This window comes from Diadema antillarum, unplaced genomic scaffold (genome assembly GCF_040938485.1).
Source record: "Diadema antillarum isolate AM-2024a unplaced genomic scaffold, OU_Dant_1.0 scf00000120, whole genome shotgun sequence".
NCBI classification, from domain to species: domain Eukaryota; kingdom Metazoa; phylum Echinodermata; class Echinoidea; order Diadematoida; family Diadematidae; genus Diadema; species Diadema antillarum.
In genome coordinates, this window is record NW_027271009.1 from 1,234,761 (window position 1) to 1,306,849 (window position 72,089).

General features: G+C 40.2%; 2 protein-coding genes and 1 pseudogene across 2 annotated transcripts; 2 read left to right on the top strand and 1 right to left on the bottom strand.

The window, feature by feature from the left end:
* Nucleotides 1-1,689: 1,689 nt before the first annotated feature.
* Nucleotides 1,690-36,643, bottom strand: LOC139720044 (uncharacterized). Its single transcript, XM_071631418.1, has 7 exons — nt 36,530-36,643; nt 28,444-28,552; nt 10,587-10,764; nt 8,637-8,741; nt 6,627-6,734; nt 5,511-5,621; nt 1,690-2,219 (listed from the first exon to the last, which is right to left on the bottom strand). Exons 2-7 carry the CDS (start codon nt 28,520-28,522, stop codon nt 2,003-2,005), a joined length of 798 nt encoding a protein of 265 aa, XP_071487519.1. The 5' UTR covers nt 28,523-28,552; nt 36,530-36,643; the 3' UTR covers nt 1,690-2,002.
* Nucleotides 14,908-18,443, top strand: LOC139720043 (uncharacterized; annotated as a pseudogene).
* A 357-nt stretch (nt 36,644-37,000) lies between the features above and the next one.
* On the top strand, nt 37,001-57,713 carry LOC139720079 (heat shock factor protein-like). The gene is made up of 5 exons (XM_071631448.1): nt 37,001-37,159; nt 47,623-47,731; nt 50,060-50,190; nt 54,730-54,845; nt 57,572-57,713. The coding sequence occupies exons 1-5, from the start codon at nt 37,001-37,003 to the stop codon at nt 57,675-57,677; spliced, it is 621 nt and encodes a 206-aa protein (XP_071487549.1). The 3' UTR covers nt 57,678-57,713.
* Nucleotides 57,714-72,089: the final 14,376 nt, after the last annotated feature.

A 72,089-nucleotide genomic window follows, 5' to 3' on the forward strand; every position in this document is an offset into this window, starting at 1 on the left:
CGCAGATATGACACTTTAAGAAATCATGAATGTCAAATTTTCCACGGCTAATGGCATTCTCTACTTAAGCAAAGAAGACGATCATTTGGGGAGTGATTAAAAATGAAAACACATGTACCAGTACCGACTTGCCACACGTAAACGAATATTACACATGCAGCTGGCACTCAAAATTGTACAGACAGACAGGAGTTGAACACACTTCACTTGCGCTCCGAATATGCCTTACAAGCGCGCGTGTTAAGCATACAGTGTAGGTGTTTGGTGCAGTGTACAATGCATGTACATACACATTGTGTGTGTCCAATGTGAATGAGACGTCTTCTTCTGTTAATCGGATACTCCGCTTAATCGGGTAAGAGACGCTCTGCCCGAGCCTACCCGATTATGCGGAGAGTACTGTAACACAATTTTGATAATATACAGTGTATGTATTATACTAGTTACAAGAGAAAACTGCCATTCCCGAGGACTTCTTCATAATGGGAATCAACGGTACTGCAACTTTCATTTCCAGCTGCCAGGTTACTGCTGCCCTCAATTGCCACTAACTGCCTTTCCTACACTCTCAGTCTCTACGTCGCTTCCCTCCTTCACTCTCCTCTTTCTAGACTCCCCTTTCGCCAAACAATAGTCCTTGTAAGGACTACATACACATAGCATTACTGGAAACCTCTATTCCTCATTTATATCAACTTGCAAACCTTTAAAAGAACACATTACAACCATGAATAAAAATAATTCAATATCTTGTATTTATTTTATTTCATTTTTTTTCTTTCTTTCTTTCTTCTTCTTTTTTTTTTTAATACAAAAGTATCCTTGATCTCCCTTCCTCAAGACCCCATTACATCATAATTGGCAGCCACAGGAAGGTATAAATACATCTATACACAAAAGAGGGAGGTGTGAGATTGAGCGCACTTTGGGCTGTTGGAAGAAGTTTCTATGCCTCAACCATCTGAGAGCGCAGGTGGGCACTGCATTTACCATTACTGTGGCCTGCACAGTCTTGTGGAACATCTCCCTTGACTGGAGGGAACAGATATTCCTGGTCCTGAGCCAGAAGAACTGTCACATGTGCACCTTCCTCCGGGCCTCCACGATGCCGTAGCTGGTAGGCTTCAGAGAGATCAGAGCGTTGATGCTTATTTAACCCTTTCACTCAAGCAGCTGCTGCTGTCACTACAGCACCTTCAGAGGATACCATGGAGTTGTTACTTGCGATGCTACGCTTTCAATTTTCTAGAAATGTAATCTGCTCATCGCTTAGATTTCTGTCCATCTCGTTAAGAAGTTTTGGGCTTTTGCTGCTTCTGGCTCCTGTTGTGAACATGTAGCTACCATTGGGCAGGCAGCTCTGTGTATTAAACATGGAGTCTCCCATATCCAGCCAAATCTCGAATCCAGATGAGAGCCGGTCCTGACATACTAAAGTTCAGAATAGTACAGTTCTTCAAATTCATATCGTGAAGATACCTTGCATTGCACAGTTAAGGTTACAGTCTGTATCAATGATCATTTTTAAGGGTTTATCCTTTTTTTTTTTTGCACTACTTTATATTACATCAATATTCTTACATGCAGGAATGTAGCTTTCCTTCAATGTATCTACTCTTTGTTTGTCACAAATAAAAGTAGCATGATTAGTCTTGCCAAATGATACACAATTAACTTGATTTGCTTTATAGAAATGAGGCTGAAATTTGTGCACATAGATAATCACTTCCTTTACTGTATATCACACACCATAAGTAGTCTATAGGAATTGGTGTACAGTTTACCAAAGAGAACTTCAAGTATTAGCAAAGGTACTTTTAGCATTTTTCGCAATTCTGTACCACTGCAATACTCTCCTGCAGCAAGTGCTGCAGTTATATTGGACACAACTACTGCAGTACAACTGCAGCACTTGCACTGTAGTATATGCACTGCAGGATCACTTTTTCACAAGGGTTTGAAAAGGTCCAAGTATCATGGATGGAACAGGAAGAGCATCCATTCAAGTTTTTGACAAAGCAGCTATAGCAGCTTCAAGCTTCTGCTGTTCAGTATGTTTCTGGGCAGCCAGAACATCCATTCTCATTTCATGTTCCAGCTGCATGTGCTGAAGGGTGAGTCTGTGCTGAGCCTCGGCCAGTTCAATCATTCTCTCGTCATACGATAGAACCCTTCGTCGACCCCATGAACGTCCAGATGACGTGAGTTGTCTTATTGCACTAGGGTGAAAGACATGGAGAGTAAAACTTTAATCTAAATGGGATGAGTGACAGAACACAGAATAATGTGTTAGGCCATCTTACCAAGTTTGTTTTAGGCCAATCTTATGCACTGTTTTGAGGAATAACATCTTGTTATTGCTCTATTGAATCCTTCCTTTTCAATGCAAGTATTTAAAGTTCGTTACAGAAATTGCTTTATGACTAGGACTACCTGCATGCTAAAATACGCTGATCAACTTTCACAAACTTGCATGATAAATCTTAGTCAGAGGCAAACTGACAAACATATATACCCTGATATGTTTTGTAACTTGCATTTGTTGGTTGACTCTCACTTTCATTTTGTTGCCTCTTCTTGGTACACCAGGTTAGGGCTAGCTGCTTGCTCCGCCCACACCCCTCCCCCATGCTGTAGCTATTTCACTCTCATCCTTTCTTCATCACTCTGTTGTTCCTTCTCTTGTTTGATGTTGCCTCCCTATTCATCCTTATCCTTCACAGGTTGCCCCCATTGTCCTCGAGATCATCATTGACCCTTCTCTGCCTTTTGTCTCTCCACCCTTCTGCTTTAATCGCCCTCCCTCAATACCTGTTGGGCTCCTTGCCCATGACCTCCAACCCTCCCTTTTTGCTTTCTTTGTTCTGTGTCCCTAGCCATCCCATGACTGTTCTTGTTGTGTGTACAAATGTAGTCCTTATGTGTGATTACTTTCCATGCTTGTTTGTCATTTTGCCTCTGATGAAAATTTTACCAGGATTGAAAGCTCAGGCCCCTTTTGACTTCATTTTACCCCACTCTCTTGCTGCTATGAAAGCAATTTTCGGCAGTTTTTTCTACATATTTGCATGTAGGTATCATTGTATTGGACAAATTCCATACAGTGATGAGATTGCCATGCCATGCTGATTAACTTTGTCCATCCATTGTCTATGTTTGTCTGTTCTTGCCAAATATATTGCAATGCAATGAATCTGTCGTACAGATGTCATTTTCTTCTGTATGAGCAGGGTACTCTCTCAACTACATTACATCAGATATGGTTTACTCAGTGGCACAGAAAAAGTGGCAACCAAATTGTGTTCTACAAGAACATTCAATAGAAGAAATGAGTGGAAAATCCAAATAAACCTCTTCTTTTGTTTGTGTTTTCTCAAAGTTTTGATATCCTGCACTCTCATGAGAAGCAGGATGTATTGTGCTATCCAGCTGGTCATGCAGGCATAGATGCCAAGTTCAAAAAATTTTTATGAGTGAGATTTTCCTGACTCGGCATCTCTGTGCGTGCGCATATGTGCGTGAGCGAGGGAGCGAAGCGACTGAGTGAGGGGAGGGTGTGGCAGGGGGGTGTCCGCCATCCACCGGTAGGGAGCTTTTTCAATTTTTAGCTCCTAATGGTGCAAGCTGGTGCATACTTAAGTGATTATTTTTTACTTACTTTGAAAGACAAAAGGGAGATATGCCTTCAATTGCAACTCTCACTTTAATCCTTTAAGTTATGCTCCCAATGCCTGAGAAAAATGGGTGTCATGATCATGCGTGAGATTGTGAGACAGACCCTAAATGCTCGAGTCTCACTCACAATGTGTGAGACTTGGTAGCTCTGTGCAGGGCCTTCTTCATGGTAATATGCCGAGTATGCTTTCAAGACAATCTCTGAAAAGCCAAATTTTATGCCCTAACCCTATTCTAACTGGGGGGGGGGGGGGGGGGGTCAAATTGACCCCCCCTCGACATTTCGTGCCACAATTCCGCAACGCGCAAAGATTTTGCCGCGTCGTTTCATGACTTTTTTTCGGCATATTTTGAGACCAAATTTGCGATGTACGGGTACACCGTTCTGAAGTAACGTGATGCTTGCATATGCATGTCAACCTGAAAACAGCTCAAATTCATGATATCGTGTGCAAATCCAATGCAAATTGTGTATTTTGGATAAATTGATACAAATTAGATTATTTCAACTTTTAACAATTCAAATTAGTTGATTCTAGTGTAGATAAGCTTGAAAAAGTGCCTGCAACAAATTTTGGCAAAAAACAATAGAAAACAAAATGGTCGAAAAACAATAAAATACATAAGAAATCAACAAAACAATAAAAAACAAAAGAAACTGATTTTGATTGTTTTTTTTTTTACACAAAAATTGTTTAGTGTGTCTTGAGGAACACTGACAAAAACATTTAGTAATCCTTCAGTCTTTTTAATGGCGTTATAGGTGAAAATATGATTTCATGCATACATTTGCATAATTAATTTATTAGAAATAGAAAGCCAATATTTTTCTATTCTATGACCATGTAATCTTGTAGTTGACATCCGGCTCTATCTTTAGGCAAAATTTTGCAGTGATCACACGATCAGTGGCCAAGATCTAAAGGGGGGGGGGGGGGGGGGGGGGGGGGGTCAAATTATCACCCCCCCCCCCCCCCCCCCCCCCCCAGTAAAAACTTGGTCTCAAATAGCCCAGTTAAAATAGGATTAAAGACAATCTCTGAAAAGCGACATTTTGTAGTGTGTGTTTATGTGTGACTGTCAGAGGGATGCAGTCTGTTGCATATCTACCAAGCTTGTGCTATCAAAGTCACAAAATCCTTCATAAAAATGCCACATGGTAGCCTGGCTGCTTGAAATCATTGACCTCATTTACATGGCAACCATCACTGAAGAGGAATGGTACAGTAGATGCTCAACTTTCTCATTCATTGTCACATATTGTTTACTTAAGGGGACATTCCAGATGATTTTCATAATTTCACATAATGTCCATGTAGTACATGCATCAACAGCACCATGTATAGACTAGTGGAATTTTTTGTGGCCCTTGAGTAGAAAAAACAATCTGAAAATCTTAAACAAATAATGCTGAAATATATTGATGAAATAGGAGCCTCACATATTTCAGACATGTAGCAGTGTAATTCCATTACGATACCGCTTGTTTAACAAGTTCACCTGTGTAAAATGTATGCATGCCTTCTTCTTTTGTTCTGCCTCCTTGAGCCCAAACTCATACATTCTTATGGTGAGGGTGCCATGTCATCATCCTTATTCATTGCAATTTGTTGTATACATATATTGAAAACATAATTATTCCTCATCCCATTCACTGTAAATCCTCAAACTGTGTACTCAGTATAACTTATCTATAGTTGTTCAAAGGTAAATCCCTGAAAATCTTCTGGAAGTCCTCTTTAAGCTTGTCCTGCCTTGTATTTTCTGTGTACAGGGCCAAATTAAAATGCATTAGTTTTATATGAAGTTATTTATTCTATTTATAAGCAAATTACCTTGCTGCATTGGTTGCTTGTGGTACCGTAAAAGAATGGTCTCTGTCAGCTAGTGGTCCACCATTCGATTGTGTAGACAGTGGAGGTGTTGGTTGTCCGGCCACTAGTTCACTATAACGAAAGATCAAGAGATCAAAAGATGGGGATGCATTTATTTGACAAGATTTGTGCTGAAAAATCAAATGTTGAGCATCGCTTTATGGTGTAGCAATTTCATCACTTTTAACCAGATTAGAATTCAGACATTCTATGGAGTTTTTTGTTGTACAATATCAAATTGTATTGTCTCACAATCTCAACTGGGATTGTAACAGGTAACATCAAATTTTCACTAAAATACTATGAGCTGTTTCCAAAATCTGGGTAAAAAGTGACATCTTAACATTCTCACTTGACCTTTGACAACAGGGCCCTAATCTTTCTCTCCAGCGTCAATGTGCAGTATGTACATGTACAATGTATACAATGGAAGCTTAGTGCAGTTTATAGTGAGATCCTTGGGACCAAGACGATTAGTACTTCATATCAGATATTTTGTTATATCAGTAGTCAATGAACAATACAAAACAAATGGGAGAAAAATCTATTTCCACAGTATACCTTTCTTTATAGGGAACCCAAACCCAAAGAGCAATGTGGATTGAGTGAGGGCAGCAACATTAGTAGAACACATCAGTGAAAGTTTGATGAAAATCGGACAATTGTTGCAAAATTTATGAATTTCTAATGTTTTGTTGTTGGAATGGATGAGGAGACTAATAGAGGTTATGATGCATGAGTGGTCAACAATATAAGAAAATATATAGAAAATTCCATAAAAATTCACTTCTCTAGCATTATGAAAGAGCTCTTGACTAACCGCTTTCAGAAAGCAGAGGGAATAATTGCTACCCGTAACATATGTCAGTATCAAGCTGATGGAATTTGTAATTTTCATGAAAAATGAATTTTTGTTTGGTTTTTTCCTCTATTGCTTTGCTTAAAATGCAACTCTTTCCCCATATAATACTTTAAGTACGTGGATATGATAAACTAAATATACATTGTTCCTACAGATTAAATTGTGCAAATGAAAAGAATTCATTGGGAAGGTATGTGGGTACTTAATCATTTTACCTAGCTTCGTTGGCAGACGACAAAGTATGTTCCTCAGATACACGTACATCGTCTTCAGGTTCATGCTTAATCGTTTCCACGACATCACTCTTCGCAATCCCGACAGGCCTGATCAGTTGAAACAAATGATGAAAAGAAATAGTGATTTAATGCATACAATATAGCTTGGAGCTTTTCTTTTCTCTTCTACTTGGTTTCAAATCCAACCCTTCTGATTGCTCCCACAATCTCTGTTTTATAATGTATGTTCCCCCCCCCCCAAAAAAAAAGGCAAGTGCCAAATTGTGTCTCGCTCATTCGCGTACAAGGAATTAATATTTTTTATAACTCCCAGAAGTTAATTGACCTGTTTATGACCTTTGACCTAGTGGTGACCTTCAACACCTCAAGGGACATTTAACATCCAAGTTTGGTCACAAACGGACAAAGGGATCAAAAGTAATGAGCCATAATCGAAACGCGCCATAAAAACTTCTCATTGGGCCCTAAAAATTTGTTGACCCCTTTCTGTGACCTTTGACCTTGTGATGACATTTAACTCCCCAAGAGACATCTAACGTCCAACTTTGGTCACAAACGGACATAGGGATCAAAAGTTATGAGCCACAATCAAAACGCGCCCTAAAAACATAACATTGGGCCCTAAAAGTTTGTTGACGCCTGTTTGTGACCTTTGACCTTGTGACGACCTTCACCTTCCCAAGGGACATCTTCCATCCAAGTTTGGTCACAAACGGACAAAGGGATCAAAAGTTATGAGCCATAAACGAAATGGGCCCTAAAAACTTAACATTGGGCCCTAAAAGTTCGTTGACCCCTGTCTGTGACCTTTGACCTTGTGGTTACCTTCAACTTCCCAAGAGACATCTACCATCACCCAAGTCTGATTGCCATTGTAGCAACATGTGCTGAGTTACGTGTGATAAGTCTTGCAAGTAAACTTTAACGTATGACCTCAAATGACCTTTGACCTTATCATGTGACCTCTTACAGCACCATAACATGAAGGTACCCCAAGTGTATCCATCACCAAGTTTGATTGCCATTGTAGCAACATGTGTCGAGTTACGTGTGATAAGAGAGTCTTGCAAGTAAACTTTAACGTATGACCTCAAATGACCTTTGACCTTATCCTGTGACCTCCAACAGCACCATAACATGAAGGTACCCCCAGGGCATCTATGACCCACGTTAGGTTGTAATCCAAGCAACTTATGAGAAGTTATTTGTCAAAAGAGAGTCTTGCAGGTAAACTTTAACATAGAAAAGAGAGTCTTGCACATACTCTTTAATATATGACCTCAAATGACCTTTGACATCATCACATGACCGTCGACAACACCATACCATGGAGATACCCCTAGTGCTTCTATCACCCAAGTGTGGCTGCCATTGCTGTAATAGTTGCCAAGTTATACATCATAAGAGAGTCTTGCAGGTAAACTTTAACATTTGTGACGGACGACGGACGGACGCCATTTGGATCCCTTAGTCTCGCCTTCACCTCCGGTGGGCGAGACAAAAAATTACAACGGGACCCTCCACAATGATATCTTTAAAAATAGTGAATCAATCTAAATACAAATTCAGGGTATGAAACTATAACTCATTGCCCACATCTTACAGAAAACCCCATTCAATTTGCTTCAGTGGTCAAAGAGAAATGAGGAATTTTATAGATGTCAGGAATCTCTTCCCTCCAAGTTCTGGCTATTGTGTTCACACACAAGAGCATCCAAGTGCTAAACTTGGAAGACTCAGACTCATGGCATGCTTTACAACAATCCGCATTTCTCTGTGACCACTTACCCATCCAAATTGAATGGGGTTTTCTGCTATATATGGCTAAGATGTTTACAAGACCCTGAAGTAGCATTTAGACAGGTCAATCATATTGGGTGTTATCAATTAAAAAATCTGATCGTATTTCTTTTTTTTTTTTTACATACTGTATACGCAAAGAACACATTGGGAAGGTGGCAGGGTTTTGACAATTTTTTTTTTTTGTACCTTGTTTCATTGGCAGATGACACAGTCTGTTCCTCAGATACAGAGTTATCATCTTTGGCTTCATGGTTATTCTCCACATCATCACTCATGACCGTCTCTGCTGGTCTGTTCAGTTGGAACAAATAATGACAACTAGAAATGTCGCTATGGCGAATGGTATGCCTCCGCCATAATGCATGGTTCTCCTAATAGGTCTAGATAGTACATGTGGATAATGTGTGATTACATTTTCACAAAATTGGCAAAATATCAAAATGACAAGTTTGTCACAAATGTGTTGAATGTTCACCTTGACCTAGGTTTAATTGGATGAATAGGAGAGCATGTATTTGGAGATTTCAGGACTTTAACTTGACTCTGACCCATTCATACATTTATGCATCTTGAGTAATTTTCAAGGTTGGAGAAAAAGTGCAATTTCTGTATTGAATAGTAAATTGTTACCATTTTCATCTGGGCTTTGACCCTAAAATTCATAAGATAATCACTGTCAAGCAGAACATGCATAAATATGTAGTAAGTTTCAAGATAACTTGAGCCACTTCCGAGATACATGTATGGAGGAAAAAGTTAGTTCAGCACTTTCATTTGATCTTTGACCTTTTGACCTTTGAGGCAAAAAAAAAAGGGAAACAAAACTTTCCAGAGAATCTCTATTAGGTTATACATGCATACACCAAGTGTTAAAAAAAAATCCCGCTGGCATTGCATAAACATGAGGGAAATAATAAAAATGTGAAGTGTTGCCCTTGACCTTGACCTTTGACCCCATGAACCCTAACTTCTCTAGATAATCACTGCCAGTCAGTGCATGTATATATACTATGTTCCATGAAGATACCTTGAACAATTTCCAAGTTACGGAGAAAAAAGTGAAGTTTTAATACTCTTACTTGACCTTTTGACCTTTGACCTTTGACCTCATGACCCAAAACTTTCACCAGAGAATCTTAATTGGGTAATATATGTATAAAGTAAGTTTCAAGAAAATATCTTCAGGTATTGCATAGATATGGTGGAAATAGTGAAATTTTACGTATTTGACCTTGAGCATGTGCACCCAAAAGTTGATAGGCACAACTTCACCCCCTAATACACATACATGCCAAGTTTCATTAGGATACCTCAAAAGGTTTTTTAGTTACGCTGTCCACAAACTTCATTACGGACGGAGGAGGACGGACGGAAGGACGGACGGACGGACGGACAACCCGAAAACATAATGCCTCCGGCACCACTTCGTGGCGGAGGCATAAAAATATCTCTTAAACTGTAATGATAAAAAACCTTTGAAAAAAAAAAGAGTTGTGTAAGTCATTATAGTGTGTGAAAATTTGTGTTAAGCTGGGCTAGAAATGCACCTATGAACATTTTCAAACTACCATATAGGGGTATTTCAAAGATATAAGGGTGCATTTCAGGAATGTCTGATTTGTTTTTGTGATTATTGTGCTTATCATTTTCAAATGTACTATGTCATGAACAGAAGGAAGAAAGATGAAATAAACTTGAAACTTAATAACATCTCCCATTACTTAATACAAGCTTCATACAAGCCACAGCTGTTTTTTATCTTACAAGCCGTCCCTATACTTTGGAATTTTGGACAGAAAGCAGTTATCATCTCACAATATAAATTCTACACAGCTTTACTTTTATCAAAATTGCTGCTTGAATAGTTATTCTAGCATTATCAGCATAACTTAGTGATGGTTAAGAGAGAAATTTTCAAAGCGTACAAGTGCTGTGCAGTCATCAAAAATTGCACTCTTTAAACTCTAACTACAAACAAAAGTCCTCAAACTTTCCCATATATTCAACCAAACATAACTCACGTTAAATAATATTAGCCTGCTAAAAAACATACACACACACACACACACACACACACCAAAAAAAAAAAAAACACACACACACACAAGTCATGGTCTAAACCAGGTGTAATGTTACCTCTTCGTCGCGCTCGAACGTGAGGTAGTGCTACGCTGCTTCCCTGGCAAGGCATTCCTCTTTATGAATTGCAGCTGATTGAGTTTACCCCTGAGAAAGTGGGGATGCTGGAATTCAAGTTCATTTTGTTTGTAAAACAAGGAACCATGACGTATGTTGGTCTTCTTCCTGAAACCATCTGTAAATGAGTGAATTAAGCCATAGACATTTATATATATCAAATCTGTAAAGATAAAAGGGGTTATGAAACCAAAAATACATGTGAATTGAGTGAATGCAGTAATATCATTAGAACTTATCAGTGAAAATTTGAGGAGAATCAGAGAATCTGTTAAAACAATAACACATTTTTACATTTACAGTGCTGCCGTCACTGGATAAAAAGACTACAACATTTCATGACATCTAAGGATGTAGTCTTTCAATATTTTATCATGTTTTGTACATGTATACAACTCTCCTAGAAAACAATTGAAAATCTGAGGGGACTATTTGGTTTGAACACCAATAAAGCTCTAGCACCAAGCGGGCTGATAATTTGAAATGGCACATCACATGCATTTTATCTTGACTTTAATATGAAACACTTCAGTTTGATTAAATCAACCCATGTAAAAACATACACTGTAAATGTGAATGTTTAGTTTGATTTGGCTTGGCTTATTTCCACTTTTAAAGCAAATGTGGGATATTCTGTTCAGGGCAAGTCCAAGATAACGCGCACGTTACGTATGGGACATTCAGAGACTTTTATGACCTGAAAAATAGTGTTAATGGCCTTTGATCATATTGAACTTTACCATGGTGATTGATATCTAGGAGAAGTATAATCATGTAAAAAAATGGAAAAAATGACCTCGACAATTATATTCTAGAAGAGAAAATACGTGCCGTTACGTATGGGACTAGAAAAATTTAGTTTTTTTGAACATATTTTTCAACCTCAAAACTCTCTGAAAGTACTGTAAAACATGATATATTCGCGGCATGAAATTTTCGCGAATTGGAGCTGACAGCCCTTTTCGCGGCATGAAATTTTCGCGAATTGCCACTGGTGTTCAATGCATGTAGTGTAGACAAAAACTTTCGCGTGCATTTTAATTTCGCGAATTTTGGCGCTCGCGAAATTCGCGAAATTAAAATGCACGCGAAAATTTCTCGTTTTACAGTATTTCATTCTACAACTTGTAACTCACTGTGATGAAAGTCACAACACTCAAGATTATCACAGGTAAGTTTCATGTCATTAGGCAAAAAGCTCTAATTACAGGTTCTAATTAAAGACAGACATGACGTGTTACGTATGGGACAGTTACGTATGGGACAGTTTGTCCCCCATTCATTTAGTGTGTGAAGAACCATGTTTATGGGTATTTTGCATATAATTATTGAAGTAGAATCAGTTGAAACTACTCAAATACTGATCCAAATTGTCAAGGAAACAATATTCCCCCAATATTCACCATCATAATCATATTCAATCATATTTTTATATTTTTATGACCAACCTGGGTACGCATGCCCTTTGTCCCCCATTCGTTTAGTGTGTGGAGAAGCATGTTTATGGGTATTTTGCAAAATAATTTTGCAGAATAACCATAAACAAATTTTTGCATAATTATTGAGGTGGAATCAGTTGAAATTACTCAAATACTGGTCCAGATTGACAAGGGAACAATATTCCCCAGATATTTACCATCATAATCACATTCAATCATATTCTATATTTTTTACGACCAACCTGAGTATGTACAAAGTGTATGCCCTATTTCTATCAGGATAGTTACTACTGAAAAATTGAATAGTTTAAAGTGTTTACTTCCATTGATGAAGGGCAGTTTGCCATTTAGTTTCAATAAAAAACAACTTGACACAAGAAATATTAAGTTTAATAAATAAGCAATACCTGCTGTGTGGAACCCCAGTGATCGAGTAGATATATGATGTCTGTCTAGCAGTCAGGTCATTGATTCGAGTCACACCTCAGTATGTATACCCATGAATTTTGTTGTGGCTACTACTGAAAACTGAATAAGGACAATTTGTGTATCACTTGCAATAAAAAAAAATCATTTTACTTTTTTTTTTTTTCTATCACAACCATTTCAAATTGGATCTCCATCACATAAACTTTGAATTCCTCTAGTCTTAGGATTTTATGCTCTTAAGTAATTCATATAATTGGTTTCCAATCATCTCTTTAAATGTTGAAAACTGAATCCCCATTTCTACAAAAAAAATATACCATCCCTTTAATGCTGATTTTTCATTGTGTATTTTGCCATTTTCCCCTCCCCCTTTCTGAAAATTGTTCAGTCAAGTTCATGTATTGTTTCAAGTGTCTATAACTCAAAAAGTAGCTACAATGTTGGGATGCTTTCTTCAGGATGATTGACCATTTGTGTACTGAGAGACCTTCTCAGCTAGCTACATGCATTCACATGCAATGTGTATGAGGATGTCCCATACGTAACGCATTTGTCCCACACGTAACATTATTTCAATGCCTAATAAAGAATATTTCTTTCACTTTTTTTTTCTTTTTTCTCTGGTATTTAATTTCTAAACAATAAATTAGAACTTTCCAAAAGGGCATTAAAATAACCTTAGCAATTTCAGAAAAAACCTAAAAAAAAAAATGACCTCATTTTGTTACGTATGGGACATCTCATGATAGGACACGAGCTAATTTGCATAATCATTTGCATAATCCCTGAATTTTCATACCAAGTTAAACTATGTGATGAATGTCTTATGTCCACATATTAATCAAATATTATTTGCTTTCCTTTGAATTAATATGAATTTTTATAAATGTCCCATACGTAATGCTGTGTTTCACATATATGCAAATGAAGCCCTTGAAATTTGCATAAATTTACATAACATCATTTTTTCCTCCTCGGAAATCAAAACTTCAACTCATAAGCTTCAAAATGATACCAAACATGTCAATATTGAGCAAAGATGAAATTTTGCCTTCTGAGGGGACCTTATCTTGGACTTGCCCTTCATTATACAAAAGTGCTTTAAAGTATATCCTTACAACTGCAGTAACTGGCCTAACTATGCTGAAAATTAAAATGCACCAAAACCCTGGAAATCAAATTTTTGTACAGCCAGAATGCAAAAAAAAAAAAAAAACAACCCACCATAATTTACCGGTGACAACCTCTGAAAGTATACAAATTTGGAAGGCCAAGTTTACCTTTGGGAGCAGTGATTTTACAATCGTGTTCATGATATCACATTTGATGCATGTACAGTAGGTCTGTTGTATCACAAAACATCTTACCATATAAAATTTTCGCAATAAAGCCTAAAATATAAGGAGATTCAGTATTTTTCTCAATATACCGTAACTGTAGATGATTTAATCTGGAAGCATTCTTATTATAACTATTGTTCACATTTTGTGTATTTAACAATACTTGACATCAATTCTATTACGTAATACTCGTATAAGTCGAAGAGGTTAGCATTTCCCAGGTGTTTAAGGCAGTGAAGTCACATAATGAAATTCAAAGTAGGTGAAAATTCCAAGCAGTCCAAGATCGTTATAAATACCCGTGTCAGATAGCAGAAACCATCTTTTTCAAGTGTGACGGCAGTGAATTATAAAGCTCCAATGTCTAGTGATCGGGAAGACGACGCTACCTGTCAGCCCCCCTCCCCGCGGGGAGATCAGGGCATGGAAGGCCGCCTTGAAGCTCAGGCCATGGAGATTCGTAAACTTTCCGAGACACTCTCCCGCTTCTTGGATAGAGCGGCGCCAGACCGCGGCGATGACAAACGGCATGCGTGCCATGCCGGCTCGGGCAGGAGAGTTCCTCCTCCCGACGATTTGTCTAGACATGCGAGCCATGTCCGCGGGGACAGGGGCGCTGCCCCGCCCGCCAAAGATTTTAGCGATCTGATCAACCCCATAGGAAGCTCATGGGACGACGATATTCTCAGCCTCTTTCCCGGTGACCCTGACTGCCTCGCCCTGGGAGGTGACTCAGCCTCTACGGTTAATAGTCGTGTCGCTAAGAATTACGACCCAGCTGAATTCGACTCAGACGTCATGCCCACACAACCTAAGTCTGATACCGAGCTGGATTTTGACAATGACATATATGACACCTACTCTGATTTTGGCCTGGCCAAATTCGAAAAATTGGCTGATTTGCTAACGAAGGCGGTCACTCTGCCTCCCAAGAAGGAAAGCCTCGATAAAATCGCCACGCGCTACCAAACGCCATCAAATGCTCAAGCAGCTTGCACACCTAAAATCGAAAGCGAAATTTGGGCTACTCTCCCCGGCAAGGCTCGCGGCATTGATGCGAGCTTTCAACGGCTACAACAAAACGTAGTGAAGGGCCTTCTACCTTATGGGGAAACCCTATCTGAGATTCATGGATCATGCACAAAAAATCAGCCAGTTGACACTAAGCGAATCAAACAACTCGCCATCGATGGCCTAACACTTTCCGGCTATGCTTCATACGAACTGAGCATGCACCGTCGAGCTAGCCTGAGACCCTTTCTCAACCCCAGGTACAAAGGCTTGTGCAGCAAATCGACTCCGCTCGATAGTAAGCTGTTCGGGAAAGACCTCCGAGAAACCTTGGCAAGCGTCGCACAAGCATACAATGTGGGTCAGAAAGTATCCACCCAAGCCGGCAAAATGCAACGATCAAAAAGGATGCGAAGCACCCCCTTTCAACCCTATGGCTACAAACAACGACCATCTTGGCAGAGCCAGAGGCCCAGCCGTAGATTCCCTCAGCAGTGGCATCGCCCCCAGTCTCGGGCGGTCTCAACAGCGCCACGCCCACCACCATCACCCCGGCGCACTCCGACGGATACACGTCGCAACATGGTGCCCGCAGCCTCGGCTTGCTTCCCATCAAAAAACTAGTAAGTCCAAAACCATTCAAAGCTGGAAATCTCAAGCTTTTCAAAGATGATTGGTCAAAAATATCTTCAGATTCTTGGATATTAGATACAATATCCGGCTACAAAATCAATTTCATTTCAACCCCATACCAGCCAATTCTTCCACCACAAAGTTCACATTCTCCCGAGGAGGAGAAGGCAATCGACGAAGAATTATCTAAGCTTATCTCAAAGCAAGCTATTAGAGAGATTTCTCATTCCGAGTGTCAATTCATTTCTACTATCTTCACAGTCGCCAAAAAGACTGGCGGTATAAGACCAATCATAAATTTGAAAAACTTGAACAAATTTGTGAGATATGAGCATTTCAAAATGGAACAGTTTCATTTGATCAAGGATTTAATTTTGCCTCTGGACTTCTTGACTAGTATTGATCTTAAGGATGCATATTTTTCAATTCCCATCCACCCTGCTCACCAAGCGTATTTGTCTTTCGAATGGAAAGGGCATTTTTACTGCTTTCAGTGCCTTCCCTTTGGCCTGAGTTCAGCCCCACGGATATTCACTAAGGTTATGAAACCCGTCATTGCCTCAGCAAGGAGTAGAGGCATTAGAACGATTATATATCTAGATGATATTCTCATTCTTTCTCGCACTAGAGAAGAGTACCTCGACAACACCAATTTTATGATCAACTTGTTATCCTCCTTGGGGTTCTCAGTTAACTTTGACAAATCCAGTTTAATCCCAAAACACGTCGAGTCCTTCCTTGGTTTTCAGATTGATTCGCAGCAAATGAAAATCAGCTTGCCTCAAAACAAGATTGACAACATAACTACTCTTGCAAATTCAATCTTGTCTAAAGAAGAGACCATAATTCGGGATTTAGCCAAATTCATTGGCCTTGTCATATCTACGTTTGAGTGCTTTCCACAAGGAAAATTACACTTTCGTCACCTGGAAACAGAAAAGACAAATGCTCTACGTAAAGCAGAAGGTGACTTTGACGCTTTAATTGCGTTATCTAGTCATGCTAAACGAGAAATTATTTGGTGGCTGTCTTGCAAAGCCGAAGAATTTTCCACCCCCATCAACCCTGCCCCTATTAGCATAACAATCTCAACTGATGCTAGCATGTCCGGATGGGGAGCGGTCCTGAATAATGACAAATCCTTTGCTCAGGGAACCTGGACTGCCAAGAAGGCTTCCCTGCATATTAATGTGCTTGAATTACTGGCAATTCAGAACGGTCTTGAGGCCTTGTGCAGCTCATGTACAAACGTACATATTCATATTCAGTCAGACAACACCACAGCTGTTTCATACATAAACAAAATGGGCGGTAACATATCCGACCTGAACAAAATAACAGTCGACATTTGGAATTGGTGCCTAACCTCTAATAACTGGATGTCAGCTTCACACTTAGCAGGTGTAGACAATTCTGAAGCTGACTGCTTGTCTCGCAGAGACATGAACAAAGAACTACAATTATTACCTTATGTTTTTCATGACATGATCCACAAACTCCATACACTCATTGTCCCTGATGCTGACCACTTTGCGTCTCGGTTCAACAACCAACTCCCTTCCTATGTAACATGGAAGCCTGACTTAAATGCCGTGGCCTCCGATGCCTTTTCCATACCTTGGAATGTTTTCACTATATACATTTTCACCCCATACATTCCCCCCCCCCCCCATTCTGTCTCATCCCCAGGGTCCTCCACAAGCTTCAACAGGACCAGGTGGACAAAGCACTCCTCATTGCCCCAATATGGCGGGCGCAGCCATGGTTTCCGGCACTGCTGGAAATGATAACAGCCCCACCCCTACTACTCCCCGAGAGGAGCCTCGCCCCACACCCCCACCCACCAACGAACCTTCGGTTAGCCGCCTGGGTGCTCTCCGCCAGCGATGGCAAGCGACAGGCATATCGCAGCACGCTGCAAAGCTCCTTTCATCATCATGGCGAGACAATACCAACAAACAATATGAGGGCGCTTGGAGACAATGGCATCGCTGAACAACCTTGTGATCTCTTTAACCCATCTATAGAGAATGTTGTGAACTTTTTAAGCTATCAGCATAGCTTAAACAAAACCTACTCCACGATTAACTCGTATAGATCTGCTCTCTCATCCATACTACCTAAAATTGAAGGGTACGACATTGGCAAACACCCCCTTGTAGTCAGACTTATGAAGGGAGTATTTGACTTCGACCCTCCTGAGCCTAAATACAACAAGACTTGGGACGTCGCAATTGTTTTGAATCACTTTGTATCACTTCAGGATAACCATGAACTTTCTCTGCTCGCCTTGAGCCAAAAACTGCTTTCATTGCTTGCACTCGTTTCGGCCCAGCGTACACAAACGCTGAGGTATCTTGATCTTAACTTCATGACATTATCGGCAGACGAGGCGACGTTTCACATTAGAGATATTCTTAAAACTACTAGTACTAAGAAAGGTATTTCTAACCAAGTGATTAAAGTGCCTTCTTTCACATCCAATCCTAAACTCTGTGTGTTATCAACTCTTCAAGAGTACATCAAACGCACAGAACCTCTCCGACGAGTCAGTTCAGAAAGCAAACTCTTAATTTCTACGAAACATCCACATAAATCGGTGACAACAAGCACCTTGGCGCGGTGGCTAAAAGCGTCCCTCGCGGCCGCAGGTATAAACACTTCTACATTCTCAGCTCATAGCTACCGAAGCGCCGCAACTTCTAAAGCTTTCGCACATGGAGTAAGTCTTAAGGAAATCATGTCCACAGCTGACTGGACAAACGCTGGTACTTTTCGAACCTTCTATCTTAAGCCAATTGACTCCACCTTTAGCTCCACAATTCTCAGTTCTTCTGAGTCAGGCAGGCACATGTAAATTGTGGTATGGGATATATGTATATGTGAATATCTGGAGAACGATGTATTATATGATAGTAATACGAGTCGGATAAAGCCACAAGATACGTGCATTGGGGTATGCCAACACCTTAACCGTTCACCCGTTTAGCAAGTTCTGTTCAACAAACTGACGAATTTAAGCTTTTGCATCACCCCATACGAAACCAGAGTAACTATTCACTACGCTTGTGTTAGTATTACTATGTATGAACCTATTGGTGATTCCTCCAACCTAATGTACATACCATTAAAGAGAATCATAATCATGTCTTTTGAATCGAAAGCGGTACAAGTGACCCACGTGTGTTTATTTGTTTGTGCGTTATCATGCTCAACACTGAGCCAGCTACAGAACGCAATGTACCAAGTGATATCACAATCATGACTTTCTATGTGTTGTACTTTAAATTTACAAGCCAATCGTACTGGAGTTCATTTCACGTTTGCGACAATGTGTGTCTCCGTCGCTGACACCCCCTGGGCGTGAGGTGCCATGATTAAAGTTTTCAACTTCAATTGAAGAAAAATGTCTATCACCCTTCATTATTCTCTGGTCACGAGTCCTTACTATGTATAGACTGACTTCTGTACGGAACTTTTAACATGCTAACCTCTGAAGACTTATACGAGTATTACGTAATAGAATTCCTAAAATATACAAATAATATGCAGTATAATTAGAATTCTATTAGTAATAATGAAGTATAAGTCGAAGAGGTTCCCACCCAACGATCCCTCCCTTTTCAGCACTGTACAGAAGTCAACACTACATCTTACTGTATGTTGGTGTCTAAATGATTGCTGATTGACATGAGATGTCTGCAAATTACTCCGCATCATCTGAACTGCAATGAATTGTGTTTACAATCTTGCATGTTTGCATGATCGGAATTACCTACATTAAGGTTTGCCTGCTGTGCTCCGATATTGGTATTGCTGGTCAGTTCAGAGTCATCTTCTCTTTGAAAAGATGGTTTCTGCTATCTGACACAGGTATTTATAACGATCTTGGACTGCTTGGAATTTTCACCTACTTTGAATTTCATTATGTGACTTCACTGCCTTAAACACCTGGGAAATGCTAAGCTCTTCGACTTATACTTCATTATTACTAATAGAATTCTAATTATACTTCATATTATTTGTATAATTTAGGAATTATATGGATTCATTTTTAACAGTGGTTGTTTCTATCCCTAACTCACATTTTAGAACTATTTTGAAGCACTAATACTGGGTTTTTGTTTCATCTGCAAATGGTAAATTATGCCTTTAATAAATCAGATCATCTCTATTATACAATCTGGCACTTGTGCTCCAAGCATTTAAGTTCTGCTCTGTAAGTGCCAGTATTGATGTGTACGTGCATTCTAGTTATTATGCATACATTTTTACGAATAGTAATTAAGATCATGTTGATCAGTTAGCGAGGAATTGATCGACATACATGACAGTATTGCATATATCACAGTCATTTAAGACATATAATTTGTAAAAGATCAATGTCGTGATCACTCAATTGAAAGAACAGGGTGATTGATTAGGCTTACATGTATTTCAAGTCTTTTTTGTGTGTTTTTGTACACTCTTTAAAATCTACGGTCCTAAGAATTAAAAATCAGAGTGATAAAAAATTATAATATTTTGCAGAGGCCGGCCCGGTATATCTCAAGTATATTCTACAAGTTTAGCAAACATAATACTCAGGGAACATATTGGTACACTTTAAAAAAAAAAAATGAAAAACAGACTACAACTTTTTCATTAAAGGGGATGGCTAGTAACTGATCAGTCACAAGTGGGAATCAGTGGGAATGCTGGTGGATGATTATTTCAATCCTTGTGAGATTCATTTAAGAGTACATTATGTATCTATTGTTGTATGGAAATTACTTGCTTCAGAATGGTCTCACATTCAAGTAATGTGCAGTTTAAAGTTTCCAGGTTAGCATGCCTGTATAGTGACAGGGCTATCGTTAACGGCCTGTTAATGCTACATCCTATGTGATGCTGTAAACACTCAGAATAAAAGTAATGTCAGTCAGTGACACAAAATAAAACAAATCTGAGCAATACCCCTACAAATGTCAGGCTCGGAAAAAAACAAAAACAACTAGAAATGTCGCTATGGCGACTGGTATGCCTCCGCCATAATGCATGATTTTCCTAATAGGTCTAGATAGTACATGTGGACAATGTGTGATTACATTTTCACAAAACTGGCAAAATATTGAAATGACAACTTTGTCACAAATGTGTTGAATGTTCACCTTCCTTGACCTAGGTTTAATTGGATGAATAGGAGAGCATGTATTTGGGGATTTAAGGACTTTAACTTGACTTTGACCCATTCATACAGTTATGCATTGAATAATTTTCATGGTACCGGCATGGAGAAAAAGTGCAATTTCTGTACTGAATAGTAAATTGTTACCATGTTCATCTGGCCTTTGAACCTAAAATTCATAAGATACTAGTAATCACTTTCAGGTAGAACATGCATAAATATGCAGTAAGTTTCACAATAAATTGAGCCACTTCTGAGAAATGGAGGAAAAGTTAGTTCAGCACTTTCACTTGATCTTTGACCTTTTGACCTTTGAGGGAAAAAAAAAAAGAAAAAGAAAAAAAAAACTCTCCAGAGAATTTCTATTAGGTTACACATGCATACACCAAGTGTAAAAAAAAAAAATAATCCTGCTGGCATTGCATGAACATGAGGGAAATAGTAAAATTTTGAAGTGCTGCACTTGACCTTTAACCCCTGACCTTTGACCCCATGAACCCTACATTCTCTAGATAATCACTGCCAGTCAGTACATGTATATACTATGTTCCATGAAGATACCTTGAACAATTTTCCAATTTACAGAGAAAAAAAAAAGAAGTTTGAATACTTTTACTTGACCTTTTGACCTTTGACCTTTGACCTCATGACCCAAACTTTCACCAGAGAATCTAAATTGGGTAATACATGTATACACTAAGTTTCAAGAAAACATCTTCTGGCATTGCATAGATATGGTGGAAATAGTGAAATTTTATGTATTTGACCTTGACCTTTTGACCTTTGACCTTGAGCACGTGCACCCAAAAGTTGATAGGCACAACTTCGCCCCCTAATACACATACATGCGAAGTTTCATTAGGATACCTCAACAGGTTTTGATAGTTACCTTGTCCACAAAATTCATTACGGACGGACGGAAAGACGGACGGACGGACGGACGGAAGGACGGACGGACGGAAGGATGGACGGACGGACGGACGGACAGACGGACAACCCGAAAACATAATGCCTCCGGCACCACTTCGTGGCGGAGGCATAAAAACAGAAACAGCAGCATATCAATGTATTAAGCAGCCATCGATGCAGCTATCATGTATTCTAGTAACTCTTTATTTGCCATGGAGGAAACCCCCTGTGTGCCATGTTATTCTGAGACATGAAAGTAGTCACGCTTTGAGAAAGAATTCTGTTTTCCCAATTCTATATATCATCTACAAATTTCTGTTAAGCTGGACATATAGTGAGCAATGTTGTAGAGAAATGCCAAGCTTTGCTTTGATATAGATTGTATGACAAATCTATTTTTCATTTTTCTTTTGAATAACCATTTGCTACATTGCTGTAAAGGCATATATGACTTTTATTTAAAACCATGACTGAAACTCAGAATTTACACGCAAATCTAGTTGGTAACACTGCTTGATAGTCAATCACCGCATAGGATGCAAGCTGTAATGAGAGGAACAAAAGCGCAAGAAACGCTTTCATTGTACTGCAGCATTAGGCGATTTATTGATCGGTTTGGGCGGCTTTGTGCATTTCAGCAAAATATGCGAAGTTGGCACCCTGTCGACAGAGGTTGATGTGTGAATCATGAATGTGGCACATAAAGAGTTTAGTACCGTGTAGCAGTGTCATGTGAAGTGATTTGACTACATAGTGACCTGTTCAATTTAAATGCGTCATTTTTAAAATTACTCATCAGATTCACAAAATCTGTACTGTCCATTGCAGACAAACGAAATCAGTCCCATAGTTGGCGACCAATACACTGTACTACAATCCCACATGGGCTTGGGAGGAAGGCTCTTATTTTGTTTGAATGTCCGTCTCAGTACAACCAGAAACATTCAGACATACTCTGTACAAGTGGTTTCATTCGCGGTGGTTTTATTTTCGTGCTTTTTGCGCTTTGAGGTTGAACCGCGAATGTAACATCACGCGAAAATGTTTTGAACTTGTCGCTTGTACAACGCTATCATATCCGACCGCGAATTTAAACACACACGAAAAAGTCCGCACCGATGGAAACTGCGAAAGTTTCTGTACGCGAAAGAAACCACTTTTACAGTAGTACTTTTGTGAATGGCCAGCTGTGAAAAAGAAAAATTGAAGAGTACGCTATTAAGTACTGTATTTACTACATAAATGGATTTGTTGAACACACATGGGCTGCTGGTCAATGAAAATACAAAACAAACAAGAGACCAAGCGGTCTCACGCCCACCTGAGTACTGCAAGTCCACTTTCATGCAGCACACATAGCATTACCATAGCTTTTAGTTTAATATAATTGAAGAAAAGATTTGAAAAAATTCTGTAATTTGGGGGGTTTTGTCTGTGTATTATGAATGAGTTTGGTTCTGCATTTATGGTGCACACATTGTACACTATATTTCTTCTTTCTACTTTCATCCCTCTCCTTTAAAGATAATATAAAGTTTTGGTACCTCAAAAGTTTCCCTGAATTTCCTTGTCTTAGTTTGTGTTTCAGGTTAAAGTACCTTTCATGTAACTAACACTGTGAGACTTACTCGCCCCAAAGTGCTCTCATGTCTTAGTAATCATGCAATAATGGTTTCGTACCAGAGCTGCCGCTGTTCGACGGCGAGGTAGTACACGTATTGTACGAAACTATTATTGCATGATAACTGCGACCAGCAGCGTGCAGCCCCATACAAACAACGTGTACGCATAGCTGTAACTGCCACCAGCAGCCCCATACGCATAGCGTAATGGGGCTTCGCATCGTAGCATTCAGGATCATGACAGATTTAGTATCGCGGGTAAATATCAATTTAAAATCCAAAAATTTCTTCAATTTGAAGACTTACCGATTAAGTTGACGTATTGGAAACAGGCTTCGGGCAACGTTTGGTTCTGCCAATACTTAGTCCCTTTCTGTTCAAATTGATGACTGAATGTGACTTTGAGAGGACCTTGGGAGAGCTGCATACACTGAATACTACGGCCAGCGCATGCGCAAACATCACATGCGCACAAATTTCAAATCCATGAACGGATAAGATGTTTGTTTTGGATTTTAAGTTGATATTTACCCGCGATACTAAATCTGTCATGATCCTGAATGCCTGAATGCTGGTCGCTATACGTATGGGGCTGCTGGTCGCAGTTAATTGCATGATTACTGAGACATGAGAGCACTTTGGGGCGAGTAAGTCTCACAGTGTCAGTTATATGAAAGGTACTTTAACCTGAAACACAAAAATTCAGGGAAACTTTGAGGTACCAAAACTTTATACAGTGCACTCCCATTATAACGAAATGCTCGGGACCGGCAGTTTTCTTTCGTTATAACGAAATTTCGTTATAACCGAACAAATACAATATATAACGAAAACAAGGAACCATGTAATGTTTGCTGAATACTCATCATACACTGGAAATTAGCTACATGTATGTGAAATGTGATGGGATAACTGTATCACAATAACAAACGTAAGTTCCCCTCAGAAACTGTGCGTGACACAAGGAGCGAACACACAGTGGTGTGAAGCATTCACCCATGCAGAGACGCTATAAATGCTTGTTCCTCTACGTATTTTTGAAAGCAATTCGCATTTCGTTATAATGGAGCACATTTCCTTTGTTTTTCTTTGTCTGTGGCGCTCGGAAAAGACTTCGTTATAACGGAAATTTCGCTATAACTGTGTTCGTTATAAGCGAATTGTGTACCATAGACTTTAATGGTGATAATTTGGGGACCAGAAGATCTACTTCGTTATAACGAAATTTCGTTATAACCGTGTTCGTTGTAACGGGAGTGCACTGTATCATCTTTAAAGCGCATAGAGACACCACGGTAGTGATATGCGCTATATATAAGCACTGTGTTATAATATAAGTACAGTATATTACACCCAAGTGATAACACATGCAAAGTTTGGTGAAAATTTGACCACGCATTCTTAAGAAAGAGATGAAAATTACAATTATGAACAATTACAAATGTGTAAGGCCCATTTTTTTTTAACCCCTCTCCTCCCCCCATGGGTGGTGACCCTGAATCTGACATGAACAAATATGAATCTCTGGTCATCAATATTTACTTACTCATGGTATTAATTTTAACTCAGATCACTTCTGCATAGAAAAGAAGATTCCTTAATGGGAGGGGGGGGGGGGGGGGGGCTCCCTGAGGCCCCCAGGGAAGCATGGTACCCATTTGGATAAATGACGACCCTTTATGCCTAGGGACGCTAAAATCTACCGTGGGGTTTTCAAGAAGAAGATGAAAATATACAATTCAGGCCTAATTTGGACCTGACCCCATATCCTGAGGGCACACCAAGAAGGGCACCCCTTGCTCTGCCATAAACACACTTGAAACTGCAGTCATCGATGTACCCACTGACAGTATTAACTTTTGCTCTACCACTTCTGGTTAAAGAGATGAAGGTTTAATTTATTGGGGTTTTTTTTGGCCGGAGTGGGGGGGGGGGGGGGGGGGTGGGGGTGGGGGGGGGGGGTAGGGTCCCCTGGGGGAGCATGGTGATGGTGCCCATTTGAACAAACTGAGAACATACCATACGCATGATATTCCAACAGATGCTACCTTCCAAGTTTGGTTAAAATCCTTTGAACATGGGGTTTTCAATAAGAAGATAAACTAGAAATGTCACTAAGGCAACTGGTTTGCCTCCACCATAATGCATGATTCTCCTAATAGGTCTATAGTACATGTGGACAATGTGTGATTACAGTACATTTTCACAAAATTGGCAAAATATTAAAATGACAAGTTTGTCACAAATGTGTTGAATGTTCACCTTCCTTGACCTAGGTTTAATTGCATGAATAGGAGAGCATACGTATTTGAGGATTTAATGACTTTAACTTGACTTTGACTCATTCATAAGTGTATGCATTGAGTAATTTTCACGTTATGGAGAAAAAGTGCAGTTTCGGCATTGAAAAGTACATTGTTACCATTTTCATCTGGCCAATGACCCTAAAATTCATACAGCTGTAGGATCACTGTCAGGCAGAACATGCCAATGCGTAAGTATGTAGAAAGTTTCAAGATAACTTGAGCCACTTCAAAGATATGGAGGAAAAAGTTAGTTCAGCACTTTCCCTTGATCTTTGACCTTTTGACCTTTGAGGCAAAAAAAAAAAAGGAAAAAAAAAAACTTCCAGAGAATCTCTATTAGGTTTTACATGCATACACCAAGTGAAAAAAAAAAATAATCCTGCTATATTAAATACAATAGCTATAAAAAGACCCTCGAATAATATATCATTTACTCATTATTTACCTAGTGATCCATGTCCCACAAGCTTTGCTTTTTAGTGGATCACTATTTTCCATAATCGAATTTATTTTCCGCACGCCCATGAAATATGCATTGTTCCTCCTAATATGTTGTTCTATAATTCATCTTGTATACTACATGAATCTTTTGCAAATGTTTGAAATATTATTATTTAACATTATTATTTCATATTTATTTCATGACATGTATACTTTGTACTATGTTTTTTTCGTTGATTGGAAATAAACCATGATTGAATTTATTGAATTGATGAATTGAATTGCATAAATGAGGGCAATAGTACAATTTTGAAGTGTTGCCTTTGACCTTTGACCCCGACCTTTGACCCCATGAACCCTAAATTCTCTAGATAATCACTGCCAGTCAGTACATGTATAAATACTATGTTCCAATGAAGATACCTTGAACAATTTCCAAGTTACAGAGAAAAAAGTAAAGTTTTAATATTTTTACTTTACCTTTTGACTTTTGACCTTTGACCTAATGACCCCAAACTTTCACCAGAGAATCTTAATTGGGTAATACATGTATACACTAAGTTTCAAGAAAAAATCTTCAGGCATTGTATCTAGATAGATATGGTGGAAATAGTGAAATTTTACGTATTTGACCTTGACCTTTTGACCTTGAGCATGTGCACCCAAAAGTTGATAGGCACAACTTCATCCCCTAAAAAAAAATACATGCCAAGTTTCATTAGGATACCTCAGACGGTTTTTTAGTGACGCTGTCCACAAAATTCATTATGTACAGACGGACGGATGGACATCCCGAAAACATAATGCCTCCGGCACCACTTTGTGGCGGAGGCATAAAAAAAAAGGCCCCATCTGGACAACCCCTCCCCTTCCCGGCCCAATAGGGAGGGGGGGGGGGGGGCACCCCTGGATCTGCCATGAACAAATTGAACTAGCTCATAACTCAACTCAGGGAATAATTTTCCTGGTATCGCATCGCAATTTGCTATGCACTTTTACACCACTGCTACACAAACTATCTTTTGTGTAGCAGTTTTCTTCCATAGAAATGTACAGGATACCATGTGAAATATTGTTCATCAGCTGAAATTGCTAATCAAATTTGAGTTTGAAAATTATTCCCTGCAACTCTCTAACTTTTGGTCTATGAAAAGAAGATTTTTCAAAATTCAAGGTTAATTTGAGGGGTTCTGGCCCCCTGGGACCCCCAGGAAGGGCATGGTGCCCATTTACACAAATTCAGTTCTATGCTAACCCCCTAGTGATGCTACCTGCCAAGTTTGGTGGAAATCCAACAAGGAGCTTTCAAGAAGAAGATGAAAATGTACAATTTAGCCCCTCATTTGGGCCTCCCCACCCAGCCCCCCCCCCCCCCCCCCCCCCCCACTGGCCCCCAAGGGGGACACCCTTGGATCTGCCATGAACAAACTTGAAACTACAGTCATCTAATGGATCTATGTACATACAGTAACTCCACTCTATCACTTCTGGTTTTAGCGAAGAAGATTTTAAAGATTGTTTACAATGGTGGGCAGGAGGGGCATGGTGTCCATTTGAACAAGTTGAGATCCTAACCCCCTAGGGATGCCAAGACCTACATAAGGATGTCAAGACCTGCCAAGTGTGGTGAAAATCCAGTCTAAATTCATATAAGTTAGTCTGATAAGAAAGAGTAAAATATTATGAGTTCATCAGCAAAATTTTGATTGATATCAGGTGCTGTGACATTTAAAATTTCGCTAATATTTCAGGAAACAGTTCTTGAATGGTCATGCGAGCATGTCATCCCCTCACAATTTGCCATATAGTTTGTACATAATATCTTGAAATTTGAAATTTTTCAATGAAACCAAATTATGTATGACATCTTGTCTTAAACGTGTATATTTGATATGCTAATTGATCACTATTCTGAAGTTATTCAACCAAGAATAACAAACTTTAACGACAGGAACATTGAATTTTTGTCATTTTCTTTTTAATACAATCAATAGAAAATTGTTAGGTTATAAAATTGTCAGCTCACTCATTTGCAGATCTATCCACTGCACAAGAACTGTACATTTGCTGAAATTAGCAAAACTTCAGAATTTCATTCCTTATTTTCCTATGATTTCAGTCAAGTGTTAACCATTAAACTTGTAAAGATTTTACTCTTTTTTCAGACTAACTTATTTTTGGACTGGATTTCCTTCTTAAGAGGTTTACAAGAAGATGAAAATGTAAAAAAGTTTCCGCATGACGTACAATGGACAAAGGACATCAGATGCTGGACGCTAAAAGCTGAGGATGGATAGGTTGAATATTTTGTCCAATCTTCTATGTACGTATTATGTATTAAAGTCCTTATGCAGAATCAGGGCACTTGACTCTTGGTTTGTTTTGAGATGCAAGGTCAATGAAGTTCCCATGCCTTTCTGGCCTGCTTTTCAATGACATAGTGTAGATAAAATTCAAAACATTTTTCAAGTGTTTATGGGGTTCTATTCATTTCACTCACACATATTGAGCTGGCGGGTGAAGCTTGCAAGGTTGTTGTGCTTGAAGACACATGACAAGACTTCGTTGGCGAACATCATCTGATCCGATACAATAAAGCTGTCACCTTTCTGTTGGGTAATATAATCACAAATGATGGACCATTACAAGAAAACCACTTCTGAAGTTCTACAGACTGTATACGTCAAGTGTAGAGTCTATGCAATGACCACTGATATGCATATATAGACCAGATCCATTAAAAATAGCAATTACTTGTGCTAGCCTTTTGCCTGAAAGAAGTACAATTGCTTGTGCTAGCCTTTTGCCTGAAAGAAGTACAATTGCTTGTAGGTAAAAGCTTTTGCTACCAAGCACAAGTAATCATGCTTGCTGCCCAAAAGCAATTTGTTATAGACCAAGCATTTGTTTAAAAATGTATGCATAAAATGAATGTTTGCTTAGCTTGTTCTTAGCTAGAAGTTGCTGAGATTTTCCAATGAATGCTTCCAAGCTCTGCAAAACGAGCTTTCTTAAGAGCTTTCAATTTGTTCAAAGTGGAAATCTTGTCCAATAGTCTGATTAAACAGAATAAAATCTTACAAGTTCAAATAAAAATTTGACTGAAATTGGATGAAAAATATTGAAGTTATGTGATTTAAGTTTAGCTAATTTCTGCAAAACAGATCTTGAAGTTTAGAGTGGATATCTGCAAATGAGTGAGCTATAAACAAACAAATAACGAAAATTCAATGTTTCTATCATTGAAATCTTAAACATAATGTTATTCCTAGTTGAATTTATTCAAACTTCAGAATAGTGATAAGTTTGCATGCTACCAGCTAGATTTGAGCCTTGGGCATAATTACGTTTGAGGAAATCACTCACTCAGTTTGCCATGTGCATGTATACTTCCTTATATTTCTCACCCAATAACGATCAAAATTTTACAGTTGAACTCGTAATATTTCACTCAATTCTTATCAAACAACTTATAATAGAATTAATATTTGAACTATATTTCCCCTCAGTTTAACTGGGATGTTCGCTTTCAAGTACTGTGTCATTTTCACATTCAAAAAAAAAATAAATATAAAATGAAATATATCAAAAGAACTAGTCACCCCAGACCATAGTTTCAACCAGAAACTTTTTAAGGTAAAGTAATCTTTACATTCGCATACAAACTATAGAGTATAGAGACAGTTTGCATACTGTAAAAGTGGAAATTTTTGCGGTGTAGAAATTTTTGTGCATTTCGTGAAACTAGAAATGCAGCGCAAAAACAGAAGCACACGAATATTTTTGCTTGCCGTATGTTCCTGTACTTGGAATGGTATTCTGAAAATCTTCCTAAGTTTCTTCCTTTAGAAGTTTCTTCCAAAGTCAGAAACTTAGGAAGTGCCTGGGAAAGACCTAGAATTGGTATTGTTGCGAATCTTGTTGAGACATAATTCACGATATAGCATTTACATCATATGTTCTGTATATTCCATATTTATTCATTCATCTTTATGTATTGTTGTATCGATTTACATTCAAATTAATGTTGAAAGTAAACTGAGGTTCTATATCAGGTCTGCTTCTCGTCCTCGCTCTATCCTTGTTCTCTTCGTCCTTGCTCGACGATCGGCCTCTGTCATCATGCGATCCTTGCTACTTTACTTTCTCCTCGAAATGTCCTCTCGTAAGTCTTACTTGTCTCAACTGCCTGTAGCCCTCATGCTTCTCGTTTTCTGCTAACTATTATTTCTCCCCCACGCTATCTTTTCATTTCTGCTCGCTTGCACTTTCGTCTCACCTTCCCTCGAGATTTCTCTGACCCTGCAGCTTCCGCGTCCGCGAGCAGTGGCCTCGTGTTGTAAAAAGCAAGGACGCCGCATGCGACCTCGCTCTTACGTAACGAAAGGACGCGTCCGCATGCGACCCCTGCTAAGGACAGGGTCGCGTGAGGACAGGGACACGCAAGGCCACGCCCTTGTCCTCACAATGATGGACGGCGACAGCTGGCCGTAAGGTCAGATGGCTTTCTCCCAGCAAGGCCACTCTCGCGGCCGCTAACAGGTGACCTCAGTATAAATAGACTTATTATGCCAAGTTGAGGAGTCTTTTCATTTAGGAGTTTCAGCATGTAAATCAATAAGTTTTGTTCGTTGTAATGTTCGTGGTGGAAATAACTTTCTTCACAAATAAATTGGACAAACTCCATATGATGCCTCCTGTGGTCTTTGTGACTTGTGACTCTAATACTTCTTGTTCTGCAATACCTTACAATTACATAATTTCCAGTACACTGGCTAAACCGTAGGCACGCTTACTAACCACATAACGGATTTTGAGGAGAGTAAGCGAGGAAAGGAACCCAAGTACCCTCAGCTTACCAATCGCCCTCTCCATACCAAAATTTCGTTACAGTATTCTGAAATTTCTTCCTCGACACTTCTTAATGCAAATTAGGCCATCATTATCCCCGCCTACGTCCTTTCTTAAGCCAATATGGAATGCTGTATCATAAGGAACCAACCAATGATAATCGCATATCACTATGACGTAGGGTCAAATACACGTGTACGCGGCATGTACCCTTTCTCACGCTCATTTCGCGCATCAAAGTACATGTGCGTGCAGTGAATGACAAGCGCACCTTGATGTCTGCAGCTTGCTATTCTTAACAACGTACTGGTGTAGGACAGGGGTGGAGCTTTCTTCAAAAATTTCCTAAAATTCTTTCATCGAGTGCATTCCAACGTCAATTACCATTAAGTCACCAGACATTCACATCGCATGTAACGCACACCGCAATCAGAGATCAGCTGGCAGGATGGATTTTCATCACTCTCAAAATGCATTCGTAATTCACCTTTTTCCTCCGTAAAAACACAAATAATTGTAATCAAAATATATTTTACCATAAATGTAAAAGGTGACAAAATCATTTTTAAAGCGAGGATGTTTTTGATTTAGAATGGATTTAACGTGGCAGATTAATGGCGGTTTTCAAACGCGGTGACAGACAATGCATCCTACATTGAAGTGTGTGTATAACGCAGGCTATGGGCAGCGAACTATTGCAGTGCCTATCGTTAGTTCGCCAACCCTGAAGTGCATAGGAATTACAAACAAGTGGTGACTAGAACGCCTATACGGTAATTGACGTTAGATTCCTTTGAATACCAACTTCTTCCTACAATTTTGTAAGTCAGAAATTTGCATACTCCTGCCCCTTTCCTAAATTTCTTCCTATTAAAGTCTAGGAAAAAAAAAATTAGGAATTCAGACTTAGGAGGAAACTTAGGAAGATTTTCAGAATTTTTGTATGATACACAAAGGAAAAAATCCTGACTTATTTTGTAAGAAGAAATTTCTTACTAGAAAGGATTTCAGAATACCACCCTTGGTGTCTAGATTCTGCGGAATTAAAAACATGAGAAACTCTTCTCACCCAGCCAAGCGCGAAAAATTATTCGTGCCAAAACATCCACTTTTCCTGTGAGTGTACAGTTGTAGAGCCTATGATTGGCCTACTCCGTGTTGGGGATAGTCGCATTATAAAGCCATGATTATACATGCAGTTACAGAATTTAATTATATGCTAACCACAGCTAACTGCGAGGTCTGCGACCATCATGACCACACCGAATGTGAGTAAACTGCATAAAACAGAGCTGCCCCCCCCAAAAAAAAAAAAATGTTAGCCAGACGCTCAGTAGGTGTTTTCACAACAGCCTGATGTTTTGAAATAGCGCGCTATTTTCTGACTTTGGAAATTAACCAGATCACGAAATAGAGTGCTATTTGATAATGTGAACACAAATTAGCGCGCTATTTGTATTGCTCTGGTCAAGAAAATTTGTTGAGTCCAACTCGGCCCTCGGGAAATTTCTGAAATAGCGGGATAGTAGTACAATAGCGCGCTATTTGATAATGTGAAAACGACTCGAGAAATTAGCGCGATGCATCCCATTCCATGCCTAACGTGTGTGACCCGATCGATCGAGGCAAACTGCACACAAATCATGAGGAATTTTTGAAATTGCACACAGTCTCATTACTGATGCTGTTTGCACATGCTCAGCAGTCGAATTATCTTGAAAAAATTTCGGGCTGATTCTCTTCGGGCTGATGTGAATAAGAAATGAAATACTAGTAGTGCGCTAATTCGCGATCGCGAAAAATATTTCAAGCTTGGACTTTTATCTTGCTGATGTGGAAACGCCTATAGAGTAGTAGACCTATAGGCTATACCTTCTAAATAGACCTCACCCTTACTGCGATCAGCCCCATACGCATAGCTATGCGTATGGACTATGGGGCTGCTGGTTGCAGAAGTTGACCCCACCCGATCTTGCCCACATTTAACAACGCCCAGCCAAAGAGGGTTCTTAACATTATTGTTAACAGGTAGACTACTGTATGCCTCTTAGGCTGCGTTCACATAGAAGTATACTATTCGGGTATTCGGGGCTCGCTTTCGAGGGCACGCGAATAGCTTGAATCGAACGATAGGATTTCCTAACACCGGTTCACATAATAAGGCACTATTCGAAAGTATCGAATAGCTGCGAATAGCATAGCAAAGTGGCAAGTATTAATGACAATTTTGGTCTGGATTTGCCCTTTAGCAAAAATAAGCATGTAGACTGACATTCTCATGCACTTTAGAAATTGTTAATAAGATTTGCTGGGATGTATAATTGTAGGAGGAAGAAATCCTCAGTGCATGGGATGGTGAGTTGACGGTGCTGGTGATGGTGTACTGGGTGCCCGAATAGCGAATAGCAAATAGCGAATAGCGAATAGCGAATAGCGAATAGCGAATACCGAATACTTCTATGGCTGCGTTTATCAACTCATTTTCTCGGCAGAAACAGGTTATCCAAACAGCTTTCAAGGAATTTTTACAAGTTGATAAACACAAAGCTGTTTTGAAAGCCCTTTAGGAAAGCCTTTAACGAAAGAGCGCGTTGATCAACTCTCCTTTCTCGGCAGAAACAGTTTATCCAAACAGCTTTCAAGGAATTTTTACGAGCTGATAAACGCAAAGCTGTTTTGAAAGCCCTTTAGGAAAGCCTTTTCGAAAGCCCCAAATTTGTGACGATCCAAACAGGTTTCCTAAACAGGTTACTGTAAAAGTGGAAATTTTCGCGGTGTTCAAATTTTCGCGCATTTCGCGCAACCAGAAACTAGCGCAAAAATAAAAGCACGCGAATATTTTAGCTTGCCATATGTGCCTGTGCATGATGTCTTGATTCCGCGGAATTAAAAACACGCGAAACTCTTCTGACCCGGCCAAGCGTGAAAAATTAGTCACGCGAAAATATCCACTTTTACAGTATCAGAAACCTGTTTGTAACAGCCTTTCGAACTTGATAAACGCAAAGCTGTTTTGAAAGCCCCTTAGGTCGCCCTACTGCCGTTACGCAACCATGCGTTTCTCATGCCGCCACTCTTCTTCTTCTTCCAATAAGTACATCACTCTCAAAGAGTATTATCATACTGGGTGCTATAGGTGTGACTACAGGAACAAACATCACATCTGGTGCAAGAAGATAAACTTAATGGTGCAAGTAAAAAAAAAAAAACCTCCTTAGTATGAGGGTTATCGGAGTGTAAGTGGTTTGAAACTGCTCCGAAAGGTCTCGAGAGACGGAGCTGAAACCACGGCTGTGGGAAGGCCGTTCCAGATGCAAACAACACTTGGGAAGAAACTGTGTTGATAAGAGAGGATTCTGCAGTGATGTTGCCGGAGTTGGATGTGGTGGCCTCTGGTCAGGTCTGATGAATGATACAGGTATGGTGGGGAAGCAGGGATCACGCAATAAGGCCGTTGATGATCTTGTATAATATGATGTACACGGTATACGTATACGTCATAACCTCCAGCAGTCTCCTTACCCAGCAGTTCCAACACCAAAACTTTAAAAATTCATAACTTTTGCATCGATTGCCCAATTTTCATTAAGCTTTCACTGATGAGTCTATGTTACTGCTTTCACTCAATTCGCACTGCTCTTTGGGTTTGCATTCCCTTTAATTGTACAGGGAGTGGACAGGGTTTTCGAAAGGGCTATGGAAAGGGCTTTCGAAAGGGCTATGGAAAGGGCTATCGAAAGTCGTTTAAACAGGGGAAAGTTAATAAAGGCAGCCTATCACATGTGAACGCAGCTACGCAGCCTTAGGTAATGCACTTGTCAATTGAAATCCCGGCCCATGGGTACCAGGGGATGGCCGGGACTTGCAACCAAGTTGGGCGGGGATTTCAGCCTTTTTTTTCGCCCGGGTGGGTCGGGAATAGACCGGGCTTTGTAGGAGGAAATTCACTTAATTTGCCCCGGTGGGCCGGGGATGTAGCGGGGTGTTGTCGGAGGAAATTCAATTATTTTGCCCCGGTGGGTCGGGAAAGGACCAGGCTTTGTCGGGGGAGATTCACTTATTTTGGCCCGGTGGGTGGGGAATAAACCGGGGCTTGTCAGGGGAAATTCGCTCCAACCAAATGGCAGGCATTTGGGGTGGGAATTTTGGCCGGGATTGAGCCAGATTTTGCTTGAGAGTTGACCATGACTTGTACCATTTCCAGTACGGTACCGGTAATGTGACCATAAATTATTTCGCTTGACTAGCAATTCCCCGCTATTGAGGACTCGGTAACATTGCCCAAAAGTCGCGTAAACGCATGAATCACGTAAGAAAATAGAGCCTAGCGTGAAACATGCGCGATTTGCGCATTTCATGAATTTTTCTAACGTGGAACCTTCGATCATTGTCCGTGGATGTGCGCCGGATCGGTGCTTTACGCGCTTCCATGCGGGCTCAGTCACACTGCCCAAAAGTTGCGTTATCGCATAAATCACGTAAGAAATTTGGTTTTGCGTGCTTGTCCGTCAAGAATGTGACCATTTTCGCTGATTTACGCAATGAAAAATCACCGACGAATTGCGCAAGAACTACGGAAAGATCATGCAAAAATATAGCGCCACAATCATACGTGAGTTGTTAGTGATACATTAGTGATTCATCGATCAGTTTTTCGTAAGTATTACATGCACTTATTTGCGTGTTCTGTTAAAGATACATCTCGGCCTACGCCAATATTTTTTTTTCAGTGATTTTCAGTGATAAGTAGGTGTTACAAGCGCGAAACATGCGTCATTATTTATGTCTGCTAATCGTCAGTGGACGACTCTCCAGTGACTATGCAAATATGCCCGGCTTGTCGGGGACTTGGCCGGGGATTTCTGCACAAATATTGCCCGGACTGTCGCCCGTCGGGGAATTGGCCGGGGATTTCAACTTCATTTCTGCCCGGTCTGCCGGGGACTTAGCGGGGGATTTCCGTGAAAATTTAGCTTTACCAGTCGGAGACTTGGCCGGGACGTGTAAATTAATATCCCAAAATTTCAAGTGGGATGCAAGTCCCGGCCATCCCTTGACCGAAAGATCGGTCTGTATCTGTCCGTCAGGGAATGTTCCGCGGAGACTGCGTCTGGCTTCACGGATCCCCTCCGTATACGGAGGACAGCGTTAATGGCAAAATATAAAAGAGTCCTCCGTGGCTCCGGACAGATGGATCTTTCTGTCTAGGCCATCCCCGGGCCCGGGTACCCTGGGGCCGGGACTACAATTGTTGAATTGACAAGTGCATATTACAACTAATAAATGGGTGATAACACTTACGGAATTACGTGCCTCTAGCCCCGGAGACCGCGCCGCCAGGCGCGGTCCTGGCGGCTTCCCCCCAGTTTCGCTAATGTGAGAGCTCCCCTATTCTGTGTGCTTGTGCGAGTGATTGTGAATTCTCTGAACATCGGTGAGCTGCTTATAAGACATCATTTTGTGCATCACAAGCAATGAAATGCCTTAAACAGTCGCCGATGATAGTCATTTAGGTTTCATCGACCCATGTAAGTATTCCTAGTAGTTTCTGTTGAAAATTTAAGGAAATATAGCGCCGCAAAGGCACCCGTTTGTTCAACATGAAGATCTGAAATGGGAGCACGGCGCAGCCGCCACACTGCGTGTGGCGGCTGTCGCAGTTAACGTGCCTCCTACTACAACTGTTAGGAGTCCATGTATATAGACTTCTAAGTACCGTACAGTGCGTACATTACCTCGCTCCAGTGAATGTATTCGTTGGTATTTTCGTCCTCCACTAATTGCCATAATTTCGACAGAAATGCTGGACAGGGCAAAGCCTTCACACTAACTGCACGCGATTTCTTTTTAGGCATGACCGCGACCTCATATACAGTCATACGTAAACAAAATGAGCAATGGTTGAGCTCTTTCTCGACTGTACCTCCGCATACCATACCATGCGAGCAGCATTGGATAATTTGCGCACGTTCGACCGGTGTACCAGCTGTTTCCACAGAACTCTTTAAGAGTTCTGTGGCTGTTTCGCAAGTTACAGTACACCAGTTGCTGGTGACCCGCATTGAAAGTCAGCCGGAATCGCGCGTAAGGTCTACCCTGAAAGTACTAGTACACAACGTAAAGCGCGCGCCCGACTCGATTCGACCCATGACACCCGGTGTACTTCCGGTAAATCCATCACTTGGCGAAAAGCCACCGACGCGACTATGGCTACTGAGAAGAATTCTACTACCGAGGTTACTGAAGAGGAGGATACATTTGAGGATAATGTTCCGGCCAAGTCTCCGTCCGTTCCAGCATTTCTATCCAAAATATGGCTGCTAGTAAACGACAAAAATTCCGACGAATACATTCGCTGGAGCAAGGTAAGTTGTAGCAGGGAGCTCTGCTCTGCCGCCACTAGCTCTCGCCGATCGATCCCCAAGTCTCCGGCTCCAGCTGTCTCCCTGTAGCTTTCTGGCCGGCTTTAGCTGGGCTAGGGCACGGCAACAGCAACACCCGCGGACGGCCACTTACCACTGGCACTGGCGATGGCCTGGCACGTCAGCTCAGCAAAGCCTGCTGCGGTGCCCCGCGGGCTGTGGCTGTTTCACGAAGATTTGTATCTATGATCTAACCATTGCTAACGTTTAGTTCTTTTCAGATCAACTTGAAATTATGGTAATGGTTTAACCGAAAGATCGGTCTGTATCTGTTTGTCAGGGTTGCACGCTGCTGCGGAGACTCGTTACCAGGTAGGGTCTACATATGTTGGCATTAGGGTCTACCGTACTAACATTTCATTTGTTTGAAAAAACTGTCAGTCATCAATGAGTCCTATGAATGGCTAGAATACAGAAGAGAGCCAATGAAGTCAAAATATGATATAGAAAGTACTCCTCCAGACAGACAGACATACACTGGACAGATAAATCTGTCTTGGTACTGTTTAACCCAGGCGCGGTTAGGTGACATGTTGTTATGCTATCTCTACGTTATTGCCTTGACTTTCTAAGATTTCTTTTAACCATAATTAAAGAGGTATAGTGTGAAACATTAAAAAGCTGGTCGGCATTCTGAGTATTATAAGCAGGATGTGCGCAGTGTACTCAGAGCATCCGAACGACAAAAAGAGTCGCTGCAATGTTGCTCAATGTGATGTAGGTTGTACACATTTGCTATCAAAGCTAGATCATTGATTTTGCAGTGTTGCTTTACACTCTACCACTAGTCTATATTAAAATGCCTTGCATTGCCAATAATAAGACTTGACCTTGGCTATTTCCTAACTTTCCCATCTATATGAAACACACACACTCACAAACACAAAAAAATTAGGGGATGCTCTATATGAAGTGCAGATTTTGGATATCCTTCTCCCGCTTGGTCACTTCAACGCCCCCTCGCTGGTCATACTTCCCCCAATCATGAACGTAAACCAACATCCTTGACTACCAGTGGCGGATCCAGGGGGCGCACCGGGCGCCCCCTCCCTCCAAAGTGACAAAAATATACATGTAGCTAAAAACGACAGTTTTTTGGACTGTAAAATGTCAAACTTTTCAAGCTCGCATTTAACTGTTATATGCCATTCTCCTGATGTTTATCATTACTGCCAGTAATTGCCAGCAGTTGCGCCCGGTGCACCACCCCCCCCCCCCCCCCCGAATTTCCAAAGCGAAAAAATATAGCTATAAACGGCTGTGTTGGGACTGTAAAATGTCAAAATTTTCAAGCTTGCTCGCTCGCTTGCTCGCATTTAATCGTTATGCCATTCTCCTGTTGCTGTCAGTAATTGCCAGCAGTTGTGCCCCGTGCACCCCCTCCCCTTAATTTCCAAAGCGAAAAAACATAGCTACTTACGGTAGTTTTTGGACTGTAAAATGTCAAAATTTTCAAGCTCGCTCTCTTCGCTTGCTCGCATTTAATCGTTATGCCATTCTCCTGATGTTGCTGTCAGTAATTACCAGTAGTTGCGCCCGATGCGCCCCCCTCCCCTTAATTTCCAAAGCGAAAAAATATAGCTACAAGCGGCAGTTTTCGGACTGTAAAATGTCAAAATTTTCAAGCTCGTTCGCTTCGCTCGCTCGCTCGCTCGCATTTAATCATTATGCCATTCCCTTGTTGCTGTAAGTAATTGCCAGCAGTTGCGCCCCATGCACCCCCTCCCCTTAATTTCCAAAGCGAAAAAATATAGCTACAAACAGCAGTTTTTGGACTGTAAAATGTCAACATTTTCAAGCTCACTCGGTTTGCTTGCTTGCATTTAATCGTTATGCCATTCTCTTGATGTTGCTGTCAGTAATTGCCAGTAGTTGTGCCCGGTGCGCCCACTCCCTTAAATTTCCAAAGCGAAAAATGTCTCTACAAATGGCAGTTTTTTGGACTGTAAAATGTCAAAATTTTCAAGCTTGCTCGCTACGTTCGCTCGCATTTAATCGTTATGCCGTTCTCCTGATGTTACTGCCAGCAATCGCCAGCAGTTGCGCCCGGTGCAACCCCCTCAATTTCCCCCCCCCCCCAAAAAAAAAAATATATATATATTTACTGTAAAAGTGGAAATTTTCGCGGTGTTGTAATTTTCGCGCATTTCGCGCAACCTGAAACTAGCGCGAAAATAAAAGCACGCAATATTTTTGCTTGCCATATGTTCTTGTAACTGTCTTGATTCCGCGGAATTAAAAACACGCGAAACTCTTCTCACCGGGCCAAGCGCGAAAAATTAGTCGCACGAAAATATCCACTTTTACAGTATTGATATCTACAAACGGCAGTTTGGGGACTATGTAAAAATGTCAACATTTTCAAGCTCGCTCGCTCTGCTTGCTCGCATTTAATTGTACCGTTATGCAATTCTGATGCTGCTGCCATGAGGTGCCACCCCAATGTCTTGACCCACGGTACGCCACTGTTGGGGTAGATTAAAAAAAAAACAACTAGTGTACACTTCTATGTGAAAAAATTGCTACACAAACAGTATTTTGTATAGCAGTCGCATCAAAATGCATAGTTAATCGCTATGCGATACCAGGAAAATTATTCCCTGACAGTGCAGGAAAATCATGGTATAGAGCACCAGAGAGAGAGAGGGCTGATGAAGATTAGTGGTACCGCTCCGGTAGCTTGCTGTGTGGGACTGCATCGAAGACCATCGAAAAATCAAGTATGGCAACATGTACTGTATACTGTAAAAGTGGATATTTTCGTGCGACTAATTTTTCGCGCTCAGCGGGGTAAGAAGAGTTTTGCGTGTTTTTAATTCCGCGGAATCACGACATCAACTACTGGAACATATGGCAAGCAAATTGTTCGCGTGCTTTTATTTTCGCATTAGTTTCGGGTTGCGCGATCCGAAATACACGAAAACTTCAACACCGCAAAAATTTCCACTTTTACAGTACTTGCTTCCTTTTGTCGTAGGCTGTCATAAAATCACGAACAATAGTTAAGACTAATAAGAGTTGAGTTTTGGTTGAGTGACCTGATATGAACCTGTGATTCAGAGAGGTTGAAATATTGCATGTCTCCGAATGGTCCATCATATTTATGCTTGCAAATGATGTGCTTGAGGAGTTTGCAGACTACTGACGTGAGTGAGACTGGTCTGTAGTTTTCTGCCAAGTGTGGATCTCCATTTTTGTAGACTGGTGTGATAATTTTTACCCACTCAGGGGGTAAGGTGCCTGTTGATACAGACAGTTGAAATATCTCAGTCAATCCAAGAGCTAGGTCTTTGAAACATTCATTTAAGATTATGTTTGGAATGTTATCTGGGCCGACTGCTTTACGTTGATGCCAGCTAAAACCTTTCAACTCCTGCACAGTAACAGTTAGAGGTTCAATTTGGTGTATTGCAACTCTTGGTAGGAGGTAGGTCATTGCTTGCTTTCTTGAAGACTGACTCAAACTGCCCCACAAGAATCTGGGCTTTATCCTTGCTGTCATGTAAAACAAGGTGTGACGTCAGTGCTGAGTGTGCAGTGGCTTTGGTATTTGTTGTCATAAATCTCACTTTTTTGTGTTTTTATGGAGTATTGCTTAACTTGCTTAATTTGAGTGGTTTTCTTGATCCACAATGGCACTCCAAGTTTGTCTGTCCAGCATTGCAGTTTTTATCTTGTTGGTGTCTAGACCAGTGTCTCTCTTAGTCTTAAGCATGTCAACAAAGTTGATCACTGTCCTGCGTGGATTCCTGCTCCCATGCTTGGGCATCCAGTGTACCGGTATCAGTTCAGAAACACACTCATTGCTCCTGAAGCAGTGGCCGGCAAAGCGAAGCCTCCTTATCTTAATCTTCTGGCTTATTTATGTAGATCCCTATAAAGTTCTGTGTTGGTCATATGTTGCCTCCAGCTAACATTTTGAATGACTCTTAGCATGCTGTCTCCACTGCTGCTGCAAATAGTTGGAGTTTAAATTCTCTTGAGAGAGATGACTTCCAAAGCTTATTGTCCCCGCCGAACGAGTTCGAGCAGGGGACTATGAAACGGGCTCCGTACGTGTGTGTGTCTGTGCGTCCGTGCGTCCGTGCGTCCGTCCGTGTGTGCGTCCGTGTGTGATCAAAATGTTCAATTTGCTACTTCTCTGTCATTTATGAGCCAATTTTGATTCTGTTTGCTTTATATGATAGCACTACATGGGAGCTTTAAAACTTCTACACAGAATTTCAGTTGTGACCTTTGACCTTGACCTTTGACCTATATTGTACATTTGCTACAAAATGCTACTCCTTCGCCATTTCTAACCCGATTTCGATTCCGTTTGCTTTAAGTGATGGCACTAGGTGAGGGCTTCAAAACTTCTACACAGAATTTTGACCTTTGACTTCTTTGACCTTTGACCTTGATTTTTGACCTATATTGTACATTTTGCTACAAAATGCTACTCCTTCGCCATTTCTAACCCGATTTCGATTCCGTTTGCTTTATATGATGGCACTAGTTGAGGGCTTCAAAACTTCTACACAGAATTTTGATCTTTGACTTCTTTGACCTTTGACCTTGATTTTTGACCTATATTCTGCATTTTGCTACAAAATGCTACTCCTTTCGCCATTTCTAACCCGATTTCGATTCCGTTTGCTTTATGTGATAGCACTAGGTGAGGGCTTCAAAACTTCTACACAGAATTTTGACCTTTGTCTTCTTTGACCTTTGACCTTGATTTTTTACCTATATTGTACATTGGCTACAAAATGCTACTCCTTCGCCATTTCTAACCCAATTTCGATTCCATTTGCTTTATGTGATGGCACTAGGTGAGGGCTTCAAAACTTCTACACAGAATTTTGACCTTTGACTTCTTTGACCTTTGACCTTGATTTTTTACCTATATTGCACATTTTGTTACAAAATGCTACTTCCGGCGGGGACATATATTACGCACCACGTAATTTCTACTTTTCCTTGTTGAGTTTGTTACGTGCCGCCGCTTTCCTCTGCTTGACATCCCTAGCCGTACTTTCCATCCATGAGCCTAGATATTTGAAGTCTTGTACCTCGTCTATATTAGCCCCATCCTGAGTGTGCAGCTTCATAACTCCAGCCTGGCTGCTTGACATATTGAGGGATATAATCCTCATCTTGTTGGATAGCTTTTGAAGAAACACAAGGATGGTTTTTCATGGATCATTTCAGTAGGATTATCTAGATTTTCAAGGATTGTATTTTTCACCTGGACATGGATTTTAGCAAGCAGAGCTTCAACACTGGTCCCATACATACACCCTCGCGTCAGTTTGAATCAAGAGGCCAGCTACCACACATTGGGATACTGCCCTTTTGAGCCTGTGATTTTGGCAACGTCTTACGGGAAGTCAGCTACAAATGTAATCCTGCCTTTGTGTCCTACATGTGCGGGTGCATGGATACTGCAGGTCTTTGCTGGACCAGAGATACCTGGTATAGGTTTTTTATCATTTGATTAGCTCATTTGAAGTGATTTTTATTTCGATGTTGTTGGTATTTACCATCTCACGTGACTTTGCCATGGTGTGACTTGAGACAGACAGTTGGATGAGACCTTACACCAGAGCTACATAGTCCCACTGGTATACAGCTTCAACTACAGGACATCATCATGTCAGGCCTTGTAGTTTATCTCTTTTGGCTCTATTTGGCATCTACAATTGTCAACATCCATTACAACCATGTGATACTTAAAACTAGTGACAGTGTAGGAGAGAAGCAGGACTCCATCACTGCAAGGCTGGTACAGCTACACCATGTACTTCTCATCCTTCATCTGGCACCAACAGTTGACTCTAGAAAGTCTCCACTTGTCAGCTTGTGCTCCAGGCTGTAAAGTAAGAGGATGCATTATTTCTGCTTCTGAACATGGTAAGAAACACAGCCTCCTGTATCTTACTTTCCTTCTCCTCTCTATTGCCTCGGATTTCGAACTAAATCCTGGCCCAAAGATGTCCATATCCTTGCCAGATTTGTTCTCGGGCAGTTACATGGAAGCAACGCGGGGTAGCCTGTGATGACTGCGATGGATGGTATCATGCAGAATGCATGGGCATGTCAACACAGGTGTATGATGCCCTCCATGGGTCACAATTAAGTGTCTTGGCATTGTGTCAAATGCGGCCTGCCACAGTTTTCCAGTAGCTTTTTTGAGCACACACCTATCGATACATGTTACAGTTTTGAAGGACTGGATCTGCTGAATGATAAGAAAGACAAATGACACACGCAACAGCTCTTCCTCTTCAGCTATTACTAGTCTTGGTTCTCCGCAGCAGTCATCTTCCCCTATGCACTGCAGGAAGCAGGCACCCAAGCAAGGCCAACAACTGCAGAGACTCCAACTCTCCCGTTTTCGACGGGAGATTTCCCGCCGAAAACCCATTTTTGCAAAATCTCCCGTTCTCCCGCTTGAGATTTGATTTCTCCCGCCCTGGCTCTGTGTCTCCCGGTGGAAAGGATTTGTTACTTATTGCTATCGTATGTTGAAAAAATAAGCCTTAGATAGCACCAGAGAATATCTAGAACCCTAGGAACTTCACACACATCAACTTGGAGTCTCCCGTTTGCTAGGGGTTTCAGGCGGGAGAATCTCCAGATCAGAAGGTGCTTGGGGTTGGAGTCTCTGCAACTGTGCAACATGAAAATACTAAATGTGAACTTCCAGAGTTTACGAAACAAGAAGGAGGAATTAGCAGTACTGACTGAATCAACTGAACCCAGTATCATCATTGGGACCGAAACTTGGCTGAACAGCTTGGTTTACACATCTGAGATCTTTCCTCCAAATTACAATGTTGTTCGAAAAGATCGGCAGGATGGGTATGGTGTCATCCTGATTGCTGTACGACATGACCTTGTGTATGACATCAAGGTATGTGATGAAGGAGAACAGGTTTACATCAAACTGTCATTTGGTAAAGGTGTGAGTCTAGTGTTAGGTGCAGTGTATCGCCCACCAGGCAGTGATGTACAGTATGTAGATAACATATACTGTACGATCGAGGAACTATCTCTCCAAAACAAGAAGGCTATCTTGTGGATAGGGGGCGACTTTAATCTGCCCCACATCATTTAGGAAGACCCGAGTGTCAGTGGCCACAGCAATCCAGTTCCTCTCAACAACAGGTTTCTGGACATGATTGAGAACTGCAACATGCAGCAGATGGTTTCCTTGCCAACACATGGGGACAGCATACTCGATCTCTTCCTAACCAAAAGGCCAACGCTGATCAACAAATGCACTCTGCTACCAGTACTTGGAGATCGTGACATTGTCAGCATTGATTTTGACGTATCTGCAAAACGATGCAAGCCTCTGAAGAGGAAGATATACCTGTGGAAAAAGGCCAATCTTTCTGACATGAAAAGGGACTGCCGACAGTTTTAGCAAGATTTCCTGAGCAAATATTATGAACAGAGCTTGGTACATGAGATGTGGAATTCTTTCAAGACCAGCCTGCTGAACATGTTGGATACCCATGTACCTGCAAAAACAACATCTGGTCGCTTGGGCAGCCCTGGGTCATGAGAGCAGTTAAATGTTTGTCTAGAAGAAAACAGAAGGCCTTCAATCATGCTAAAGCAACTGGCAGACAGCAGGACTTCTACAAATACCAGGAAATCAAGAAATCGTCCCATGCTGTTTGCAGACAGGCTTACAATGAGTACATCAGTAACATTATTAGTCCTGACTCCTCTGCTAACCCTAAAAGATTTTGGAATTTTTTTAACAGTAAAAGGAATGACAGTGCTGGAACTCTGAAAGACATCCAAGGAAGATACACTCAGATAGCACCAAGAAGGCCAACATCCTCAATCAACAATTCACATCAGTGTTCAACAAGGATAAAGATTTGTCAACCATGATAGACAAGGAGCCAAGTCCATTTCCAGACATGAACAACATTCAGATATCTGAAGCTGGTGTCTTCAAGCTACTCTCTACCCTCCAGATACAGAAGGCTACTGGACCAGACAGACTCCCTGCTCAACTGCTGAAGGAGCTATCTTTGGAAATAACACCGCTTTTGTGTTTGTTATTCCCGGCATCTCTAACTCAGGGAGACGTTCCTGAGGACTGGAAGAAAGCTGATGTCGTTCCAATATTCAAAAAGGGTGAGAGGTGCAAAGTGCCAGTCAATTACCGTCCAGTGTCACTAACCTCTATTCTCTGCAAAACTTTGGAACACATTGTCTGCTGCAGTATTTTAGATCACCTTGACAACCACCAGATTCTTTCTGAAACTCAACATGGTTTCCGGAAGAGGCAATCTTGCACATCTCAGCTGCTTCTCACCATTCATGACCTCTCCAGTAGCATTGATTCAAGGAACCAGATAGACGTGATCCTGTTAGTTCTCTCGAAGGCTTTTGACATGGTCCCGCATGGAAGACTCCTACACAAGATCCAGTTCTATGGAATCCGGGGTAGCACCCACAACTGGATGAAGGAATTCCTTTGCTGGCCGATCACAAAAGGTAGTACTAGATGGATGCACATCTCATACCTCTTCTGTGCCGTCAGGCGTCCCGCAAGGGAGTGTCATTAGACCCCTCCTTTTCCTACTGTACATTAATGATCTTCCTGACTGCATATCATCTGGGTCAATGGTAAGATGATTTGCTGACAACTGGATCTTGTACGGAAAGGGGGCAAGTAAGGAGGACGTGGATTGCTTGCAAAAGGATTTAGACGCAATTCAAGAGTGAGAGGCAGACTGGCTAATGCAACTTCACCCGCAAAAGTGCCAGGTCATGCATGTCTCCAATAAAAGAGCATCATCCAGAACCTCCTTTCCATACTTCATTCATGGAGAGCATCTACAAGTTACAGAAACTGCAAAGTACTTGGGGGTTAACATTCAAAACAACATGAAATGGAATCACCATGTAAATGCCACCACCAAGAAAGCCAACTCAGTACGGGCTTCTTGCAGATAAATGTGAGAGCCTGCCCACCAAAGACAAAGGCATTACTATACAAGACCCTAGTTCGCCCTGTGTTGGAGTATGCCTCGGCAGTCTGGGACCCATCCTCACAAGAGAACATCAGAAAGCTGGAGATGGTGCAATGCCGATATGCACGTTTCGTCCTGGGTGACTATCACAGAGATAGTAGTGTTACTGCCATGCTCAATAAACTACGGTGGAACACTCTTCAAGAAAGGAGAGCACAGCAAAAAGTCTACATGTGTAGCATTCTTAATGGTCTGGTAGATCTTCCAGTCACCTACTTCATACCAGTTGCAGGACCGTCAACACGCAGAAACCCACATAAGCTTCAAGTTCCATTTGCCAGAACGCACTTGTTTCAATCCACGTTCTGTCCAGATGCTATTCGGCTGTGGAACTCCGTACCACCTTCCACCATTAGCTGCACCTCCTTGGAGATCTTCAAGAACGAGATGCAACTTGTAAATCTCCAATGAGCTCTCATTTTGTTTTTTTTTTTTTAGCTGCACGTAAACATTTTTGTAGAGGATTTTTACCTGCACACTGTACACCCAGCACTTGACAAGCCCAAGGTATGATAATACGCCAGAGGCGGACAGTACCAGACTGGAAGAAGTAGAAGATGTAGAAGTTTCCCATCTTTTAAGAGTGGTGGAAGTCCTGTCCTGTCTTGCCGTTTGGCTTTGACGTATCTGCAAAAGGACTTGGAGTTGTTATTGTCAAGTCCTGTGATGATTAAAGAGTGGAATGAAATGCACCCATTCTGACATTCATGCTATGATTACATGTACAAGTACAGTGCAGCCAGTGCAAGTTGACAGTACAATGTAAATGCTGATCACATTCTTGGGAACATTCTAGACAGTGCATTAGCAGTTACCATACAACTGATCCACATCCAGTTACAGAAAAAAGAAGAGAATGTGTATAAATGCTGTTTAAACTCTTCATGTACATGGTACATGATGCACACTTTTGCTACCCAATACAACTACAATACTATACAATATAAAAAAAAACATTTTATTCAAAGTATTAAGTCCCTTGTTCCTGTGTTTGATTTCATCACCAAAAGTCTACAAGTATTGAAGTGATCAAGTACTGTATACACCATATCTATTGGGACTTGCCGACAATTACACCAGTGGTCAAATTTGCGATTGTAGAGTCTAGTACCGTACTGAACAGATTGGTGAAATGTATACGTGCACGTCACATACATACATGTATCGGGGTCATGTCAGAGGCAATATTTGTAATGTGTCAAGCGTAATTTGCAAAAATGAAAACCTCACAAAATATTAGGCATATACAGTACATGAAGTGGAAAACAAGAATGTGATTGTATGCACTAGGCACACAGGAGGTACAACTATGTATTTCTTTAAGTCCTATTGATTCTCTGTTCATTGTGATTAATCCAACAGGAGGGTGACTGCTTCATAATATCAGATCGGGTCATGTTTGCCGAATCAGTCCTGCCACATTTCTTCAAGCACAACAGCATGGCAAGCTTCAACCGCCAGCTCAACCAATGTGAGTGAAATGATTGCAACCCCATGCACACTTGGAAAATCTCATGTGTGAGTTAAATGATTACAACCCCACACACAAGAAAATGCCAAAGAAAATCTTTTGCATTTTATCTACCAGTACTAGTATATGCACATGTGTTATGGAATTCAGAAATGTTGGAAACCTCATCATACATGTATTTTTATGAAGTTGTATTTTTGAAGTATACATCCCAGTCGCTGTAAAATTGCGACTGAGCTGTGATATGTCCCCCCAAAATTAAAACAGTACCCTCCGCAACGATAACTTTAAAGATAATGAATCAATTATCCAAATTCAATTTCAGGTTATGAAACTATAACTCATTTCCCACATATTACAGAAAACCCTATTTGATTTGGTTCAGTGGTGGAATTTTATAGAGCATAAAGTATAAGGAATTTCTTCCCTCCAAGTTCTGTCTATTGTGTTCACACATTAATCTGCAGTTCCAAGAGCATCCTAGTGCTAGATTTGGAAAAAGAAGACTCATGACATGCTTTGCATTTCTCTGTGACCGCTTAACCAAATTGAATTGGGTTTTCTCCATTTTAGAGCTAAGAATAAGATGTTATAATATCAAAACCCTTAGCATTTAGACGATTCAATCATATTAAGTGTTATCAATGTGAAAATTCAATTGTATTTTTAGGGGGATTGGTGGGGCATACTGTATAGATAATGTACTATATAAAACTAGAAATTTCTAATGAATGGAACTTCCATGAATTTTGTGATGAGCTGAGATTTCAAGTCTTGTAAAATGCAGACAAAAGCCCATATGTATGCAACGAATCGTGTGTGTGTGTGTTTGTGTGTGTGTAGGTGTGGAACTTCTGAAAACAAAAATTACATGCAATGCGTCATATTTGTGCAATATGATTTTTTTCACTCTTACAAACAATGCCTCATGCTTATCCAAGTGTGGATACAATACTCGTACGTACAATATGTACCACACAAAACTGATAGCAAAAGATTCAGTTTACAACACTCTTTAAAACCATTCATGACGGCCTTTAGATCATACATGCAGGTGCTTTTTTTTAGATACATGGCAATATCTAAACGTAAACTTTTTTTTTTTTTTACTTTCCCATTACACCTGGACATTCATTGGGAGAATAATGCAAGATAGCTAGAGGCATACCAGTCGCCAAGGTGACATTTCTAGTTCTATTTATCATTATTAATACATACTGTCACAATTGTTGTTGTGTTCTCATTCAGCAAATGGTGGCACCTAAAATCTAAGAATTTATAACTGTTCAAGGAATTGTCCAGTTTTCCTCGAGCTCACCGATGTGTGTTGAAGCTGCAGTGTACTAATATTGCTGCATTCACTCAAAGTTTATATTTGAAAACGCAAATGTTAAAGTCAAGATCCTTGACCCTTAAAAGACTTTATTGCCATGTTTCAATTTCTTCATTTCGAAGAACTCTTGGTGAATATTCAGTTATATAGCCTGTAAAATCAACTTACTCACACACCCAGACACACCCACAGAATTTCCACTTGTTTTTCATTACAGAAGCGATTTGTGACCCGCTACAACAAACTAATCCTAAAGTCGGGCGAGGTCGATTATTTGAAAATTGCATGATATAATCCCCTAATCTTTCTGCTTTAAATTGATATATAACACATTTTATAAAAATAATCGGCTGCGGAGATATCGATGTTTAAAAGAGAGCATGTCGAGACGTCTGGAAAATCACTGTTTGGAGAAAAGCGCCTTTTTCCTTTCGACGCAAATCGCGATCAAGGGACACGCAAGTCAGTTTTCACCTCTGGACAATAGAACGTAAGGCCTAGCAACCCCCAAAGAGTTCATTCAAGCACATCAGCGTCGGCGGTCTCCTCAATTATGTAGACCTAGGTACTAAGAACTCGACTTCACGAACATATAATAGAAACTTTAAAGGACAAGTCCACCTTCATATAAATATGGATTGAGAGAATGCAGCAATATTAGTAGAACACATCAGTGAAAGTATGAGAACTTTTGAACGGATCGTTCAATTTTTCTCAAACTCTCACTGATGTGTTCTACTAATATTGCTGCATTCACTCAACCCACATGTCTCTGAAGGTGAACTTGTCCTTTAAGTCGCTATGGATAACGTCCTTTTATTTGTCGATCATGGGTGAGCGATATCTCACGACCCCCCAGTGTATCACCTAACTCGTCCTCAGTGACGAGTCCCATGTCTCGTTATTTTTTGTTTCATTCCCCTTTTATCTCATGTGTGTCAGATTGGACTTATAGAAATCATGGAAATACTGTTGCATGATTCACTCATTCACAGATGGCTTCAGGAAGAAGTTCAACTTACATGATGCCTTGAATGATGAGCAATACGATTGTGCCTTCCAACATCCCCACTTCCGCAGGGGTGAACTCAGTCAACTGCAACTCATAAGGAGGAAGACACGGCCGGTAAGTGTGGTCAGTTCTTTGCATCTGGTCTCTACTGTCATGTTTTGTGTACTACAGTCAAGAAGCCTTATGAATGACATTGAACACCCCCGCACTGTAATAATGGTAGCAACACTTAAAATCCTTATGTGTATCATAATTGGTTGTTGCCAAGCTGTTGTGTTGTTAGCAGCAATTTTCCATGGTATTGTGATGTTGATGCTCATGTGGAATGGAAGAGGACTATGGTGTGATCTTGTTCTGAGATGGAAGGATAAATAGAGATGGAAAAAGCTAAAAGAAAGATGTTAAAAAGAAGGAGAACTGGTAGATATGTTTAAAATTGATGTGTTGCTAATATGGGTTTACCAGGTGAATAGCCCTGTTAAAGGTATTAGCCCACATTTGCAAACCCACGAAAATTAAAACAAAAGTTATAACAGTAACATACCTCACCTGTTGCTCTTTGTCTATACCATTCGATAAAAGAGAGAAAATCATCGTTTTAAAATCAATTTTCAAACCAGGTCAACCCGACCCAAAATCGAATTACGAGCGCAGGCTAGCTAAGTACATGTAACTTACACATGTATCGCATGCATGTAGTACGTACGTGGACCGGAGCTAGCAAGCGTTCCATATATGCATGCATACGGTGCATTTTCATTTATTTTTATGAAAGTAATGAACTAATTGGAACGAAATTTTGCACAGGTGTTACTGCAATCATACCCAAACTCCATGCTAACTATGAGACCAATTGCTGCAGGTTTACAAATGTGGGCTAGTACCTTTAAGGACTTAGGGTGTAATCGTGATTCTTTGCTAGAGAAGGAAGACCTGGGAGGACAGATCGCCATGTGGAGAGCCCTGGCAGGGACTTGTGGTTATTCTTCTGTCATAATGGTGTAGTCCAAGGGACTGTTTTGTTATAAATTCTATTCTTATACTGGTGCAGCAAAGGGAAGAGCCATGATAAGAGTTCTGTTAATTATTCTATTGTTTTGGTGCAGTCTGCAGATGTCAGTTCAGCATACATTCTGTTGAGGGCTGTTTGGTTAGAATACAGTTCTGATGAAATGCAGTCTTGAGAATAGTAATGATAATTGTAGTAATAATGACAATAATGATAATTGTATTAATGATGATAATGATGATAGTAATAATAATAATAACTAGAGAAGCACTCTGAGAGAGCAGACCTCCGCCAAGTAGGTCCTAACATGCAGCTCATTTCCACCACTGATCTTGTTCTTTCATAGAGATATCAGTGATTTCCACCCATACTCATTACAGCATTGTGTGCTGAGAGTCGCCCGATTTCCCAAAATAGAAGCCTTCGTTACGTCATAAACCCGCAGCTGCATGGCGCGCCTAGCCCTAGCAGAAACTAGAGCTCATACTTTAGTGCGCACTTGCAAACCTCAAATACGCGCAGCCTGAACTCCCAAGTTCATTGACCCTACCTGCCAAAATATCAAAAATCCTCCATAAATTCCCCAAAAATTCTTGGACCACTACCAAAGGTTAATCTTTTGTTACTTGTGTCATTCTCAACCTTTCCTGCAAGTTTCATCCCAATCTGTCGGCAACTTTTTGAGTTATTTTGAACACGGACAAACTAACTAACAAGCCAACGGTAACGAAAACATAACCTCCCCCCTTGGCGGAGGTAATAATAATAACTAGAGAAGCACTCTGAGAGCACAGACCTCCGCCAAGCATGCAGCTCATTTCCACCACTGATTTTGTTCTTCCATAGAGATATTAGTGATTTCCACCCATACGTACTTAAATTATAGCATTGTGTGCGTGATTGTATGCTGAAAGTCGCCCGATTTCCTAATATAGAAGCCTTTGTTACATCACAAACCCCCTGCTGCACGGTGCGCCTCGCCCCAGCAGAAACCAGGGGTGGTATTCTGAGGTCGTAATTAAGTCTGTAATTAACTTCGTGATTAAGTCGTGAAGTTAATAGGCCCTTAATCATGGGCAAAAGCGGTATTCTGAGGACGTAATTAAGGTATGATTAAGTCCCCTGTAATTATCTTAGGTCCCTCCCATCTAATTTGTTATTCCATCCAATCAGACGCGTTGTTAGAAGCCAAAATGATGATTACACGCGCAAATATGCCCTCAATGCGCGCTCCTCCACGCCCCCTGTAATTACAACCCAAGAGCTCCGTGCGCACACTCCGGTATTTGATTACAACCCCTCACCTACGCACGCGAAGATCTCAACCTCCTTGCTCACATAAAATGACAAAATTCCTCGAAGATCGGCTATATTTCTTTTTTTCTCTGAATTCTACGGATACCATGATAACAACATTCAACCGCTCCTCGGTTACCGAAGACGGTAAGCATCGTTGTGGCAGAGAAAACACGATGTATTACGTGATATCGGAGTAGTTAATGACACTCTTTGGTATCATTAAGTTTTCCATTAACTTTCATACTTAATTACACCCTCAGAATACCGATTTGTAATTAACTATGTGATTAAGTCCTCTCAGAGGTGCACGCGCATTGATACGCGCAAACGCGTAGGTCCTTCCCGCCAAAACGCTTGTTGCTATGGTAGTTAATATACCCCCTACTTAATCATGCTCTCAGAATACCAATTCGGTAATTAAGTGCTAATCAGACACTTAATAAGCTCTCAGAATACGGCCCCTGAGCACGCACTTCAGTGCGCGCATGCAAACCTCAAATACGCGCAGCCTGAACTACCAAGTTCATTGACCCTACTTGCCAAAATATTGAAAATCGTTCATAAATTCCCCCATAATTCTCGGATAACTACCAAAAGTTAATCGTTTGTTACTTGTGTCATTCTCTGCTTTTCCTGCAAGTTTCATCCCAATCCGTTAACTACTTTTTAAATTATTTTGCACACGGACAAACTAACTAACTAACTAACGAACGAACAAACAAACAAACCAACGGTAACGAAAACATAACCTCCTCTCTTGGCGGAGGTAATAATGGTTTCAATTTGCAAAAAAAGTGCAAAACCTATACGTACATTTCATATTCTGCATATTCTGTCTCAATTTAAAGATTGTTACAGAAGATCGATGACAGTAAGGCAATAAGTAGTGGAGGCTAAAGCCTGCCGCACTCTATACAACTCATGACTTTTTAACCGTAAGACCATGAGACCAGGTATTATGACCTGGCAATGCACACTATACGATCAGACTACACAACTACAATCGTAGGCTTACGACCGTCTGGCTTCAGTACATTTCACTAATGATTACTTTTAAAGTATGGAAGTGCACCCAGTGTGCACTGCATGCACTTCTGTGCTCTTTGCATAATGCTGTACCTGGGTTGGCTGATAGCCCACGACCAGTCATAGAAATTCAACATGTCAAATCTCTACGACTGGCCCTGAGACCCAGTCGTACGACTGGAAGTTGGCGAGGCTAGTTACGATACCCCTCTGGTCTTAAATATAAACATAGTTCTGGGTGCCTGCAGAATTGTAGAATTTTACTCCGAAATACACACATACCGGTATGCCAATTAAAGAAATAAAGGAATAATACTGTAATAACAAAATATTTGTTGGGTAACTATGAAATATGCAACATATTAACCAAAAAGGTTTGCCGGAATCGCAATCCATGAGACTCAGGCTAACTCGGACACTGGGAGAACTCGGCCTCGCTTTGACGCTGGGACCGAGTTGTTCCTCTGGATTGTACAGTGTTGTACTGTGGGAGCGCTTCACGTTCTGACTGTTCACAGTTATGGGCCTAGTTGATACACGCGTGCATCAAAAGAGCATCAGAATGAACATGTGCCTGTGAATAAAATATGGCAGTCTTGAATTGCGTGTAAATTGTCTGATATGGGCCGAGTTGTCCTTGAGACTGAGTTAGCCTGGATCCTTCTGTAATAAAAGTCGGTATACCAGCTTTTATTTTTTATCTCAAAATATTCCAAAACAACTTATCATCCCAGCAAATTGGGTCAGCCAGGTAAGTTTCATGGTAGACTCTTTCGATATATTGCAAGCAAATTGATGCAAATCTGTTCTCAAATCTGTACCAGAACTACTATGCCATATATTTTGCGAGTCTAAATTTTTGCGAATCCTGAATTCCCGACGATTTTGCGAATGGTTAAATTTGCGATCGTGGATTGTCCTGTACAGAATGGAGAAATGTGCACGCGTACATCACATGCACATTGGGATCAGAGTCAATATTTTCGCTTATCTTTAATTTCGCGAATAGCACCTGACTCGCGAAATTCGCGAAAATAAAAACCTCTAGATATATTAGGCATTATATACAGGATGTTTTCACTTTAAGGTCGTACGACAGGTCTCATTGTATAGTGCGCAGCGAGGTTAAAGCAACAGAGGAAATGTTCCCAGCAGCTTAACTGTCCATCATACTGATAACGGACATCATCGTGATCATTGGGATGATGGACAGTCAAGCTGCCCAGAGCAAGAAGGAAGGAGAAATTTGTGCTTCCTTTCCTTTTTTTAATGCCTTCCTTGTGTACTTTGGGTTGTCATTTGTTGTGTCTTTCTGCCAGGATAAGGATGAGACCCAACTGAGATCATGTGAAGGTGTCAGAATAATGCTGTCAGATATACAAGAGATGAAGGAGAAGCAGGAGAGCATTACCTCTAAATTCAAAGCGATGAAGAGGTGAGATATATTTTTGTTTGCAGATATTATATGTCTTTGTGTGTATATACTGTGTGTTTGTTTGTAATTAATGCTTTGCATGCTGAAGTTATGTGCTTTTGACTTTTTTTTCCTCCACATTCTATTAGAATTGAGACTGCGATATTGACGGTTACAGGCTCTTGATGTCAACAGAATACAATTTTATGCATTAAATTTTATGTTATCCCTCCTGAAGTTACCCTGATAAAGTTGATAAATTAAAGTGGTACTTGGACTGAATTTTTATTTTATATTTTTCAAAAATTGACTGTTTGAGGTAGTAACTACTAGAGTCGTGCAAAAATTCACTGTTTTTGCATTTGCTGCAAAGTATTTTCAGAGGCATTATGTTTTTGGGTAGTCCATCTGTACAGATTTGATTTTGTGGACAGCTTTACTGAAGAACCATTTGAGATACCCAAGAAAAGTTTCAGGCATTGAGGTCAAAGGTAAAGTGAAAATCCTAAAATATCACCTTTTTTATGCCTCCGCCACGAAGTGGTGCCGGAGGCATTATATATGTTTTCAGGTTGTCCGTCCGTCCGTACGTCCGTCCGCATTCGTTTACGCGATAACTTGAGTAATATTGACTGGAATTTTACCAAACTTAGTCCAAGTATAAAGTATGATGAGGCAATTACTTGATTAGATTTTGGGTGAAATCGGCTAAAGGTCAAAGGTCAAGGTCAACTCATGAAATTGTATCTGTTTACGCGATAACTCAAGACTGGATCAAACGAATTTCACCAAACTTTGTCCGAGGATGATGTATGATGGGACAATTACTTGATTAGTTTTTGAGTGAAATCGGACAGAGGTTAAAGGTCAAAGATCAAGGTCAAATCCTAAAATTTATCTGTTTACGTGATAACTCAGAACTGGATGAAGCAACTTTCACCAAACTTGTTCCAAGGATGAAGTATGATAGGTCAATTAGTTGAGTATTTTTTAGTGAAATTGGCAAGAGGTCTAAGGTCAAAAGGTCAAGGTCAAATGCTAGAAATTTTGCTATTTCCCCATATCTATGCAATGCCCAAAGGTATTTTCTTGAAACTTAATGTAGACATGTACTACTGCGTAATGATTCTCCAGAGAGAGTTTCATGTCATAGGGTAAAAGGTCTAAAGGTCAAAGGTCAGGTGAAAATGTCACAATTTCACTTTTCTCCGAATGGTTCACTTCATGGAACTTGGTACATACGCATGCATTGACTGGCAGGGATTAGCTAGGGAATTTAGGGGTCATGGGTCAGTAGTCAGGGTCGAAGGTCAAGGTCAACTCCTTGAAAATTACACTTTTTATTCGTACCTTGAAAATTATTCAATGCATAAACTGATTTAAGGGTTGGTTGAAAGTCAAATAAAAATCCTCAGTTCCCCAAATAATTGTACATGTACAAACCCTTGTACCTGTGCTTCTAAGACAATTAAAGCAAACCTAGTTCAAGGAAAGTGAACATTCAAGACACTACTGATAAACCTGTCATTTAAATGATTTGCCAGGTATGTGAAACTGTTGTCACACATAACATTGTGAAGACAGTTTACTATACACCTATTGGGCGAATCATACATTATGGGGCGGAGGCATACCAGTTGGCATAGCGACATTCCTAGTTCCATATGTTTCAAGATATCCTCATCAAACTTAGAACATGTATAATGCATGTACTGCCTGACAGTAATTCTCTTGGGAATTTTGGGATCATAGGGTTTAAGGCCGAGGGTCAAAGGTCAAGGACAACTCTTCAAAATGTTACTATTTCCCTCATATCTACATATGCAATGCCTGAAGGTATTTTCATGAAACTTCATGATTCTCTGGAAAAATTTCTGGCCAAACTGTGAAAAGGTCAAAACGAATCAAAAGGACAAAGGTCGAATGAAAATGCTCAATTTAACTTCTTTCTCTATATTTCAGAAGTGACTCGAAAGTATCATCATGAAACTTAATACATACTTATGTATACACTGCCAGACAGTGATTCTCTTGGGAATTGTAGGGTTATGGGGTCAAAGGTCATGGTCAGTTCAAAAAGCAAAGATTTACTCCCCCCCCCCCCCCCCTGCGCCGTAGAGTTTACTTATGAAAGGGCCATAGGTCAAGTAAACATCGTCAAATTCCCAAATACCTGCTCTCTTAGACAATATTGCCAGTCATCCATTGAACCTAGTTCATAAAAAGTAAACACTCAACATATTTGTGACAAACATGCCAATTTGTTGTTGTTGTTGGGTTTTTTAAAATGTCATCACACATTGTCAAGACAAACTTATACCTAAAGGAAGAACCATGCATTATGGCAGAATTCTAGTCACCTTAGTGACATAAGAGTCTTTCATACATATGAAACTGTCTCACACTAGCTAGATGTACTATAATTACTGTAAAAGTGGTTTCTTTCGCGTACAGAAACTTTCGCGGTTTCCATCGGTGCTGACTTTTTCGCGTGTTTAAATTCGCAATCGGTAATGATAGCGTTGTAACAACCGACGAGTTCAAAACATTTTCGCGTGATGTTAAATTCGCGGTTCAACCTCAAAGCGCGAAAAGTGCGAAAATAAAACCACTGCGAAAGAAACCACTTTTACAGTGTAGTTAATTATAATTATAGACCTATTGGAAGGACAATGCGATATGTCAGAGTCATACCAGTCACCAAAGTGACGCATATTTTCATCGTTGTTTTTGTTTTACCGTAACAGGCCTTCAGATGTCTTGAATACTGTCATGGAATATGACAGTATACTCGAAGATGATGGCTCTGAATATCAGGAACTGACAGTGTCATCTGCCAATGCAGCAAGGTAAAAAAATAAACACAATACAACCAACTTCCCAATGATTTTTATGCCTCTGCCATGAAGTTGCACTGGAGGCATTATGTTTTCAACTCGCCCCTCTGTTGGTTTGTCCATCCCTAATCAGTATTCTCGAAAGCATATAACTTAAACACCATTTGAAGTATCATAATAAAAGTTGGCATACATATGGATGAGTGGACAAAGTTGTACCTAGTATAAACTTTTTGGTGCACATGCTCAAAGTCAAAGTTCAAGGTCAAATTCTCAAAATTTCCCCCATATCATCTATGCAGTACCTCAACATATTTTCTTGAAACTTAGTCTATACATTTACTAGCCTATAATGTTTCTCTTGGAAAAAATTTTTGGGTCATTGGGTCAACGGTCAAGTAAAATTTTTTCACTTTTGTCTCTATGACTCTGAAATGGCTCAAGGTATCGTCAGGGAACAGTTTTGGTCGTGGGACCAACAATTTGGGGTCAAAAGTCAAGGTCAAATTATCAAAATTTCCCTATTTCCCCATTTCTAGACAATGCCTGAAGGTTTTTTTGGTTTTGGTTTTTTTTTAAAACTTAGTGTATACATGTATTGCCAGATAAAGATTCTCACCTACATTTTGGGTCATGGGATCAAAGATCAAGTGAGGATGCTAAACTTCACTTTTTCTCTATTTCTCAGAAATGGCTCAAGGTATTGTCTGTCATCATCTCTTCTGAAGTTTTTGGGTCATTGGTCAGAGCTCAGGTTAAAATGCTAAAATTCTGTGTTAATGTTGAAATTACAGTTTTCCTTCATACCATGGAGAGAGGAATTCTCAGGGCATGAATTAATAAAACTGTTACATACAGTATGCATTACTGCACAGTGCTTCTGTAGGAAAAGATTTTGGCCATGGGGCAGAAGGTGGAGGAAAATTTTTCCCCATGTTTTTACAATTGCTGAAAATATTACTGGCTGGCATGCATCAGTAGGTCTCATGAATCATAGCATTGAAAAGTGATACAAGAAGAGTTTTCTCTACTCTGGGCTGACAACATTGCATTATATGTACCATTCCCATATTAGATAGAAAGCCCAACAAGAAGAGACAGATGTCATCCATCTGTACATATACCTATACTTTTTTTGTGTGTGTTTGTTAAGATATACTCCTAAAACTGGGAAGTGTACAACCACTAGGCCTTGATCTTGAGTCAGCCTCATCAGGCTCAGCTGCAGTTGAGCATAAGGTGGCACCAGGGTGTACCGCGGCACTGCTAGTAGCAGAACTGGGCTCAGCAATGGAAAGAGTTAGTTTTGTAGAACATGCTATTGTTGATGCTTTGATTGTTGAAACTGATGGTAGTTCTAAATTAAATTTACACAGGAAATCCATATTCTTCTTCATATCCACATATTCATTAAACATTAATCTTTGAAGTGTTAGGAGCATACCAAATAATGTTTAGTAAGAATAAAATGAGACCTGGCATTGTGCATAGAATGAACCCAGCCAAGATCGTCGAGTTGCAGTATCCATGGAAATAAAAAGTCAGCCAAAACATGTCTGGGGTTTTCTCCTCGTGCATAGTTCATCCGACATATATGAAACTGGCATGGTTGTACCTTTCCAAAAGTATCATTTCCTAAACCAACTGTAGAAATCTGAACACATTACACTGAAACTGTATCAATTTGAAAGAAAAAAATAATAATCCTCTAGCAACATCTTTTATGTGCGACTTTGCATGGGTAGCTGTACATATTTAGCTCAATCAATGCATGCAAGCTGAGCTGACTCTTTGATCTGCATATATATCATTATCATGAACTAGAGTGGAAACATTTTTGGCAAGGAAGCACTCTTAAACTGCTATGTTTGTCATGTTGTGTCAGCCCAACTGTGTATATATAGTGGAAGACAAATGTTTTATACTAGAAGGTAAGAGTTTATCTTTTGAAAGAAAAGTGAAACAGTTTGAAATTTCATTGATTTTTGGCCTCTTGTTAAAGGGACTGTACAGTACTGGTTGAGGTAGGGATTCATGTTTTGAACATTCCTAAGTGAGATAATGAAAAGCCTCTTATGATATATGAAAGAGCATGTAATTTTAAGAAGGATTCAACATTTATTTGATGAAAATTGGTTTTCAAATGGCTGAGATATCCAAAAAAGTGCTAATAATAAAACGTGACATGCCACAACTTTATTAGGATCTCTTTGTTTCACCTTGTTTTTGGATATCTCAGCCATTTCAAAACCGATTTTCATGTAATAAACTTTTGATATTAGAACTGCATGCTCTTTGACATCTTATAGAGTGGTTTCTGAATATCTCGCAAAATGTTCAAAGCTTAATCTACACCGCGACCAGAACTGTACACACCCTTTAAAGGCAAAGCCCAATATACAGTTTCAGGACCAGTGTCAAATAAATACATCTACGTGTACAATTGTATCTATCTTTTGATCTTTTATAGTGAACAAGTGGTTGGACAGCCAACACCTCCCCTATCTACACAATTAAATGGTGAACCACTAGTTGACACAGGCCTTCCTTTTACAATGCCACAAGCAGTCACTTCAACAAGGTAATTTGCTTAGGATACATCACAAGTAAATTTTTCAGTAAAGAATTATAAAATGGACGACTCCTGTTAATAAGAAAGTACTCTGGACAGGCAGTTTTGTTTTGTTGTACAGGATTTTATAAATTATATGATAGATATATATACATACATACATACATATAATAGCTGAGCAAATGAAGTGTATAAATACTACAATATGGCTGATATACTGGGACCTCATTTTTACTTCGTTGTGTCCAAAATTTTATTATAAATGTGTTAGTTTTGATGAGCCAGCTCCATGGACCAGCCGGATGGCACATACAGTATGTCCAAGAAAAAATTACCATCAGATTCTCGCATTGGTAACACCCAATATGATTAAACTGTCTGAATGCTACTTCAAGGTCTTAAATATAACATTTTAGCTCTATTCTGCAGAAAACGCCATTCAATTTGGTTAAGCGATCACAAGAGAAATGTGGACTGTTAAAGCATGGCATGACTCTGATTCTTCCAAGTTTAACACTTCGATGATTTTGTGTGTGAATACAATAGACAGAACTTGCAGGGAAGAGATTCCCGACATCCTCTACAAAATTCCTCATTTCTCTTTGACCACTGATGGATATCGAATGGGGTTTTCTGTAAGATGTGGGCAATGAGCTAGAGTTTCATACCCTGAATTTGTATTTAGATTGATTCAATATTTTTACAGATATCATTGCAGATGGTCCCATTGTAATTTTTTTTTTTTTGACATACGGTACTCCCTGCTTCTCACAAGAAAGCAAAATATCATTTGGAGAGAGCACAAAACAAAAGAGGAGGTCCATCGAGATATTCCACGTACCTTTACTATTGAATCTTGTCAGAGGACTTGATTTGGTAGTCACTGTTTCTGTGCCATGGAACAAACCATATCTTATGCAATTTACTTGAGAGTACCCTGCCCATACAGTGGGAAAAGAACTGAACTAGATTCATTCCATTGCATCAGATATTGAGCGAGAACATGCCAACATGCAAACACTGACTGTGGACAAAGATAGTCAGCAAGGCAAGGTGTACTTGATCTCAGTTGTAAAAGTAGCAATAGAAGTAGCAATTGGAAGTGCATCCAACACAATGCACCTACGTGAAGTAGATACTTGAAAGTTGATAAACAGCTTGTACCGATTACTGCATGCAAATAGCTTTAATCATTACACAGTTCTGTAATGACTTTAATTGCTTTAAAAAGGGGAATACTTTAATGGAGCAATAATGTGATGTTAATCCACAGAGCAGCCTATTAGTTGAGGTGAATTCGCCTAGATGAAACCTGATTAAATGGCCTAACACATCGCTCTGTATTGTGTCACTGATTCCACTGTATTCTTCATTTGTTTATCCCAGAGCTAAAAGGCGACGTTTGTCTCATCGACATTCACGGAGGTTTTCGTCATATGAGACGAGAATGCTTGAGCTGGAAGAGGAACAGCATATGATCACACTTCAGCACATGCAGCTTGAACATGAAATGAGAATGGAAATTCTTGCCATCCAGAAACTTACAGAACAGAAGAATCTTGAAGTTTTTTTGGCTTCTTTGTCGAAAACTTGAAGGGATATTTTCCCTGGTCTGTCCATAATACAAGGACTTTTTTCCAACCCTTGTGAAAAAGTGATATTGCTGTGCATTCACTCCAGTACACATGTCACAGTTGTACTACAGTAGGAGTGTCTAATATCACGCAGTACCTAGTACTGCAGTAGTATCTCAGGACTTTGTAGTATTGTTGTAGTACAGCAGTGCTAAAAGTTCTTTACTCTTTTGTACGAGGGGATGAAAGAGTCTGTAATTCTGCTTTGGTGCTTAGCTTCTGTTACTGAATTTGAGTTATGTGAGTAACACTTCAGTGAAAGTGTGACACACTAGTCTATTCCCATGAAATATGCTATGAATAATCTCTGATTTTAACACTTCCTGTGCAAGTCATGGTGTTGTTTACTATTATTGTCAGTGTGCATTTTCAACAACTTGTACTTTGAAGAAATAAGCCATTTCCCTGAAATAGATTATTCTCATGCATTTGAATAATTTATTGTTTGCAAATCCATGTGCCTTGTTTATGGCTATTCTGTTAATGGTTTAACTCTTGTACAGTGTAGCCACAAACAAAAAAGAAATGTGTGTTCACCAAAATGAAAGTTGCATGTCTAGTGCTTTCACATTATGTTTGCCTCATGTCCATGATACAAATGTACCCGTGAATTACATTTTGTTTCTTTTGGCTTTCGGTAAGACAATGTGTTAAAATATACATGTGCATGTTCAGTCATGACAGTTGGACAGCTGAGCCTGCTACTTCCTTCGGTGAACAGAAGAAGAGGGACAGAGAGTTTCTAAACAGACCCTTAGCCAAAGAGTATGATGATGAATCATTCAGACTTCTTGCTTGAACATGTTGAGCAAAGTACGCAACTCAAATCATTCATGTACTAGGTGTTACCAAGAACATTTCCCGCTTTTGATCCTTAGTAGTTTGAAAACTACACATCAGATAACACTGTCATTGATATGAATAATAGCTGAATAGTGTATAATATAGTTGGAGGTGATTTGAATCTGAGAACATGAATCAGTTTTGTCAATTTTAATCAATTTTAATCAATTTTAAAGTTCAGTTTTAGATTTTGGTCAAATTGAACCTTCTGAATAAAATTGAACTATACACAGGAACCAATAATGTGTATGTGAGTGTGTGCTTACAAAGACCCTGAAGAATAGACATAAATACCACAAATACCACCTTTTCAGAGCTCTACGGACTAGGCTTCTGATCAGAGGTCTCTTGCTCCAAGGCACATGAATGCTGTATTAATCATTCATGATGTGTCCAGGGGCACTGGTAGTTTGAATTCATAATAAAGATTGAAATGCATGCACATGAAAACAGTCAGCACATGTTATTATGTGCTTGCATACATTACATTTCAGGATGAATAAAGACTAGCTGTGATAATGATTTTCTCATGATATGTAATAGAGCATTCAAACCCTTGCCATTGTTCAGGACCATTGTCTGGGTGTTAACCACACACTTCCATACACACCAATTGACCCCTGTGCAAAATTAAAGTTTTGTACAGAGGGTTGAAAATAGAGCAATATCGGAAACCTTACTCAAAAATAAATCTTGAATTTGTGAAATTGATTTATGCTTTTGTCGTGTGTTCACACCAGATTTGAACAGTTATGTTTTAGGTTGGGACGCAAAGTATGATGCGAAACTTCGTCGTTTAGGTTCACTGGTCTTTTATTATCTCCAACAAAAAAACCCTGTGGTCGATCTCCTCAAAGACAGACTACCGTTACTGGAAACTTCACGGACATGTGACTCCGATGAACCGGTTTTCATCCAGATAAAGTCGTCTTTGCGCACAAATCACCCTCTCTCGGGTGTAGGATGGTCAGCAGGGCCTATCAGTTTCTGGACTGGGATTGGTCCTGTGGGTGATGTGATGGAACTGGCTACCTCAATTGACAGGGCTCTAACCTCTTCTCCCGACATGTCAGTCTCTGGTGTTTCTGGTCGTCTACTCAAGGCATCTGCACACTTGTTTGTACCCCCAGGCCGATACTTGATTGCGATGTCATACGAGGCCAGCTGTGCCACCCATCTCATTTCCGTTGCACCCAACTTAGCACTCTTCAGGTGGGCCAACGGGTTGTGGTAGGTCCACACAACACAATGGGATCCAGCAATGTACGGCCCTGTAAATTAACCGCCTTGCGGTACACAGAGGCTGGTATGAGTGAGGTCTCTGCGCCAGTGTCAAGGACGCATCCCAGTTCCACCCCCGCTATCTTCAACTTCACCGTCAAACTTTTAGCGAGTAGTTTTGCCCTCCACCTTTGTTCGATGGCTTCATCAATTCCACCCATCATGCTTCGGACATTTGAAAGAGGATTTTGATTAGGAGTGGTTTGGGCCGGCCCTGAAGGGCAATTCCACGGTACGTAGGACACAGATGCCGAAAATTCAAAATGATATTTGTTTCAAACACCATACATTTTCAGACAATACTTGAGTTGAAGTTTTAAGAATCATTATGTTTTTCAATAAAAGCGGCCATTTTGAATTTCAAAATGGCTGCCAAAATATGCCTATAACTCAATGGTGAGAAAGAGTGTATTGTCACATAATTTACCCTCTGTATATCCACTTTACTAGTACTCTAAACAACAATCTTTTATATGTATGCAGTTACCAGACATGTCTTTTACCACATGATAGAAAGAAAAAGCTGGTTGCTTTAAAGAATTTTATAAAAACTTTTAATTAGTTTGACAATGATGGATGTAACGTCAGTTACCAAAAACAAGGAATTTTTAACTTCATTCATCAAAGAAAGTTAGCTGTATGATGTAACTTAGGATTTCTAATGTATGCCCATATGCCTTCCTTTCAATACCAGAAAATAAGGATACTTGGCATACTGGAAAGTCAAATTAACACATCAAAATGTGTAACGTCAGTTACCGAAACGTCATATACCAGTATGTAACGTCAGTTACCATGACAGTAATCATAACTTAGGCAAATTTTTTAGACTTTAGGCCATTCAATACACTTGGGAAGTCAAAGGTTATCAACAAAGAGCAGCAATCCCTTTGATGGGGAATGATGTCATCACCATGGTACACTGTATGTCCATGGATACATTTTTTGTGGTTCATTTTATCTTATTTATTTATTTATAATTTTTTTGGTGGAGGGGGCTTGAGCTTTTGAATTTCGATTCAGCACGAGTTTAAAGTTAAATCATCTGGAAGTTTAGGTTTACCAAATGCAATATATAATGCACTCAAATTACTATACAGTACATTCACAGTCCTACGGGATGATAAAGCTACCAAATTTGTAGGCCTAATCAATGATGTGGTTGCATGGTAACCACCTTTTTCTATTAAAAAGCTTGTGTACAGCTGTATACCAACAGTTTCATAATCTTTAGTAATGACTACTTTAACTAGCATTTTTCTTTTTTTCTGGAAGCTTAGTGACGTTTCTACCTCAAGGCAAATGCAGGAAGAGATATATTTCTTCGCTTGCACATAAATGTTTGGTTTAGTTCATATGGCACTTCTTGAAATGGTACATAAGCAGGCCTGACATAAGGCATGTACTGTCATTATTGTTTGAAACTAACACTGATGTTGCTCAACGTTTAACAATAATGTTGCTCAAAGTGAGAGGTGATTTTAGGGTAAAATAAAAGACTGTTCATATTTGTTGATTACTTTATTTCATTCATGCAGGGACATTTTTGTAATACATGATAATTATGAACAGGAAGATTCGTTTATATTGATCTTAGAATTCTTTCATTGCAAAGTCCTATTTCTTGGTATCTGGGATGTATTTGCAAGCCTTGATATACCAGTGAAAAGGAAAAGAAAAACAATTACATTCCTTCAAGCAAGGAATAAACAAATGCCCCTTTGACCAAAAAAGCATGCTTCTTCTTCACAGAAAAAAATATTAAAAATGTAACACTATTCATTTAAATCATTATTACCCACGCCGATGAAAATCGGCAGGGGGTTATGTAAAGGGTTCCGTATGTTTGTTTGTTTGTTTGTTTGTTTGTTTGTTTTTTTGTTTGTTTTTTTGTTTGTTTGTTTGTTTGTTTGTTTGTTTGTTTGTTTGTATGTATGTTTGTTTGTTTGTTTGTTTGTTTGTTTGTTTGTGTACAAGATAACAAGAGAACGGGTAAACGGATTTGCACGAAATGTTCAGGGAATGTTTGGATAATGACAGGAAAGAATCGATTAGATTTTGGTGATAATCGGTTGACCCTTGCAAATTCTGTGTGACCTTGAAGTTTTGACCCCATGGTATAGTGACCATTCCGAAAATTTCCCGTTTCTCACTTTGCGATTTTCCGCTACCATACGAACACATAAACTCCCCAACGATCCGACTTCGCTGCTCAAATGTTCGTAAGAATTCCGAAATTTACGTTTAGGCCTATTTGAGGGACTATGTCCTTCTAGATTTATGAAAGTTCGTTCTCCGTCATCACAAACTGGCCCGTATTTTGATGATTTTTCAAATTAACATTGATTGTTTTTTTCGTTAGAGGAGCATTTTGCTCGGTCGCAGTCACACTGCACGATATGCGTGCTCAATGTCTATGCGTGTGCAAGGCCGCTGAAAATGCATCGCGCTCTACACTGTTGGTGCAAAATTGCACCGGGGACGTTGCGGCGCTCGTTGGTAGCCGAATACTGGTGCAGTAGACATTTGCATTCAACCCTTGCATTGAATAATTCCCGTAGACACTAATCATAGGGGTAATTGCCTAGGGGGTACGTAAATTTTGTTTTTCTTTTTTGCTTTTGTGGATACCATCAAAGATCGTACACTCATACGACCTTTGATATTTGATGATTTTTCAAATTAACATTGATTGTTTTTTTCGTTGGAGGAGCATTTTGCTCGGTCGCAGTCACACTGCACGATATGCGTGCTCAATGTCAATGCGTGTGCAAGGCCGCTGAAAATGCATCGCGCTCTACACTGTTGGTGCAAAATTGCACCGGGGACGTTGCGGCGCTCGTTGGTGGCCGAATACTGGTGCAGTAGACATTTGCATTCACCCCTTGCATTGAATAATTCCCGTAGACACTATTTCATAGGGGTAATTGCCTAGGGGGTACGTAAATTTTGTTTTTCTTTTTTGCTTTTGTGGATACCATCAAAGATCGTACACTCATACGACCTTTGATATTTGATGATTTTTCAAATTAACATTGATTGTTTTTTTCGTTAGAGGAGCATTTTGCTCGGTCGCAGTCACACTGCACGATATGCGTGCTCAATGTCAATGCGTGTGCAAGGCCGCTGAAAATGCATCGCGCTCTACACTGTTGGTGCAAAATTGCACCGGGGACGTTGCGGCGCTCGTTGGTGGCCGAATACTGGTGCAGTAGACATTTGCATTCAACCCTTGCATTGAATAATTCCCGTAGACACTAATCATAGGGGTAATTGCCTAGGGGGTACGTAAATTTTGTTTTTCTTTTTTGCTTTTGTGGATACCATCAAAGATCGTACACTCATACGACCTTTGATATCATCACACTCTCGGCTTGCTATAATCAAAATATCCCGTAAGAAAACGGCGTATTTCTCGATTTTTAGCGCTTTTTCCGCGACCCGTCGTGTAGACAATACTCTTAAAACTGGACTTAATTCGCGCGCGCTTGGAAAAGTTCCGATTCTGCACTTTTGACGGTGGAATTTGGGATTTTCGATGGATTTTTGGAGGAGACTTAAGGACTTTCCTGTACGTGAATGAGTGTTAATACCGTATGTGTAATGATGTGATTTGCGTGTGATGTGACTGTAGAACCAAAGATCGTACACTTCAGTGTACGATCTTTGGTAGAACTCACTGGCTGGTGATAAAGCACACTGGCAATTAAGTGGCCGAATTCTGGTAGATGACCGAATGCACATTATGTTTACCCCGACTTTGTACTTAGGCGTGGGTCTGCCGCCTTTGACGGCCCCTCTCTAGTTGATAATGGAGATCATTTTGTTATTTGTGGCCCTAACAATGCCTTGAGGGAGAAGGAGTAAAATAAAGAAAAGAAGAAAGAATATATATCACAGTGGATTTCACATGAATGTTTTTATTTGTATGTGTTTTTTCCCCATGACCTGAAAGATATGTTGTTGTTTTTTCACACACAAAAATATCTGTGTTTTGTGAAGTACTGCAGGGCATTATGGGTGGGGTACTCTAGATAGAAACTTTCCTGTTCATTAAAAAAAAAAAACATAAAAAAAACACCCTTAGTTATGTCAATATTAATACTTGGAACTGCTGAATCTAAATGGCTCTGTGTAATCATAGCTGTTGAATAAGCATTCAATCTTAAGACAAATGTCATGAAATATCCTCTGGTGCATTTACATGATTTTTGCTCAACTGTGCTATGGCATGGGGGGGGGGGGGGAGTTTGCCCTCTAAGGGCCCCATTTGTGTCTTCAGATTTTGTTTTAATTTGTTGCTAAGTAAATGCCTGGGATTGTTACTGGTATACTGCAGCAGTATAATAACCTGTTAAATAAGTTAGTTCTTTGTAAACCCCATAGCAAAAGTATGTGTAACGTCAGTTACGTAATGTCAGTTACTGACATGTTTCCCTATAAGTTTTCATTAAACACAAAGAAAATGGACTAATGTTTCATTTCATTTGGGTATTTGTAATTGATGAACCAACGTATGATTCCATATCAAACAAATCACTCTGAAAGGTCAGAATTATAAAATATCACAAAACTATTCCTAATCATGATTTTCCATGTGTAAACCCTATGGCAAATGTAAGCGTAACGTCAGTTACCGTCATGCCTTCACTGAAATTGGCATGGTGCTAAAAAGAAATATCTGAAGTGCACATTATTTTGCACACCTGTTCCCAAGAACCTAGGTATATTGCCATATAAAGCACATCAAGTTTAGAAGTCAGGGACATGAGATATTTCCATTTAAATCTACACCATAATTTCCCATGTCCTTTTTCCGTAACGTCAGTTACCGACACATTTTCACTTGCTATGTGATAAGAAATGCAGTTTGAGAGAAAAACTTTCCATCCATTTCTTCATTCTCATGAACTCATTCATCAATGCTAATTACAAGCCCCAGGTGCTTTCATTCACAAAACTACAACATAAACAATTTCATGAAAATCCTTACGCGTAACGTCAGTTACCGTGGAATTGCCCTGGTACGTCCTGTGATGTTTTATGTGCCCACTGTGGGCACTCTGCTCTGGGATGCCCTTCTCTTCCGCACTTGAAGCACCGCCTGCTGTCCGTGCACTGCAGTGACAGGTGACCCCTTCGGCCACAATTGAAGCAGAAGAGCTCCCCACCCTGCTGCCAGGGCCTTCTTCTTTGTCCATTGTTGCGTTTCATTGAGTTGCAGAGTACTGCGAGCTCCTTTCGAAATTCTCCCACTTCTGCTCGAAGCCCTTGAACTTCACTATTGCCAGGACTTGATGTCACAGCGTCAACAGATATCCCCTCTTCAGCCACCTCCCTTACGGCAGAGCTTGTCCTTGGGGCCGTTTCTTCATCTTGGAAGAAGGAGAGAACTTCCTCCCGCATGTCAAGAAAGGTTTTGGTCTTAGATGCCATTTCTATCCTCCGCTCACGCTGTTCCCACTTCTCCCGGGCACCCCAGACAAGGTGGTCATTGAAGGTTTGGTCCTTCAGTCTTTCCAAGGCTTTCCAGTCATCTACAGTTTCTGCAGCGTCCTCTATATGAGCATATAACCGCATCAATTCCCGGCTGTAGTGTGCGAGAGACTCACCTTCTGCCTGGGTGCGGCTATGGAGGCTGGCGCTTAGCTGCGATACCGATGAAGGCGTGCCGAATAACAATCGTAGAACCTCTGTGATCTTTGTGTGGTCCTCCCTCACGCTTGTTCCTCAGCAAAGCAACTCATCCTTGGCAGGTCCCGCCAGGTGCTCCAGCAATGCTCAAGCCTTATCCTTCCCTTGCAGGCCATATCAACTTGCGTAGCTCAGGAAGTATTCTATCCACTCGCTCAAAGCCGGGTCTCCGGGACTGTGTGGCGTTCCATGGATTTTCCCAAGCTTGAAACCAGGTTGGGATTGGTGTACACTGAGACCTTGGAGTGTGCTCATCAGGGCCTGCAGCATCTCAGCCATGGCCTGTTCACTGGCGCTCTCTGTAGACATTGTAGAATACTGAGAAACAAAACAAGATGGCAATGGTATCAATAATTACTAACAATGTATATGATTTATGATACACGAAACTGTAAATCCTCAAATTCTTACACCGAATTTAAATTGTACACAAGAGTGTCTCTTCTCTGCGCTGAGTACTCTTCCAGCGCCTCTTTCAGCGGTCCTCCTTGCTGCTCTAACGTTGACAGTCCTTCTCACAACGCGGAGTGCTCTTCCCACGCGAAAGTCTGTTTTCTCTGTTTCAAGGATGGCCCTCTGCTTTCAGGTCAGCCGCTCTGCTGCTCTCTAGCAGATCCTCAGTTGACTCTGCACCCGTTGCTGCTCCAGCTGACACTGCTCTCGTTGCACCTCGACCACAGGGGTTTGGTGAAGATTTCAGGATTGCCGTCTACAATGAAGATCATCCCACTGCTGCCACCAAATTCTGTCGTGTGTTCACACCAGATTTGAACAGTTTATGTTCTGGGTCGGGACGCAAAGTATGATGCGAAACTTTGTCGTTTAGGTTCAATGGTCTTTTATTATCTCCAACAAAAAACCCCTGTGGTCGATCTCCGCAAAGAGAGACTACCGTTACTGGAAACGTCACGGACACGTGACTCTGATGAACCGGTTTTCATCCAGATAAAGTCGTCTTTGCGCACAAATCACCATTTATAAGCACACAAAAATCATGATTGTAACAACAGCATTCTCTCCTCGAAGGTGTTCGGGAGGCGAGTGGTCATCAGCATGGGCTCGCTTGCCGAACAAAGGAAAATTTCCCTACGTCACCCCATTTGGGGCTGTATTCCTCGGCGATTATATTTGATTACTATAATTTAAGAAGCAATCCCACCCCATTACTCATTAAATTACAAAGCGTGTTCATTTATTGATCACTCATGTGTATCAATTTTTTAAACTTTCTTACATGTATCTCAATCATAGAGCCGATAAAGATTGGCACTTTATTCTTCAAGTGGTGTGATATCATCATAATCCATTTTCAGTGAAAGGGCTGATTCCCAACTTAAAGCTGCACAACACCCTTTGGTTATTCTTAATTTTCTAATTTTTCTAATTCCGACACTTTCATTTTTAAATTAAATGTGACAAAATTCTATACTATTCAGCTATTATTCATATCAATGTGAGTGTTATCTAATATATAGTTTTTTAAAACTATTGAGGATCAAAAGTGGGAAATGTTTTTTGTACCACCTAGTGCATTGTAAATGATGACAGATCTCCCAACCATTCTGAATTTCAAGGGAGGAATCTGAATGTTGACCATTCCCAGCTCTTGCTTCAAAGAAAGTTTCTTATTTTTATGCCTCCGCCCAGAAGTGGTGCTGGAGGCATTATGTTTTCGGGTTGTCCGGCCGTCCGTACGTCCGTCCGCTTTCGTTTACGCGATAACTTGAGTAATATTGACTGGAATTTTACCAAACTTGGTCCAAGTATAAAGTATGATGGGCAATTATTTGATAAGTTTTTGGGTGAAATCAGCCAAAGGTCAAAGGTCGAGGTCAAATCATGAAATTGTATCCGTTTTTGCGATAACTCAAGACTGGATAGAGCAAATTTCACCAAGAGATTCTCCAGAGAGTTCCATGTCATAGGGTCAAAGGTAAAAAAGGTCAAAGGTCTGGTGAAAATGTGACAATTTCACTTTTCTCGCAAATGGTTCAATGTATCTTCATGGAACTTGGTACATACGCATGTACCTGTACTGACTGGCAGGAATTATCTAGGGAATTTAGGGATCATGGGTCAATAGTCAGGGGTCAAAGGTCAAGGTCAGCTCCTCAAAATTTTACTATTTCCCTCATATACTAGTATATAGATGTAATGCTTGCATTATTATTTTTAAAACTTAATATATACATGTATTACCTAATGGAGATTCTCTTTGAAATTTTTAGTCAGAAGGTCAAAGGTCATATGTTAAGGGTCAAAGGCCAGGTTTAAATGCAAAATATATATATATATATTTTATACTGTAATTACACTCTTTCTTCATACCTTGAAAATTACTCAATGCATAGACTTATAGAAGGGTAGGTCAGGAGTTAAGTAAAAATCCTCAACTCCCAAATAC

Coding starts and splice junctions, on each gene's coding strand:
- LOC139720044 (XM_071631418.1), bottom strand. CDS start 28,522: ATGATGTTCGCCAACGAAGTCTTGTCATGTGTCTTCAAGCACAACAAC. Junction 10,765..28,443: donor CACCCGCCAGCTCAATATGT/GTGAGTGAAATG, acceptor ACTCATTTACAG/ATGGTTTCAGGAAGAAGACC. Junction 8,742..10,586: donor CGTTCGAGCGCGACGAAGAG/GTAACATTACAC, acceptor CCAACTGAACAG/ACCAGCAGAGACGGTCATGA.
- LOC139720079 (XM_071631448.1), top strand. CDS start 37,001: ATGGCTACTGAGAAGAATTCTACTACCGAGGTTACTGAAGAGGAGGAT. Junction 37,160..47,622: donor AATACATTCGCTGGAGCAAG/GTAAGTTGTAGC, acceptor TTAATCCAACAG/GAGGGTGACTGCTTCATAAT. Junction 50,191..54,729: donor TAAGGAGGAAGACACGGCCG/GTAAGTGTGGTC, acceptor TCTTTCTGCCAG/GATAAGGATGAGACCCAACT.